Here is a 72,089-nt window from a genome sequence, read left to right as displayed (position 1 = left end):
GAGAGACTTTATGCGATGTTCTCAAAATGAGAGTTTTGGATTAGGAAAGTGGACTTCCTAGGTCACGTGGTTAGTGAAGAACGAATCCACGTGGACCCATCTAAAATCAAGGCTATCGAACGTTGGTCTGCACCGACTACACCAATGGAGATTCGCCAATTTCTAGGCCTTGCTGGTTATTATCGAAGGTTCATTCAGAACTTCTCCAACATCGCAAAGCCTCTTACCTCCCTAACTCAGAAAGGTGTGCCCTACAACTGGGGAGAAAAGCAAGATGTTGCATTTCAAACTCTGAAACAGACCCTATGCAGTGCACCTATTCTTTCTCATCCAGAGGGGATCGAAGATTTTGTGGTGTATTGCTATGCTTCGAATCAAGGGTTGGGTTGTGTGCTAATGCAGCGAGGAAAGGTTATTGTGTATGCCTCACGACAACTGAAAACACATGAAGTCAACTACACCACTCATGACTTAGAACTTGGGGTTGTGGTCTTCGCTCTAAAAAGCTGGAGGCACTACCTATACGGTTCCAAGTGCACCATTTTCACAGACCACAAGAGCCTTCAACACATATTAGTTGAACATGAGACAACGACGTTGGGTCGAATTGCTCAACGACTATGAATGTGAGATTCGTTACCATCCGGGAAAGGCGAATGTAGTGGCTGATGCCCTTAGTCGTAAGGAGTACTCTGGTCGAAGAGTGAAGTCATTAACCATGTCGATCCATTCTCATCTGTCGACACAAATCAAGGAAGCTCAAATAGAAGCCTTGAAACCCGAAAATGCGACAGGTGAAACCCTTAGAGGGATGGACAAGAATCTAGAAATCAAGAGTGACGGAGTGCGCTACCTCATGAACTGAATCTGGACACCAAAGTTTAGTGGGTTCAGAGAGATAGTTATGAACGAACCACACAAGACTTCATACTCCATACACCCAGGTTCAGATAAGATGTATCTGGATATCAGACAACTCTACTGGTGGCCAAACATGAAAGCAGAAAATGCTATCTATGTGAGCAAGTGCTTGACTTGCGCCAAGATAAAGGTAGAACACCAGAAGCCCTCAGGTCTACTCCATCAACCCGAAATACCTAAGTGTAAATGGGAACATATTTCCATGGACTTCATAACAAAACTACCCAAGACTCAGGGTGGTCACGACACCATCTAGGTGATCGTCGACAGACTAAGCAAGTCTGCTCATTTCTTACCGATCAAGGAAACTGATAAGATGGAAAAGCTAACGAGAACCTACATCCAAGAGATCGTGCGACTTCATGGAGTGTCGATGTCTATCATCTCGGACAGAGACATTAGATTCACTTCCAGATTCTGGCAATCGTTGCAAAAATCCATGGGAACAAGGTTGGATATGAGTATAGCCTATCACCCACAAACTGACGGACAGAGTGAGAGAATGATCCAAACCCTAGAAGACATGTTGCGAGCATGTGTAATCGACTTTGGTAAAGCGTGGGGATGTTCACTTACCATTAGTCGAGTTCTCTTATAATAACACTTATCATACTAGTATCAAGACTGCTCCATTTGAAGCCCTTTACGGTCGTAAGTGCAAATCACCTCTGTGGTGGGAGGAAGTAGGCGACACGCAGTTGGCAAAAGGTCTAGTCCCTGATAGCACTCTCACTGGTCCAGAGATCATTAGAGAAACGATTGAAAAGATCGTCCAAATTTGAGAACGTCTGAAAGCCTCGAGGGATAGGTAAAAGAGCTATGCCGACAAAAGACGAAAACCCTTGGAATTTCAGGTTGGAGACCGCGTTCTACTGAAGGTCTCACCCTTGAAGGGCATGATACGCTTTGGGAAGCGTGGAAAACTAAATCCAAGGTACATTGGACCCTTCGAAATTACTTCAAGGATTGGTCTAGTGGCTTATAGACTTCAACTTCCGATTGAGCTTAACAAAGTACATCCAGTGTTTCACGTATCTAACCTAAAAAAGTGTTTGTCCGACGAAACTCTTGTGATTCCACTCGACGAAATCGAATTTAACGAAAATCTTAACTTTGTGGAAGAGCCCATCAAGGTCATAGATAGGGAAATCAAACGAACTAAACAGAGTCACATACCAATAGTGAAGGTCCGCTGGAATGCTAATCGGGGACCTGAATTCACATGGGAGCAAGAAGATCAGATGCAACAGAAGTATCCGCGTCTCCTCCCTAGTCCCTAAACTTTTATTTTGTAATTAATTTCGGGACGAAATTCCCTCTAACGGGGGATGATGTAACAACCCGTTATTTTAGGTCATTGTAATGACTAAAAGTCGAGTCTAGGAACCTCTTTGTAAAGTAATAAGAATATCATCGAAAATGAAATGTTCAAAAAGTTCTGTTTGGGTACACTATGTGGTAGATATCGTGATAAGGTTTCCAAAAAGATAAAATACACTAAAATCCGAGTTATAACGAAGGAGTTATGATCAATCAATGATTCGTAACACTACTGGTAAAGCGTTGTTAAGCATAAAACGAGAAATTTCAATAAGATACTTTTCAACCTTAGGTGTCTAAATGAAAGTCATAGATATCCCAAAACCGTGAACATACATTAAAAGAACGCCCCAAATCTGACTTCATTTGAGGAAGTTATGATTTTTCGAAGTTTCTGACCTAGCAGTAGACAACTAAAAACTCGAAATAGAGATCGAGCGGTCTTTAGCCAACACAACCTAAACGAAAGTTGAAGACCCCGACAATAGGAGTACAACAGTAAAAAGTCTGATGAAAATGGACATCAGATGAAGGAGTTATGGAATTTAAACGGACTTTTTTAGGCCCGGCCTGTTAAAAATAATATAATAAAAATAAAATCAAAATTAGCCGACGGACCTACGCGTGCATATAAAGAACATCGAAATCGGAGCTCGTACGCGAAGGTTACGGATTTTACAAGTTCGGGACACAAAACCCGAGGCTGACTCAGCCTCACAACGTGAGGGGACCATGCTCACGACGTGAGCTCGTGACTGATGGGTTCCAAGTGTCATCCATGTCAAATCGTCGAAGAGGATCATGATGACTAAGCCTCACGACGAGAGACATCCAAAACTTACGACGTGAGACCCCAAATCAGCCCCTATAAATAGAAGCTTAAGGGTGTCGGGTTTGGTGCTCATCTCTTTCCATCTAAGTGTCTGTTAGGGTGCAAAGTCACTCTTGGATGTAGTGTTTTAGGCTCAATCTCTTGTATGTGTAAATGGGTTGAGTCTTTCCTATAAATAGGAAGTGAGTGACTCCTATTATGTAAGTGAATCCATTTGGAGTGTTAGACTAGAGAGAGAAATTGTATACAAACCCATTTGTATATTCTTTCTAAATCTAATAAGAGCTTACAAAGATTTATTTACTCCTTGTGTTCTTGATTTTACATGATGATTCACAGGATCTTTCTAATTCCGCACATGCCATCATAATCAACACCACAACAATTGGTATCAGAGCAAGTGTTCTTGATTTGGTCAAGAATTGATCCTTGATGGCTATTTTGATTTGGTGATTATTCATGTTCTTATTGATCTTTGTGTTTTGAGAGTATTTTGTGTTATAGAAATCGAATTTTTCTTTGATTTTATCCATAATTCGACTTTCTCTCTCTAGAATACTTGTTTGTATCACTTTCTCTTTCTAGAAAACCCATTCAAAATCACTTTCTCTCTCTAGAATTCTTCAAGTTTTGTGATCATGGTGAATTTTCCTTACAATTCTTGGATTGTGATCGTTGAAGGTATCAAATACAAAGTCAATAAAGATCAATATTATGGATTGGTGTTAAACAAGAAGATGTATTGGGGAACTATGGTTTCTTATGGAGGATTAAAGGATGATCATGGAAGCTTGATATTTCAACCACTTTGTGAGATCAAATGGTTGGCTGATATTACATGTTCCATAATATCACGTAGTAGTGATAAGATTGGAGAAGAAAAATAGTTGTTCGATAAGAAATATGTTTCTCTTGTTGAAAACCCAAATGATCTTCGTGCTCTTAAGGTAGTTGAAGTTCTTGACAATGGAGTTCAATGTGATGTTCTTGATGTTCAAGAAAAAGGAGTTCAAGTTGATTTTCAAGATGAAAAAGTTTCCTGCTCGATTGCAGTTCAAACTAATGATATTTTGTGTTCTTGTGATTCGTTTGAAGGAATGATTCCTTATTGGAAGCCGGTGATCCAAGAAAATCACAAGTATCAAACTCCAAAAGATTTGATTAAAACTCAAAATGTTCATGTTGTTGAAAGTGGGTTTGTTCATGAGATCAAGTCTTCAAGATGCAAAAAGATGAAAAAGAAAAGGAAGAAGAAGATGAATCGGAAGAACAAGTGGGTTTACTCACAAAAATCGTCATATGTTGTGAAGCCAAAATCCGTGAAGCAAATTTGGGTTCCAAAGCAACAATCTCAAAAGGTTGCATTGAATTTGAAGTCAAAACCCAAAAGTGTTGGTGGTTCTTTTGAAGATGTTCTTGGATCGTTGAGGAACACGAAGAACACGAAGAACGAGTTGTACATCTCGCATGTTAGGTGGTACAATGTTCGATTTGGAGATTTTCTCATTCCGAAAAAAGAACCAAGATCTTCCAAATTTGATTCGTTCGTTGAAAATGGATCTCGATTCGTGAAAAAGGTAACTCAAATTCTCAAATGGATTCCAAAACGTCCATGATTTTGATTCATACTTTCCGTTTTTTTCATTTTTGATCGATTTGCCTCATTGGATCAAATTTGTTTCAAACCCCATTGATTGATCCAATTATTTTTTTAGATCAAAATCCTAAAAATCAAAATCAAATTCCAAAATCTTTTTACTGTTCATTTGAAAAGTATAGTGTCCATATTAGCCCAATTATGTGACAAAACATGATCAGTTACTATTCATTTGATTTCTAAGCCCATATGTTTTCATTTGAATCCAATAACTTTGAGTCCACATATTTTTTTCGTAATCAGATTTCATTAAGAGTGGAGCCCAAAAGATTGATTAAATCAGTTTGTTATATTAATTGCGTCCGTTTTTCATCATACGCATCTTCAACTCATCTGTTGTGTGACTGTTCTTGAATCCTCAATCTTGTTATCTCATTTTTTTTCTTGTTAATCGGTTGAATGAGATTTGTATGTTGATCAAAATTGTTTTGGAGGTTTTGTTTGATTTTGAATACGAATCATATTTGGATTGGAGAAGTATTAGAGCACATTTGGTTTAAATTGACTTTATAAAGTCAAAATCGATGTTCTTGAGAAATCAGAACCGAAATCGATTGAAAATATGGAATCGAAATCGAGTTAGATGGTCATAAACATTGCAATCGATTTTGATTTGTACTTGCAATGAGTCGATTGCAAATCGAATGTTGATTCAACTAATGTGTAAATTGATGACTAATGCTGATTACGGGAATAGTTTCGAAGGGAAGGGAAGGTGTATGACGTTTTCTGTATTGTCGATTTGTGTTTTAGGTCGATGGTCATAAGAAAGATTCTAAAGGATTGAGAACAAAGATCGATTTCGATTGTTGATTTTGGAATCGACATACAATTGGTGTTACAATCGCAAGTAGATGCGAAGCCCTTGGATTTCGATTTTGAATGTCGATGGCTTGATTTGTGCTAATATCGATGGTTTGAAATTGAATTATAGAATCGATTATATGTTAATTGATTTTGAGTCAAAAGATATGATGCATTTGAAGTCAACTATGGTGGTTATGAAGAAGATTGATAACAAACAGATGGCTTAAATTTGTCGATGGTGGTTGTATGCTACATTGCTACTTGATAGTTCGATAGTTTTTGTATGCGAAGATAGTTTGGATTCAATGGTTGATGACTTGGATTTTGTTAATAGAATTGATTTTGGTATCGGTGGTATGGATTTCGCAAATAAGAAGTCGATGTCGACTGGGATTGTTTGGAGTCAATTTCATCTGTAAACAGTGGTTGATGGTCAAACTGGATTCGCATAATCAGGATGTGATTTGGATAGTTCGCATCTATTGAGTTCGCATATAAGGTTGTGATATGGTTCGCATATATGGAAGTCGTTCATTCGCATTTGGTTAATTTGGTTAATTGGATGAGAAATGTGCGAAGAAGTTGATGTGCGAAAGATTATTCGCATTTGTTGAAGAACTGTATAAAAGTTGACATACGAACACTTTGACTGGAACATGCGAAGTATTTCACTGTTAGTGAATTGGGGAAGAAGAAAGTAAATAGTTTCGAATTTGGCCCCTTATATTTTCACGAAATGGCAAAATTAGCCCAATTTTGCATGTTTGAAGAAAATGCAGAAATTTTCGAAAAGAGTCCCTGCAGTTTCGTAATATTGGCAGTTTATACCCAACTTCGCAAATGGGAAATAAAAGCTGAGAAATTGCAGAATTTTCAGTTCTGGTCCCTTCAGTTTGTCCGAATTTACGCTTTATGCCCGGTTTCGCAAATGGGCTAGAGTTTCGCATATTTGACTATTTTTGGCGCAACGGGTCCCTGCAAGTTTCAGAAAGTGACAATTTCTACCCGGTTTTTTGAAAAATCTTGCAACTTTCACCGAAAAAGTCAAAAATTTTCATTAATTGGAAATTTTTTTATGGCTTTTTCGTGATTGTTTTTCCGTGCAAGATTTTTGGTGATTCATTTTTGGTACACATCAAGGGGGAGTACCGTGAAGACTATTCCTCGGCGCTTCTCACCCTTAGTGGGTTTTATAATCATTTTTTTGATTATAAAAAGGGGGAGAATGATGGGTATTCGAAGTTTCTTAGGTTTGTCGAATATTCATTTGCGGATTTGAAGATTGGTGTTACTTTGAGGGGGAGTTTGGTCTTGATCGCGCTAGCTCGTTGGAGATTGAAGCCGGACATCCAATCCTAACTTTGAGGAGGAGAATGTTAGGGTGCAAAGTCACTCTTGGATGTAGTGTTTTAGGCTTACTCTCTTGTATGTGTAAATGGGTTGAGTCTTTCCTATAAATAGGAAGTGAGTGACTCCCATTATGTAAGTGAATCCATTTGGAGTGTTAGACTAGAGAGAGAAATTGTATACAAACCCATTTGTATATTCTTTCTAGATCTAATAAGAGCTTATAAAGATTTATTTACTCCTTGTGTTCTTGATTTTACATGATGATTCACTAGATCTTTTGTAATTCCACACATGATTATTCACTAGATCTTTCATACTCGAGTCCCGAAGGAAGTTCTACACTCCTGAGATCCCCGAGAATCCCAAGATTTCAACTCTCTCTAGTCGAAGTTCTGCTCGATTCTTCTCTCGACTACTTCAAAACAACCATTACAATCAAGTGAGTTCATAACCCCTTTTATACACCTTCAAATACTTTATAATGTACTTTTAATACATTTCGGGGGAGAATACAAGTAAACACAGGGTTGATCCCGAGTGAGAACTTGTTATACTTTGCATGCATTAGACTAATACAAAATGCATAGTATCCAGGGTAGCCATCCTTGTTAAAGCATTTTATGCATTCAAAGAACTTATGAATTATGCTTTGTCAAACATTGTGAAAGAGGATAAACATTGCATACAAAACTATTATTTTAATACAGACTTAGTTGAGAATCCGTGAGACGATTACATCTTCAAATGCTACCTTTTTGTTAAAAAGGTACTACCTAAAATCCTGTCTAGTATAACCAGAGTCTCCTGTTTGGAGAGCGTGTCAAATGTCTATAGATCTATATGGGAAGTCACGATCCCACGCCCTTTGGGTGACAGTTTGTCATAAACGTTTCGACGCCTAAAGACCGTCGCCACAGGCGTATTATGTTTAGTATGGTTATAAAACTCACCGGATAGACGATTATTATGGTATTTTGCTTTTATGAATGGGTAGCTATTAAAAATATTCTTCATCTAAACGAGTGTGTGACAACCCTGTATTTTTCCCGAAGCAATGTAACACTCAAAATTCAAATACAACGAAACTATTTGTAATCAACGAAATTAGCCTAAAAAATAAAGTGTTCAAAACTCTAAATTGGGATGCATCAAATGTTAGATATTGTGCCAAGGTTTTCAAAAACATAAAGAACATTCAAAACCGAATTATAATGAAGAAATTATGACTACTCAAATATTCACGACACACTCGGTAAAACATTATTTAAACGTAAAAAGCGAAATTCCAATAAAATGCATTTTAACCTTAAGTATCTAAACACAGTCATAGAGTTCGTTCAACTGTAAACGTACATAAAAAGATCGCACAAATTGGACCTCGTATGAAGAAGTTACGGATTTTCTAAGTTTCGTAACAGTAGTAGAGAGCTAAAAACTCAAATTAAAGATCGAACGATATTTAGCTAAGGCAGCCTAAACGAGAGTTGAAGGTCTCCACAACAGGAGTAAGATGATAAAAAGACAAACGAAAACAGATGTCGAATAAAGAAGTTATGAATTTTTAATGGACTTTAGCAGTCCCGGCCTACTAAAAACATAGTATTAAAAATAAAATCAAAACTAGCCGACCGAGTCTAAACGAAAGTTGTAGAGCATAGTCTCACCTACGTGTGGATATAAAGAACGCGAAAAACGGAGCCCATACACGAAAGTTACGGAATTTAGAAGATTGAAGTCGGAATTACGCCCAGCATAATTCAAGAGTACGCCCAGCGTACTCAGGTGCAGGGTCGAGTCCCGTCGGCTGCAAGTTCTACGCCTAGCTAGACCCGAGTCGTAAGCCATGATGCAAAGTTACGCCCAGCGTAACCGAAGTACGCCCGGCGTAACGTGTACGCCCAGCATACTCCGGTGGTACGCCCAGCATACTCACGCCTTCAACCCTATAAATAGAGGGCATGAACTCCGGATTTTGGCACACTTTTATCAAACCCTCACTCACTTTCACACACTTGTAAGCACCAGAGGCCATCCCGACACCCTCGGTTCCACACCCGAGCCCCCGACGAAGGTTCTATGCTACCGAGATCCCCGAGAAGCTCGAGGACGCAGCTTTCCGCAGTTGAAGTTCTGCTCGACTCTAGTCTCACTCTCTTCAAACTGAACAAGTGAGTTCATACCCCTACTTTCTAAGTCTTTTCATGTTTTAGGGGTGGGGGGGGGGGATACAAGTACAATACAAGAAAACATATCATTTTATATAAATACAACATCTATCTTATTATTATTCGATACCAACATCTTACTTTACGTATAAGGTTTAGTATTTCACCAAGTTATTTTCACCAAATGGAACATACTTTTAGAAAAACTATAATGGGTATAGTTTGTGAGTTATTCATACATTCTTACGTATACATCTTCAAAAACGAATTACTTTCACCTAAAGTGAAATAAAGACTTTCTTATCGTAAATCTACTTATACTAAGTGATGTGAGATATTCAACATCAACGTACTCTTAAGTATGCATTTCAAGTCTTGTATTATAAGCCATAATCTCTTGGAAGGAGAACGTGATACTTGTGTATAGATCTATACGGGATTGACAACCCCGCACCTAAACTGTTATCTACAGCTAGACCGGCAGGTCTGGGGTGACAAATGTCATAACACTACAACACCTGAAGAATGTTGTTACAGGCAGTCTGTGTCAATAGTATGGTTATAAGACTCACACGAAAGTATAAAAAGAACATTGATTTACGAGACTCATATATGCATTCAGTATTTACATTATTTTGAGTACAAAATTCATCTTTATCATTTAAGTATGAAAGATACTAACGCCCTCCAACCTTGGGAACTTTTCAAACTATATGTGGAAAATATTGGATTTCTGGAAACTACGTTCATCTATTTTCTTCCAAACAGACATACTTTTTCAGTAGAAAAACACTTATGAACTCACCAACTTTATTGTTGACACTTTTTCGAAACCACTTGTATTTCTCAGGGAATCAGTAATACAGGTAGCTACCTGCTTTTGAAGAAGGAACGTTAAGGCGTTTATTATCAAACATTTTAAATCATCATATTGTAATATTCTTTTGGGAAACATGTATAACAAAACAATGTACGTTTTTATTATATATATGATGGTTGTGTTACTTTCTTTATGATATTCAATTGTTATGATACTACGTGAAGTCATCCATCCCCGAATGTTTCCGCCATTCTGGTTTGGGGGTGTGACAGATTAGTATCAGAGCCAGGTTTATAGTGAACTACGTATATCGAACCACATAAGATATACAAACTATAAATGCAAAGGGGACCAAAAACCCTCTGACAAAACGTTTTTATAAACAATATATTTTCTTTTAAAATATACATTATTACACGCATGCATCGGTCTCGTATCATAACAAAGTTTTCTAAAAAGTATTAAGGCAAGTTGCAACACTACGATTGGGCCTCGAGGTATGTAATCAACTCGAGAATAAATATAGCCTGATCAACTATATTTATCCTAGATTTGACCAACGTACGTCGAGGAATGGTCGTAGTGGACAACAAGTCAAAAACTTACCAAATAAAATTTCTAGACTTGCAAATTCGAAATACTATAGGAGTATTGTTATAAAATATAAGGACAGTGAAAAACCTGCACACCACAAGATATAGTTAAACTTAGGATGCCATTAAATAGAAATTTATTTTCATATAAAATTCTTATACCTCTATCCTAGTACAGACAAAATGGCCGGATTCCATATACCGGGAGATCCCTACTACCCAAACCAAGGTAATGGTGGATGGATAGAACAAAATCCGGAAGAAGACCCAGAGGAAATCGAAGAGGAAGTCGGAGAGGAATTCGAAGTCGACAAGGAAGTCGAAGAAGAAGAAGAGCCTATAGAGGAGGAAGAGGAAGTTGCGGATGGAACAGACTTCGAGTCGGAAGTAATCAACCCTCCCGCTCCTCGTCCTCCCGAAGTCAGAATGTGTTACCAAGGTCCCATTCCCATTTGGGGAAGTCATCTCTACCATTGGATCCGTCAACTAGGTGTACGCCCTCCCTTTGGCATGTGTCGGGAGTTTCACAATGTCAGTGGGGGAGGCTCAGCCGATCGAGCGCTTCCCGTTCTTGTGTGCACAATAGCCACCCAGAACTACCATTCGGACATGCAAGCGGCCAGATTCGTGAGATCAATGCTGCTACACAGGGTAACGCCGCAGACATCCATCGTATGGAAGGACTACACGAAGATACCCAACTCCACACAGGGACACTTCAAAGCCAAATGGAGGCAGCACTTGCAGAAATAAGAGAGATGAAGGAACAACAAGTGGTTCTTGAGAGGCGTTTAATGGGAGTCAAGAAATCGGATGCCGAGTCTAGCTCCAAACGCACAACACGCCGCAAGTAGGACTTGCCCAACACCAACAATTTTGATATAGAATAGGACCTCGGATAAAGTTTTTCTTACTTTCTTTGAACTTGTAATCGGAGAGCTCTAGATAGGTCGAATTTTCCTAAACACGAAGCATAATGTAACGCACCGTATGTGTGACATATATATATATATATATATATATATATATATATATATATATATATATATATATATATATATATATATATATATATATATGAAGTACTTCTTTACATACCTCTCGAAACTTATAGGATTATCTAAGTTGCTATATCTACTTCGAAACCATTAACTAAAGTCAAAACAAATTACAAGATATAACTAACCCTCTAGTGCACGATTTTCAAATCATTAGAAACTTATAGTCTTCATTATTATTTCTCTACCAGAACATGCCTCCTCGTAGATCATCACGTAGAAACTCAGCTCCAACACCACCTCCACCACCCCCTCCAACTATGGATGCAGCTATGTTCCAAACTGCTGTAACAGCCGCTGTAACCGCAACGATGGCACAAATGAGTAACAATGGGTCAGGAGGATGAATAAACAGCTTTACAAATGGCCAAAACCAACGTTGTTCCGGGGAATGTACTTACAAAGATTTCACCAACTGCAAACCTATTCCCTTTTATGGGACTGGGGGAATGATGGCTCTATCCCAATGGATAGAGAAAACGGAAGTTGTGTTCAAAATTTGCGCGTGCCCCAAAGAAAGCAAAGTGAAATTCGCCGCCTATACTTTCTCCGAACGAGCCCTGAAGTGGTGGAACGGCCACGTCAAGACACTAACCCTTGTAGTGGCGAACTCCATGGGTTGGGAAAACCTGAAACGAATGCTCCTACGAGAGTACTGCCCAAGAGGCGAGATTCAGAAGCTCGAACAGGAACTGTGGGGCCTTACGATGGTAGGCTCGGACATTGCAGGCTATACCAACCGATTCAGCGACTTGATAATACTTTGCTCAGGAATGATGATCGTGGAAAGCCAAAAGGTGGAAAGGTATATCTGGGGATTATCACCCAACTTCGAGGGAGTGTGTTAGCCTCCAAACCCACGACGTTCAACAGTACCAAGGAACTGGCGCAATCTCTCGTTGATCATGGTGTCTGTCAAAGTGTCACGACCGTCGTCGCTGAACCAACCAAAGGAAGCAACAACAACGACAACAATGCCAACAACAACAGTAGCAAGAAGAAGTTCCGGAACAAGAGAAAGGGGCAAACTTCGCAAGAACCTTCAAAGAAACAAATAGTGGCGGTCCATGCCGCTACTACCCCCACTACAACTCTTACTACCCCTGCGCCAACGAAACAATATGTTGTGAACCTACCAAAGTGCAAAAAATGCAATTACCATCACCAAGGTAATTGTCGCGAGATGCACTATAAAAACTGCGACAGGAAAGGGCACATTGCCCGTTTTTGTGAGGCATCGGCGCGACCAATCACTCAAGTTCCTGGTACTGGAATAAGCCAGGCATGTTATGGGCGTGGAGAAACTGGGCACTTCAAGAGGGATTGCCCCAAGGAAAAGAATGCTGGTGGTGTTGGAAGAGTGCTGGCGATAGGACAAAATGAACCAATAGCTGACCCCACGGTGGTTATGGGTACGTTTCTCCTCGACAACATTTATGCATGCATACTCTTTGACTGCGATGCGGAGAGAAGTTTTGTGAGTCATATATTCAAATACCTACTTAATCAAAAACCCCAACCACTCGATAAAATATTCACCGTAGAAATGGCAAACGGTAAAACGGAAAGCGAAAGCGATATGTACGTTGGGTGCACATTAAATTTAAACGAGCACTTATTTCAAATCGATCTCATGCCCATTTCAATAAGAAGCTTTGATGTCATCATCGGTATGGACTGGTTAAGCCTTCACCATGCCGATATACTTTGTCACGAAAGGGCCGTTCGCCTCAATCTGCCAAACGACAAAACTCTTGTCATTTATGGTGACAAACCTAGTACGAATTTACAAATCATCTCCTGTGTTAAAGCACAAAAATATCTTCGCAAGGAATATCATGCCTTTCTAGCCCACGTAGTAGACAAGAAACAAGAATCGAAGAACATTAAAGACATTCCGGAAGTCTGCAACTTCCTAGACATCTTTCCAGAAGATCTTCTAGGGATCCCACCAGAATGCCAAGTCGAGTTCAGAATCGACTTAATTCCCGGAGCTACTCCAGTAGCAAAATCGCCTTACCGTCTAGCCCCACCCGAGATGCAGGAACTATCCAGTCAATTGAACGAGCTGCTGAGCAAAGGCTTCATCAGACCGAGCTTCTCACCATGGGGAGCACCGGTCCTATTTGTGAAGAAGAAGGACGGATCTTTTTGCATGTGCATCGATTACCGGGAGCTGAACAAACTCACAATCAAGAACCGATATCCCCTACCGCGCATAGATAATTTGTTCGACCAACTACAGGGAGCAAGCTACTTCTCAAAAATCAATCTAAGATCTGGTTATCACCAACTGCGAGTGCTGGAAGGAGACATCCCCAAAACGGCATTCCGAACATGCTATGGTCACTACGAGTTTGTAGTGATGCCCTTTGGATTGACAAATGCACCAGCGGTGTAGTGATGCCCTTTGGATTGACAAATGCACCAGCGGTGTTCATGGACTTGATGAACCGAGTATGTCGTCCCTTCCTGGATAAATTCGTGATCATGTTCATAGATGATATACTCATATATTCAAGAAGCAAGGAAGAACACAGCCAACACCTCCGCTAAGTCTTGGAAACATTGAGGGCAGAAAAGCTATACGCAAAATTTTCCAAGTGCGAGTTTTGGATTCGGGAAGTAGATTTCCTAGGTCACATAGTAAGCAAAGAGGGGATACACGTGGACCCTTCCAAGATCAAAGCAATAGAGAATTGGACGACTCCAAGAACCCCAACAGAAATCCGGCAATTTTTGGGACTCGCCGGGTATTACCGAAGGTTCATACAAAACTTTTCGACGATTGCTAAGCCACTTACCACCCTAACTCAGAAGAGTGTGACCTTCGACTGGGGAGAAAAACAAGACATCGCGTTTCAAACACTAAAGCGAGCCTTATGTAGTGCGCCCATCCTAACCTTACCAGAAGGAACGGAGGACTTTGTGTTCTATTATGATGCGTCAAACCAAGGACTTGGGTGTGTTTTGATGCAACGAGTGAAGGTCATGGCCTACGCCTCAAGACAAACTAAAGACACATGAAGTAAACTACACGACGCACGATCTTGAGCTAGGAGCAGTCATTTTCGCTCTAAAGATATGGAGACACTATCTCTACGACACGAAATGTACAATCTTCACCGATCATAAAAGCCTCAAGCATATCCTCAACCAGAAAGAACTTAACATGTGACAAAGACGGTGGGTAGAACTACTAAATGATTAAGAATGCGAAATTCGATATCATCCCGGAAAGCCTAACGTAGTGGCTGATGCACTCAGCCGAAAGGAATACTCGGGCCGCCAAGTGAAGTCTCTAACTATGACAATCCATTCACACATGTCTGCGCAAATCAAGGAAGCCCAAATTAAAGCCTTGAAATCCGAAAGTGTGACAGGGGAAGCCTTAAGGCGAATGGATAAGAATCTTGAAGTCAAGAATGATGGAGTTCGTTACTTCATGGATCGGATCTGGACACCGAAGTTGGGCGGATTCATGGAAGTCGACATGAACGAAGCCCATAAGACACGATACTCCATACATCCCGGCTCCGATAAGATGTATTTGGACCTCAAGAAGCTGTACTGGTGGTCGAACATTAAAGCCGAAATTGCTACCTACGTGAGCAAATGTCTGACGTGCGCCAAAGTCAAGGTGGAATACCAAAAGCCCTCGGGATTGTTACAACAACCAGAAATAACCAAATGGAAGTGGGAGTGGATAACCATGGATTTCATAACCAAATTACCAAAGACGGCAAGCGGACTCGACACCATCTGGGTGATCGTCGACAGGTTAACTAAATCCGCGCACTTCCTACCAATCAAAGAAACAGATAAATTGGTGAAACTAACTAGAACATACCTCAGGGAGATTGTACGGCTGCATGGTGTGCCAATATCCATTATCTCGGACCGACATAGTAGATTCACCTCAAGGTTCTGGCAGTCACTGCAAAGATCTCTAGGAACGAAACTAGACATGAGTACTGCTTATCACCCACAAATTGACGGCCAGAGTGAGAGAACCATACAAACCCTATAAGATATGTTGAGAGCTTGTGTAATCGATTTTAGCAAGGCATGAGACACCCATTTACCATTGGTCGAGTTTTCGTACAACAATAGCAACTACACTAGCATCAAGGCTGCCCCATTCGAAGCCCTCTACGGCCGTAAGTGCAGATCACCTCTGTGCTGGGCTAAAGTGGGTGACACACAGCTAGCAAGAGGATAAGCAACAGACAACACTCTCACTGGGCCAGAAATCATAAGGGGAACTACAAAGAACATTGTTCAGATCCGGGAACGACTGAAGGCATCAAGGGACAGACAAAAGAGTTATGCAGATAAAAGACGGATACCCTTGGAATTCCAGGTTGGAGACCGTGTCCTACTAAAGGTCTCGCCCTGGAAAGGATTAATACATTTTGGAAAGTGTGGAAAACTGAACCCAAGGTACATTGGACCATTCGAGATCCTTGCCAGGATCGGTCCGGTGGCTTACAAACTTCGATTACCTCAGGAACTCCATAACATACACCCTACCTTTCACGTATCAAACCTGAAGAAGTGCTTGTCTGATGAGACCCTTGTCGTCCCTCTGGACGAAATTGCAATAAATGAGAATCTCCAATTCGTATAAGAACCAGTAGAGGTCATGGATCGAGAAATTAAAAGAAATAAACAAAGCCGCATACCTATTGTAAAGGTCCGCTGGAACGCCAAGCGAGGACCTGAATACACCTGGGAACACGAGGATCAAATGAAACAAAAGTACCCGTATATCTTTCCTAACCTGTAAACTCTGTCTTAGATTAAAGTTCGGGACGAAATTCCTCTAACGGGGGGATGATGTGACAACCCTGTAATTTTCCCGAAGCAATGTAACACTAAAAAGTCAAATACAACAAAACTATTTGGAATCAACGAAATTAGCCTCAAAAATATTGGGATGCATCAAATGTTAGATATCGTGCCAAGGATTCCAAAAACATAAAGAACATTCGAAACCGGGTTATAATGAAGAAATTATGACCACTCAAATATTCACGACACACCCGGTAAAACATTATTTAAACGTAAAAAGCAAAATTCCAATAAAATGCATTTTAACCATAAGTATCTAAACAAACATCAAATATAGGAGTAAGATGATAAAAAGACAAACGAAAACAGACATCAAATAAAGAAGTTATGAATTTTTAACGGACTTTAGCAGTCCCGGCCTTTTAAAAACATAGTATTAAAAATAAAATCAACACTAGCCGACCGAGTCTAAATGAAAGTTGTAGAGCATAGTCTCACCTACGCGTGGATATAAAGAACGCGAAAAACGGAGCCCGTTCGCGAAAGTTACAAAATTTAGAAGATTGAAGCCGAAATTACGCCCAGCGTACTCAGGTGTAGGGTCGAGTCCCATCGGCTGCAAGCTCTACGCCTAGCTAGACCCGAGTCGTAAGCCATGACGCAAAGTTACGCCCAGCGTAACCGAAGTACGCCCGGCATAACGCGTACGCACAACGTACTCCGGTGGTACGCCCAGCATACTCACGCCTTCAACCCTATAAATAGAGGGCATGAACTCCAGATTTTGGCACACTTTTCTCAAACCCTCACTCACTTTCACACACTTGTAAGCACCAGAGGCCATCCCGACACCCTCGGTTCCACACCCAAGCCCCCGACCAAGGTTCTACGCTACCAAGATCCCCGAGAAGCTCGAGGACGCAGCTTTCTGCAGTTGAAGTTCTGCTCGACTCTAGTCTCACTCTCTTCAAACCGAACAAGTGAGTTCATACCCCTACTTTCCAAGTCTTTTCATGTTTTAGGGGGGGGGGAATACAAGTACAATACAAGAAAACGTATCATTTTATATAAATACAACATCTATCTTATTATTATTCGATACCAACATCTTACTTTACGTATAAGGTTTAGTATTTATTTCACCAAATGGAATATACTTTTAGAAAAACTATAATGGGTATACTTTGTGAGTTATTCATACATTCTTACGTATACATCTTCAAAAACGAATTACTTTCACCTAAAGTGAAATAAAGACTTTCTTATCGTAAATCTACTTATACTAAGTGATGTGAGATATTCAACTTCAACATACTCTTAAGTATTCATTTCAAGTCTTGTATTATAAGCCATAATCTCTTGGAAGGAGAACGTGATACTTGTGTATAGATCTATATGGGATTGACAACCCCACACCTAAACTGTTATCTACAGCTAGACCGGCAGGTCTGGGGTGACAAATGTCATAACACTACAACACCTGAAGAATGTTGTTACAGGCAGTCTGTGTCAATAGTATGGTTATAAGACTCACACGAAAGTATAAAAAGAAGCTTGATTTACGAGACTCATATATGCATTCAGTATTTATATTATTTTGAGTACAAAATTCATCTTTATCATTTAAGTACGAAAGATACTAACGCCCTCCAACCTTGGGAACTTTTCAAACTATATGTGGAAAATATTGGATTTCTGGAAACTACGTTCATCTATTTTCTTCCAAACAGACATACTTTTTCAGTAGAAAAACACTTATGAACTCACCAACTTTATTGTTGACACTTTTTCGAAACCACTTGTATTTCTCAGGGAATCAGTAATACAGGTAGCTACCTGCTTTTGAAGAAGGAACGTTAAGGTGTTTATTATCAAACATTTTAAATCATCATATTGTAATATTCTTTTGGGAAACTTGTATAACAAAACAATGTACGTTTTTATTATATATATGATGGTTGTGTTACTTTCTTTACGATATTCAATTGTTATGATAATACGTGAAGTCATCCACCCTCGAATGTTTCCGTCATTCTGGTTTGGGGGTGTGACAGAGTATGATCTTCTTATAGCTTTATTATATAAAACTATGCCTCAACCTTTTAAGCATGTCAGTTGCTTGCGATTTTCGGTCTTGGACATTAGAGATTGTCTGTTACTTTAGGAAAATAAGGGATTTTCCTGGTACAACTATTTACAATTCACAACGCGAACATTCATATGCATTTCATACTTTTATAAGAAAATAAGGGATTTTCTTGGAAAACGCACGAACTTTGGAATGGCAATCATTTTCTCAAAAACCACTTATGAACTAACCAACTAAATTGTTGACACTTTTTCTTTGAAATAACTTGTATTCTCAGGGAACCGCTAAGCAGGTTTGGAAATCAACTTTGGGGATTAACGCTCTGACGTTAATTACTTCTTTTGAAAGATGTTTATGTATTTATCTTTTGAACATGTAACAAATACAATTTTGAAAATGTTTTGAAACCTTTATATATATATATATATATATATATATATATATATATATATATCATGGTATGTACTTTCCTTACTATGAACTGTTATGATACTGAATATGACGTCCTCCGCCCCCGAATGTTACCGCCGTTCTGGTTTGGGGGTGTGACATCTTCAATTTCACTAATATTGTCTGAATCATCTTCAATATCAGCATAATTATTTTGAAGATCAATTTTCGAATTCTCAATTCTTTTCAAAAATCTTAATTTGTTCGTCCTTGGTCAAAGTATCATTTACAAAATCAACTAATTCGTTAACATTTAAACATTCACCAATTTTACTATTCCATATGAATATCTATTTTCTGAAACTTTATCAAAATCAGCAATTGTTTGTTCATAATCATACGAAATATAATCAATTGTGTCCCTTTCGAAAGCTAAAAAGGGTAAAAATTTCCTATGTTGTTCTTTGCTAATGTCCGAAGAATGTTGCAAAGCTGTTAATTTTCCATACAAACTTTTGGCAGAGTTACAATAGATGTTTTGTTGTTTTAACAAAAGTTTAACATCCGCATTAAAACTATCCCTATCACACATCAAATTTGTTATTTGCATATCTAAGTATTCGATTTTTATTTTCTTTGAGTCTAACTCCTTCTGGATTTCTAAGAGTTGAGTGTTTGACTTCTTAGCCTCATTACTAGCAAAAATAATTAAATCATTAACGTAAGTAACGGCTGCATCAAACTTAGATAAAATCGAATCATATGCATTTGAAGGAATATTAAAAGATTGTAAAAGAGAACGTACCTGAGAAGTCATTAGAGATTTATGCGAAGATGTTGTCATAAAGCATTTCCTGGTTATATTTTCTTCCTCTCCTTCCTCATGCACAGCAAACATCGCCCCGTGTGTAGGGTTTCATATCTCTTCATCGCCCGAACCCGAAAACCAAATTTGGTATGTGCCATCATCTTCATCTGCTCCCTTGGCCACCAAAGACAAACCCTTAGCTTTTGCACGAACTTCTTCTAGCTTTTCCACGTAATAAGCTTCATTTTTCACTTTGTTCTTCTTCTCATCACACTTACGAAGCATGCAATCAGATGCCATATGATTCATCCCATTGGAATAATGGAAATCGAATCCAGTATCGCCTTTAAGCTTTTTCTCTTTCTTTTCCTCTTTATCACGAACTTCCTTCTTTTCTTCCTTCTTCTCATCACCTTCTGTTTTCCCAACATCACTTTCTTTCATTTCACTATTTTTCGACCTTGCATTGAATGGCATCTTAAAAAAAATTACTCGGTTGTTAGAGTGAAATGCAACAGCTTCATCATCGGAATTTACAATCAACCCCTAATCATCTGAACCTTCTTTCTCAGTAGCTTCTCTCTGTACTTCCCTTCCAATTGCTTTCGAAGCTAAAGCTAGTGGACCTCCCAGACTAATCTTTGCTTCTTCAGCAATTTCATTAACTTCAGATTCATGAGTTTTCAACAGATTGTACAAATCATTCAACGAAAAGTTATCAAAACTTTGTTGAGTCTTCACCATTAAACTCACGTTTCACTATTCCTTGTGAAGTCCCATAACAAATGTCAAATTAAACTCCATTGTTGACCTGGTGATTCCATATCGACTGCACTTGTAAATTAGCTCATTCAGATGATCATAGTACAAGTCGATAGTTTCACCATCTTTTTGTTTGAATTCTCTTAATTCAACCAGGCAATTTTTCAATGAATTGATTTTTGTCTTTTCATTCCCTTGAAACTTCTCCTTCAAAGTGTTCCAAATGTCTTTAGCAGTTTTACAACTATGAATGTAATTGTACACAATAGGAGGTAGAGCACCTTTGAGTTCTCTCATACATTTCTTCTCATTCTTTGCCAATCTTCCAGCAATCTCTTGAACATTTTGATTATTGGAAGAAGTTCCAATATTCTAAACAGCAGGAGGTGGATGAACATCACCGGTAATACACTTCCATAACTCTTCATCGATTCCATTCAAGTAATCCTCCATCCGATCAGCCCACTGATCATAATACTCGGGAATCAGCATCGGAATTTTAGTCGATGAACCAAGGAGATGAGAATAAGCCGTAATCATCTTCATTTTGAAGTTCTCCATTAACGTACAGACAAAATTTGAGAAAACTTTGAATTTGAACAAAATGAAATAGATAAAACTTTTGATAATCACCAATCGAACACTCGAATTAGCAACTAGACTGCAGAATCGACTCAAAACAGTAGATCTAGGACGAGTTTCTGATGTAAAAGACCGGAAAATTGAAATCTAGAACGAGACTCAAAACTTTTGCGAAAATTCAGAAAAACAGATCAATTTTGTATGAATCCTGCTCTGATACCAAATGTAGTTGCAAAGAAATCGAGATTGAATAACAAGATCAGAATAAAGTATGATTGATGAACATAAGATGTAAATATAATCAGTTTGGCTCAAATTAGCTTTCAATCAGTATAGAAAGTTTAGACTAGGTTACACGAAATAGCAAAAGCGAAGTTCTTATCTACTCTAGTACACTTCCCTATTTATAGAAAAGATGAAAGCGAACAAAAAATACAAGAGACTAAAAACATTAGACTTCGTACATAAAGATGCCCTTGCAATAAGTTTACAATCTAATGAAACAATCAATAAAATTCGACACCTCACAACAAAACTCGACCTCTACACCCTATATTAACTAGTTTACGTGTAGTGTAGTAGTGTTCTCTTGTACTTAAAATTGTATGTATTACCTTGTAGTAAGGTATTTTGTAATGTAAATAATTATACTTAAATAATTATTTAGTAATGTATCCTTGAATTATGGGGTGTTTAGATATGGAAAAAAGTGGATGCTTATTGCTTATTCTCACCACAATAAGCTGAGTTGAAGTGTTTGGATAGGAAGCTTAAAAAATCAGCTTATTGTGGTAGGAATAAGCTATATAAGCTGATTTTAATAAGCAAGGGGGGAATGCTTAGTGCTTATTGCTTAAATTTAATGATTTTGGAAATTACCTAATTACCCTTCAAAACAACGATACATAAACCCATAACCCTTTTGGTCAATCAATTATTGTCGTTCACAATTCCCTCTTCCTGCTGTCATCGACGATCTTCAAGCTGTCAGCCATCGATCAACGATCAGGTAATGCAATTTCTGCTTCTTTTTTTCTCATCTGGTACGCAATTTGTTTGCGTCTCTTCTTTTTTTGTTCGATCATGCACAACAAACTATGACTTCCCCTGTCATTCTTGATTCTTGATTGTTCTTTTCTTCTTCATTCTTGATTGTTCTTGTTATTAGCTGCTATTGATGCTTCTAGGTATGATGTTGTTACTTTTTTTTTTGCTCCTACCTGCACTGTGATGGTAAACTGACCCTATGATGTTTGATCATAAACTTCCCTTGTCATGCTTCTATTTTTTCTTCATTATTCTTGTGGTTATTTGTTCCTATTGATGGTATTGATTCTTGTTTGTATTTATAAATTCCTCTGCTGTCTTGATTCAACATTAGGTTGAAATATAAGAATTTTCTTCATTCCTTATGATGATGTAATATAGGTAATGGACACTATCAATGTTCATGATGTGAATATTGATACACCCAAAGTGAAAGTTACAAATAGGCTTCATTGGGATCCTCATACATTCAAGATATTTACTGAGGAATGTATGACCGAATTAAAAAGTGGGAATAGACCGGGTACTTATTTCTAACATGCCCCATGCCAAAATATATGTAAGAGGCTTTTGGAACGAATGGGTAATGAACTGGACAGAAATCAAATGAAAAACAAATGGGACAATATGCAGTAAGAATTCAAATATTATGACCGTGTAACAAGACTAGAAACGGGAATTTCAACTGATCCCATGAGAAATTTAATCTTAGCATCAAAGGAATGGTGGGATGAAAAAATAAAGGTAATAATTAAAACTTTTATCTAACAATATATTATTTGTATTGTGTTTTTTGTGACATTCTCATTTTGTACATATAGGAAGATAAAGAGTATGCTAAGTTTAAGGATAAGAATCTGGATGTATATCAGACATATTATGAGGCTTTATTTCGGGATACCGTAGCTGTTGGAGACAAGGCTAAGGTACCTTGCGAATTTGGCAATGGTAGCACTCCGGATGATGTACAGTTTGTGGATATTATGGATGGAAAAGTGGATACTGACGAAGTCCGCTTATTTGAAGATGTTGAGCCTTTTCTCACATATGATAGTTCTAGTATGAAAAGGAGGGGAAAGAAGTTAACTCCCAGGAGTGACAACAAAAGAAAACTTATAGGGAAAAATGAAGGAAAAAATGAAGGAAAAAGTATGGCAAACTCGTCATATGAAGAGAAACTAGACACTGTTTTTGATGTTTTGTTAACAAGGAGCACTCAACCCTCTAAACAAACCACACAATCAACCACAATAGAAGACTGCATGGCAATTGTCTCTACTTTCCCGGGTTTTGAAGAAGGCTCAAAATGATATTTAGAAGCGTTAGAGGTCTTTTCAAAGAAGCCAACTCGTCAGAATTTTATGGTTCCGAAGACTAATGAAACAAAGATGGAGTTTCTCAAGAGGCTTATAGAGAAAGAGAAGTAGTTGAAGACATACTCTACTTTTATGTCATGTGTTAGCCCTTTCCTTTTATGTCATGTGTTAGACATACTCTACTTTTGTGGACAATTTTTCCCTTGTCCCATGATTTTGTTTTTGTTTCCTTTTCAATGATTTTATGTATTAGGAAGATTTTAAACGGTTGTTATGTGTTAGACCTATCCTTTCATCTATTATGTTACATTTAAACAATTGTTTTTTGTTTGTTTTATGCAATGTCGTTTCATATTTGTTTTGTGGTCAATTTTGCCCCTGACCTATGATTTTGCTCCTATTTTCTTTTCCATAATGTTGCCATGATTTTATCTAGTATGTGGTAAATTTCAATCTTACCCTAGTTTCCTTTTCTTTTAGTAACAGGTTATATTCATGGCCAGTGACTGTGAAAGTGACAACTCGTATGACAGTGATGACTTATGTGATGAAGTTGAAGAAAATGAAGACATTCAAACACTTCTTTTATGTGGGCTTGCTGTCAAAGGGTTACTATTGACTCATAAATCGAAATATGTATGTAGACATCACCGTTCATCTTCACGCACAGGAAGCATGCTTATAAATGAAATACTTAACGATCATGAGAGCCGATGTTATGAACTTTTCAAATTACAAGTCCCGGTTTTCAACATGTTATGGGATATTGTAGCACATTATGGGTTAAAAAAATCACGCTGTGTATCTATTGAAGAGTCCCTTCGTATTTTCTTGTTGTATTTAGTGCATGCATGTGGAAATCGGTTAGTTCAAGAGTTCTTTAATCATTTTGGGGAAAGAATCCATAAACATTTTCATAAAGTCTTGGATGTTGTAGTTATCCTAAGTAAGGACATCATTAAACCAAATGCTAACTACAACGAAACTATACCAGAACATATTTTAAATAAGCCTTGGTATTATCCATACTTCAAGGTGCTTATTTGTTGCAAAGTTATATTATTTGGTGAATTTGTGTAATTGTAAAAATAATTGGTAACTTATTATATTTTTTGAATTTGTAAGATTGTATTGGTGCCATCAATTGAACACACGTGAAGGCCTCTGTTCCGCAATGTGACCAAATCAAATACATTTGACGAAAGAATTGTGTTACTCAAAATATTATGGCAGCATGTGATGTCAACATGTGCTTTGCCTTTGTGTGGGCTAAATGGAAAGGGACTGCACATGACACGAGAATTTTCAATGAAGCGTGAAGGAGACGTGAAGTTAAGTTTCCACTTCCAACCGATGGTTAGTATCACTACTTATTAATAGAAGTTTTATATTTTCAAACCACATACATGAATAACAATCATTTTTTTACCTCTATAAGTAAGTTTTACCTTGTAGACGCCGAATATCCTAACACAAAAGGTTATCTTGCTCCCTACAAAGGTTCAAACATCCATTATCATATTCCTGATTTTGGACGTGGACAGACTCGTGCCTCCCGGGAACCAAAAGGCTTCAAAGAAAAATTTAACTATTATCATTCGTCACTTTGCAATTTAATTGAACGAACTTTTGGAGTCTGGGAGGCTCGATGGGTGTTACTGAGAGACATGCATGTAAATTTAAACTTTAAGACCCAAGTTAAAATTGTGTTAGCTTCAATGGCAATTCACAATTACGTTAGAATGAGCGATAGTGGTGATGCAACATTTCAAATAGCGCAAGAACAATCTTATATTCTACGCAATGATGAAGGACCCAATGATGGTATTGAGCCACATGACGAAGTATCAAGTACACAACGTAGAAGTGACGATATGTATATGAGTGCAGTACGCGATATGATTGCGGGACAGATATTCTCAAGGTCAAACACTCGTGCACGTAACGGCGTATGATTTGTTTTGAAACGATTTTGTATTTTCCTTTTATGGTTTAATATAGTAGCATGAAAATATTTTGGATAATATTTTGGATATTTTTGATAATATGTTGGATAACATGGATTTGGAATGAAATTTGTGGTCTCAGATGGTTCTGGAATGAAATTTCGATAGGTGTATCCGTTCAATTTAAAAATATGTGTAAAACTAATGTGGTAAATTTTTTTTAGTTATTATGAATAAGAAAATTATTATTATTATTTAAAAAACAAAAATGTTTTGTTTGAATAGGAAAAATATGTTAACATATAAGAGGAAGCCCTTTTTGGTCATTTTACTCATATAACCTAATTTGTTTGCCAAACACTTAAAAATGCTTATTGCTTATTGCTTATTCCCACCGCAATAAGGTAATCCAAACATTTTTTTAAAAAACTTCTTTTTCCCACCACAATAAGCAAATAAGCAATAAGCTAATAAACTAAAAACTTATTTATCCAAACACCCCCTTAGTGTAATAGAATAGTGTTCCATAAAGTATACATAATATAGTTTATATATTTGTTTAAGTACGGTGTTCTTTGAGCATGTAAAATAGTGCAGTGTCCCCCAAACTATACCTATTAAAGTTTGAACGTATGTTCTTGTAATATTATTGAACTTAGAAAAATAGTGTAGTGCTTCATAAACTGTATCAACTATAGTTTTAAATGTATACCTTGTAATGAACTGAGGCATTTGCAATATATAGTGTGTATAAGGCAGTAGTAAGAGATTTATAAAAGATTACCTTTTTGCTCGACATGCTACAAAAGGGTTAAAAATATAAAAATATATTTTGGCAAATGTAGTGATGAATCATGTTGGAACAATTGCAAATATTTTTAAATGCTTTGAAATCGTTTGAATGTTAACACAAGAGTCCTTGTATTAAACTTGTATCCTCCTCCCCCCCCCCCCCCCTAAAACATTAAAAATAGTGAAAACGTAGGGTATGAATTCACTTCTAGTGCATGTTAGAATCTGGATACTGGAATTGTAGAGATGATCCTCAGGCTAATGTACGTGGGAATAAAAATATCATTTATATAAAAATATCATTTATATAATTTAAATCATCCTCTAACCCTCACAAATTTAATGAAACAAATAAAACTCGAAATTTTATGTGACAACCCGATATTTCGAGTCAATGTAATGTAAAACCAATCAAATTTAGGTCAAAATGTAACCTTCCAAAAATCTTATTCGGATTAAATAAAGTAGTAGGAATCATATCAAGGTTTGCGTACATAAAAAGAACGTCCAAATCTGACTTCGGATGACGAAGTTATGAATTTTTGAAGTTTATTTATAATAAATATAAATTTAATTATAAATTCCCGGTAATATCCGAAGGGGAGTCATCGGATTGGACCGAAGTACGCCCTGCGTACATTCGTACGCCCCGCGTACTGAGATCGAGGGTCTCGGATCGTCCACGTCGCACTATCCGAAGAAATCTAACCCGTCCGACCCGTCCGAAGCTCCGACCCGTCCGACCCGCTGTCCCGTCCGACCCGCCGTCCCATCCGACCCGCGTACCCAGCAACCCGTCCCATCCGAACCGAGGCAGTCGAGGCTTCGGTCATGCATGACGTACGCGTACGCGCTGCGTACGAGCGTACGCCCCGCGTACGGAGGCGGTTCAGCCTTCCTATAAATAGGATGCGAGGGTTTCCGAAAATGTTGCTCATTTCTCTCCTCTCTCTCACAACCTTGCCTCGTTTTCCGTGCCCGTTATAACCCGAAGCTCTGGTCTTTTTGCTCAAGTCCCGAGGGTCGATTTTACTCCCGAGATTCCCGAGAATCCCGAGGAAAATCCGTTTTCCGAGACGAAACTCTGCCCGGTTTTCCATCTCGCTTTCTTCAATCAATCAAGTGAGTTTCATACCCCTTAATCAACCTGTTAAATATTCTAAATGCTTTTATATGCTTTCAAAGGGGGGGATACAAGTTAAATACTTATAGTTATTGTTTCAATCACATGTGATTGCACTAATCACATGTGATTAATAACTAGGGAAATCAGTGATTTTATCACTATTCAAACTATCTATCAAACTGTTTTACTTCTAAATGTTTTCCAAACCCATTTACTTTTCGAATTTACACTGCAACTGTGATTTAAACAAATGTTCCTTATACTTAATCTGTTTTAGTCAAATCTACGCCTTCATATTGTTTTATAGATTGACATCAAGTCAATCTTTCTTTAAAAATAATACTTATGTTTCAAATGTCTTATAAATACTTATTTATGTTTTTATATTATAAATTGCATGCCCATACATGTATAGACGTATAAATAATGTTTAAAGGGTTTAGGAAGGCCATCCACCCTATTTCCTTTTCCTCGATTTGGATGTGGTCTGGTGGGATTTTGGGTGACCATCCGAAGGTCGTTTCCATATTAATTATATATCAAATATACATATATAGACATAAAAGTACTTCCATAATCATACGTACTAGACGCACTGTTAACAAGTTACCATCGGGGTAACACAGAATCATACTATTACAACTGCTAGATCAATGAGTCAGTTCATTCATGAGTCTATACTAGGAAGAGAATATATACAACTATACTATGAGAACATATACAACTATACTAGAACAAGAAACATTTCATCATCATATGCAAGAATACGATAACAAATGTGATCCACTGTATCGGAGCATGCCTTAAATGTCATGGCCCGAGTTGTAGCCAGAATTCTCTTGGAGGGAGAGCGTTGAGTTTGCGTATAGATCTATACTGGATTGACTATCCTACACCTTGCTGCTAGCTACAGCCGGACCTGCAGGTCTGCGGGTGCCAAACGTCATTCCGTTATTACGACCGTTCTTTATGTCGTTGTTATCAGTCGATAGTATGGTGCAATTATCACATTATACCTTAATATAAATCCGGTTTAAGGTAGTAGTAATTAGTACAACAGTAGTTCTTATTATACAAAACTACAGTACTACAATGATTTACCCATTACATATTTTGGTGATAATCTCACTTAAGCATTAATGTACAAACTATATTTTATCAAATGATAGTTATACTTGGGTAATTACACACTTTTACAACAGACGAGTTTACAAAACAGTTAAGCCTTGGTAGAAGGTTACTTTTTCAGAAAATATAGGATTTTCTGAGAGATTCAAACTTTTGCAAACACTTTTAAACATTTACTTACATTTTTACAAACTTATACATTGAGATAGGTTCAAACGTTTTTGACAACGAACATTGACACTAAAATACTTATGAACTCACCAGCTTAATGCTGATAAACTCTTTCAAAATAACTTGTATTCTCAGGTCATCAGTAGACAGGTACCGATGCCAGCTTTTGAGATGATGGAGCGTACTCAAGACTCATCATTTTATTATGTTGATTTACGTTATATTTTTGGTGTCTAAAACTGTACAGAACACGCATGTATTAAATTTATATATTTAATGCAATGGGTGATGTTGTTTGCCTATTTACATTTACTGTGTTGTGATTACCTTACATGACGTCCTCCGCCCCAGAACGTTTCCGCCGTTCTTGGTTTTGGGGTGTGACAGATTGGTATCAGAGCATTGTTTATAGTGAATTGAGTATATCAACCCATAAAAGATATACTAAACTATAAACCCATTAGGGATTAAACTCTGACCAAGAGTCTATACTTTAAATAATAAAATATTTAACTAAGTATACTAGTCTGCATTCATACTAAAATAAGTGTCACAATGACAAGAACAAAAGTATTACGATTGTTAAATATCACAAGTGAGCTCGGGGATGTATGGTCAGTCCTGGAAATGGCATAGCCTGATCAACTATGCTGATCCTAGGAGTGATTAGCACATGCCTTAGAATGGTTGTGATAGGTTAACAAGTCTAAAAACTTACCAACAATACCACAAGAAGATCAATAGAACTTAAACTTAAAATACTATAGGAGTATTTTGCACTACTAGTTACACGTATACTATATACCTCTATTCTCGCGTAGATCTTGATGGCTAGATATCCATCATGGCGACCCGTACTTTCCTAATGAAGGCAATGCCGGGTGGATCGATGAGGAGCTCGAAGTTGATCATCCAATCCCTTTGGATGATCACCTCGTAGAAGGCTTTTCGGATGGATCCGACTCCGAGCCTGAAGTCAACAACCTACCAATTGTAGGTCAAGCCCCGAACAACAACCCTCGACCAGCATTTCCAGGTCCTACACCCATGTGGGCAAACAACCTGAACCGCTGGAGTGATAATCAGGGTCAACCCTTACCATACATTGGGGACCGAACCTTTTACAACGTCAGCGATGGTGGCTCTACTGACCGGGCTCTGCCTGTCATTATCCGCAGAATAGCTCGTATTGTCGAGCAAGGTGGAGCAGCCGTCGACCGGGTCATAGAGATTGATGCCGACTCAGGTTTCAACACAGTCAGCATCCGCCGTCTTGAAGAAGACATGGAACGGACCCGGAGGACCAATAAAACCCTGCAGTAGCAGTTGGCTGCCTCACGAGCTGAAATCTTAGAGCTTCGAGCTCGTCAGAGGACTCAGGATCGACACCTTCAAGAGGTGTTTCGTCAAGTATCCGACCGCAGTACTCGCCCGGGACTTTCCCATCGCCGTTGGTTGATGTCTAGTACATCTCCGTCTTTTAATTAAAGGATAGCCTTTAACATCTGTGCTCCAAGTAGCACTTGTGTGTAAAATGTTTCTAACTTTCCTTACTCAAATTTGAAATCTAAGAACTGTCAAACTTTTCTATATGGTATGATGTATGACCTACTGTTAGGTCGATTTTCCCTGAACTTATTACATCAGTAATACCAGTATTTTTGAGATCTATCTATCTGGGAAAAATCTATACACTTGTGCTTTCCTACTAATATTTCTTATTATGGTTTCAAACACTATTTCAACTGTTGGACTATGGTTAGTTAGTCCATGTGTCACTCCCACGTTGCTTACAAATTGATTCTTACCATCTTTCTTATCTTTATAAACTTTTAGCTGAAGGATGCCTCCTCGCAAGTCTCCCAGGAATAGGAATAATCCTGCACCTCCACCACCTCCTCCGCCTCCGGTCATCGATACTATAGCCCTGAATGCTGCCGTAGCTGCAGCAGTGGCAACTGCCATGGCTCGGTATCACTCTTCTGATGCCAGCAGAGGTGGAACCCCTGTGGAATCTATTCCGATCGAAATCCCTGTGCGCTCAAGGGAGTGCTCATACAAGGATTTTACAAACTGCAAGCCGAAGCCTTTCTATGGCACCGACGGAGTCATTGCTCTCTCGCAATGGTTCGAGAAGATTGACTCAGTCTTCGAAATCTGTTCATGCCCTGCTGCGTGCAAAGTGAAATATGCCGCATGCACCTTTGAGGGTAAAGCCCTAACGTGGTGGAACGGCCACGTCAAAGCCCTAACTCTCGTCGTAGCTAACGACATGGGCTGGGAAACAATGAAAGACCTCATGACTGAGGAATACTGCCCGAGGGGCGAGATCCAGAAACTGGAGCAGGAACTCTGGAACCTGTCAATGAAGGGCACCAATGTGGTCGCTTATACTGCCCGCTTCAGCGAGCTGGTGGCCCTCTGCCCCAATATGGTTCCCACCGAGGGGAAGAAGATCGAGAGGTACATTTGGGGACTAGTGCCTCCGTATCAGGGGAATGTGCTAGCGTCAAATCCCGCTACCTTCGACAGTGCCAAACGATTGGCACAACGACTCATTGACCATGGAGTCAAAACCCCTGCAACCACAACCACCCTAGCCATCCCGGAACCCTCCAAACCCGCCGATACTAAGCGGAAATTCTGGGATGAAAGGAAGAAACAGCAGGCTGCCAAAAAGCAGCAATTGGTGGCAATTCATGCCGCAGTAACCCCTACTGCTACTACTACTGCTCCGGTGAGTCGGTATGCTGGAAGTTCGCCCAAGTGCAACAAATGCAGCTACCACCACAACGGCCCCTGCCGTGAATTGCAGTGCTCTAACTGCAACAGGAAAGGACACACCGTCCGATTCTGTAAGTTCTCGGCACAACCTATCAACCAAGTCCCTGGCTCTGGCGCGAGCCCAACCTGCTATGGATGTGGTGAAGCAGGCCACTTTAAGAGGGACTGCCCCAAAGCGAGGAATGCGGGAGGAGCAGGGAGGGTACTAGCTATTGGCCACGGGGAAGCAGTTGCTGACCCGACAGTGGTGACCAGTATGTTCCTCCTCGATAACTCCTATGCATGCATTCTGTTCGATAGTGGAGCGGAGCGAAGCTTCGTAAACCATATATTTGCTCGCATGTTTAATCAACCACCGCACGCACTCAAAGAACTATTCACAGTAGAAATGGCTAATGGAAAAACTGAAAATACGAGTAGCATATACTTAGGTTGTACCCTAACTCTAGATAACCATTCATTTCCAATCGACCTCATGCCAGTCTCAATAAAAAGTTTCGACGTCATCATTGGCATGGACTGGTTAAGCCTTCATCGTGCCGACATCATGTGCTTCGAGAAAGCAGTCCGTCTAAACCTTCCGTCTAACGAAACTCTTATAGTCTATGGCGACAAACCCGGTGCAAGTCTTCACATCATATCAAGTATTCAAGCACATAAATACCTGCGTAAGGAATACCACGCATTCCTTGCTCACGTCGTCGACACGAACCTAGAAACGAAAGAACTAAAGAACCTCCCAGTAGTGAGCGACTTCCCCGACATTTTCCCAGAAGAACTACCCGGGTTACCTCCGCAACGACAAGTCGAGTTCAGAATCGACTTAGTCCCAGGAGCTACCCCAGTAGCCAAGTCGCCCTACCGCTTAGCACCAGCTGAGATGCAGGAACTCTCTGGTCAACTTAACGAACTGCTCAACAAGGGCTTTATAAGACCGAGTTTCTCACCTTGGGGAGCACCGGTCTTGTTCGTTAAGAAGAAGGACGGATCCTTCCGTATGTGTATTGACTACAGAGAACTCAACAAACTGACGGTCAAAAATCGTTATCCTCTACCACGCATAGATGATCTATTCGACCAACTGCAAGGGGCGAACTATTTTTCTAAGATTGATCTGAGATCCGGATATCACCAGTTACGAGTGCTAGAGGAGGATGTGCCGAAGACCGCCTTCCGAACTCGTTACGGACATTACGAGTTCGTGGTGATGCCATTCGGATTGACCAATGCGCCCGCAGTCTTCATGGATCTGATGAATAGAGTATGCCGACCCTACTTGGATCAGTTCGTCATCGTTTTCATTGACGACATCCTAATCTACTCCCGAAGTAAGAAAGAACATGGCGATCACCTACGACAAGTTCTAGGGACATTACGAAAGGAGAAACTTTATGCGAAGTTCTCGAAATGTGAATTTTGGATCCGAAGAGTCGAATTCTTAGGACACGTGGTAAGCGAAGAGGGAATCCACGTGGACCCATCCAAAATTAAGGCCATTGAGAACTGGTCAGCACCGAAGACGCCTACAGCAATTCGTCAATTTCTAGGTCTCGCTGGCTACTACCGCAGGTTCATTCAGAACTTCTCACGAATAGCGAAGCCTCTTACAACCCTAACCCAGAAAGGCGTGGCCTTTGACTGGGAAGAGAAACAAGAAAGAGCGTTCCAAACGCTCAAACGAGCCTTGTGCACCGCACCAATACTATCCCTTCCAGAAGGAATAGAAGACTTCGTAGTTTATTGCGATGCATCGAATCAAGGGCTCGGATGTGTTCTGATGCAGCGAGGTAAGGTCATCGCCTACGCCTCGAGACAATTGAAGACACACGAGGTTAACTACACGACCCACGATCTTGAACTAGGAGCAGTAGTGTTTGCTCTGAAGATCTGGAGACATTACTTGTATGGAACGAAGAGCACTATCTTTACCGACCACAAGAGTTTACAACACATTTTCGATCAGAAGGAGCTCAACATGAGACAACGACGGTGGGTCGAGCTACTCAGTGATTACGAATGCGATATTCGTTATCATCCGGGTAAAGCCAACGTAGTAGCAGACGCCCTAAGTCGGAAGGAATATTCTGGTCGCAAAGTCAAGTCATTATCGATAACCATCCATTCACACCTGACTAAGCAAATTCAGGCGGCTCAACTTGAGGCCATGAAACCTGAAAATGTGTCAAGTGAATCCCTTAGAGGAATGGACAAGAATTTAGAGGCCAAGGGTGACGGAGCTTTATATGTCATGAACCGGATCTGGACACCGAAACATGGTGGTTTCCGAGACTTGGTCATGACCGAGGCGCAAAACACTCGGTATTCCGTCCACCCAGGTTCAGATAAGATGTATCTGGATCTTAAGAAGCTATACTGGTGGCCTAATATGAAAGCAGAAATTGCTACCTTCGTAAGTAAATGCCTTACTTGCGCAAAGGTTAAGGTCAAGTACCAGAAGCCCTCTGGTTTATTGCAACAACCAGAGATCCCGGAATGGAAGTGGGAGCGGATCACTATGGATTTCATAACCAAGTTGCCCAAGACAACGGGTGGACTTGACACCATATGGGTCATCGTTGATAGATTGACCAAATCTGCACACTTCCTGCCTATCAAAGAAACCGACAAGATGGAGAAACTTACGAGAACATACATTAGGGAAATCGTACGGCTACGTGGTGTACCTATGTCCATTATCTCCGATAGAGATAGTAGGTTCACCTCAAGATTTTGGCAATCACTACAACATTCCCTAGGAACGAGGCTGGACATGAGCACAGCCTACCATCCTCAGACCGACGGACAGAGTGAGAGGACCATCCAAACTCTGGAAGATATGTTGCGAGCCTACGTGATTGACTTTGGGAAGGCATGGGATACTCATTTACCCCTTGTCGAGTTTTCCTATAATAACAGTTATCACACGAGCATCAAGGCTGCTCCATTTGAAGCTCTCTACGGCCGTAAGTGCAGATCCCCTCTGTGCTGGGCTGAGGTGGGTGATACCCAATTAGCCAGGGGGCAAACTTCCGACAGTACTCTCACCGGTCCGGAGATCATTCAGGAAACAACAGAGAAAATCGTTCAGATCCGTGAACGATTGAAAGCCTCTAGAGACCGACAGAAGAGCTACGCTGATAAGCGAAGGAAACCTTTGGAATTTCAGGTGGGAGACCGAGTCCTCCTCAAAGTCTCACCCTGGAAGGGCTTGATACGCTTCGGCAAGCGTGGAAAGCTTAATCCGAGGTACATAGGGCCTTTCGAGATTCTTGCAAGAGTCGGCCCCGTAGCTTACAAACTTGAACTACCAGACGCACTTCGTAACGTACATTCTACATTCCACGTATCTAACTTGAAAAAGTGTCTATCCGACGAGACTCTTGTAATCCCACTCGACAAGATCGAAATCAACGAGAGCCTCAACTTCGTGGAAGAACCTGTAGAGATCATGGACCGTGAGGTCAAGCAGACAAAGCAAAGTCGTATCCCTATCGTGAAGGTTCGCTGGAATGCCAAGCGAGGACCGGAATTCACTTGGGAACGTGAGGATCAGATGAAACTGAAATACCCTCACCTTTTTGCTTAGTTATTTGTAATTTCTAACTTGCTTAAAAATTCTAATTTCGGGACGAAATTCCTTCTAACGGGGGGATGATGTGACAACCCGATATTTCGAGTCAATGTAATGTAAAACCGATCAAATTTAGGTCACAATGTAACCTTCCAAAAATCTTATTCGGATTAAATAAAGTAGTAGGAATCATATCAAGGTTTGCGTACAAAAAAAGAACGTCCAAATCTGACTTCGGATGAGGAAGTTATGAATTTTTGAAGTTTAGTTATAATAAATATAAATTTAATTATAAATTCCCGGTAATATCCGAAGGGGAGTCATCGGATTGGACCGAAGTACGCCCCGCGTACTGAGATCGAGGGTCTCGGATCGTCCACGTCGCACTATCCGAAGAAATCTAACCCGTCCGAAGCTCCGACCCGTCCGACCCGCTGTCCCGTCCGACCCGCCGTCCCATCCGACCCGCGTACCCAGCAACCCGTCCCATCCGAACCGAGGCAGTCGAGGCTTCGGTCATGCATGACGTACGCGTATGCGCTGCGTACGAGCGTACGCCCCGCGTATGGAGGCGGTTCAGCCTTCCTATAAATAGGATGCGAGGCTTTCCGAAAATGTTGCTCATTTCTCTCCTCTCTCTCACAACCTTGCCTCGTTTTCCGTGCCCGTTATAACCCGAAGCTCTGGTCTTTTTGCTCAAGTCCCGAGGGTCGATTTTACTCCCGAGATTCCCAAGAATCCCGAGGAAAATCCGTCTTCCGAGACGAAACTCTGCCCGGTTTTCCATCTCGCTTTCTTCAATCAATCAAGTGAGTTTCATACCCCTTAATCAACCTGTTAAATATTCTAAATGCTTTTATATGCTTTCAAAGGAGGGGATACAAGTTAAATACTTATAGTTATTGTTTCAATCACATGTGATTGCACTAATCACATGTGATTAATAACTAGGGAAATCAGTGATTTTATCACTATTCAAACTATCTATCAAACTGTTTTACTTCTAAATGTTTTCCAAACCCATTTACTTTTCGAATTTACACTGCAACTGTGATTTAAACAAATGTTCCTTATACTTAATCTGTTTTAGTCAAATCTACGCCTTCATATTGTTTTATAGATTGACATCAAGTCAATCTTTCTTTAAAAATAATACTTATGTTTCAAATGTCTTATAAATACTTATTTATGTTTTTATATTATAAATTGCATGCCCATACATGTATAGACGTATAAATAATGTTTAAAGGGCTTAGGAAGGCCATCCACCCTATTTCCTTTTCCTCGATTTGGATGTGGTCTGGTGGGATTTTGGGTGACCATCCGAAGGTCGTTTCCATATTAATTATATATCAAATATACATATATAGACATAAAAGTACTTCCATAATCATACGTACTAGACGCACTGTTAACAAGTTACCATCGGGGTAACACAGAATCATACTATTACAACTGCTAGATCAATGAGTCAGTTCATTCATGAGTCTATACTAGGAAGAGAATATATACAACTATACTATGAGAACATATACAATTATACTAGAACAAGAAACATTTCATCATCATATGCAAGAATACGATAATAAATGTGATCCACTGTATCGGAGCATGCCTTAAATGTCATGGCCCGAGTTGTAGCCAGAATTCTCTTGGCGGGAGAGCGTTGAGTTTGCGTATAGATCTATACTGGATTGACTATCCTACACCTTGCTGCTAGCTACAGCCGGACCTGCAGGTCTGCGGGTGCCAAACGTCATTCCGTTATTACGACCGTTCTTTATGTCGTTGTTATCAGTCGATAGTATGGTGCAATTATCACATTATACCTTAATATAAATCCGGTTTAAGGTAGTAGTAATTAGTACAACAGTAGTTCTTATTATACAAAACTACAGTACTACAATGATTTACCCATTACATATTTTGGTGATAATCTCACTTAAGCATTAATGTACAAACTATATTTTATCAAATGATAGTTATACTTGGGTAATTACACACTTTTACAACAGACGAGTTTACAAAACAGTTAAGCCTTGGTAGAAGGTTACTTTTTCAGAAAATATAGGATTTTCTGAGAGATTCAAACTTTTGCAAACACTTTTAAACATTTACTTACATTTTTACAAACTTATACATTGAGACAGGTTCAAACGTTTTTGACAACGAACATTGACACTAAAATACTTATGAACTCACCAGCTTAATGCTGATAAACTCTTTCAAAATAACTTGTATTCTCAGGTCATCAGTAGACAGGTACCGATGCCAGCTTTTGAGATGATGGAGCGTACTCAAGACTCATCATTTTATTATGTTGATTTACGTTATATTTTTGGTGTCTAAAACTGTACAGAACACGCATGTATTAAATTTATATATTTAATGCAATGGATGATGTTGTTTGCCTATTTACATTTACTGTGTTGTGATTACCTTACATGACGTCCTCCGCCCCAGAACGTTTCCGTCGTTCTTGGTTTTGGGGTGTGACATTTTATTTAAAAGGTTTGACTTTTCTTTACTTGAAAGTAACGGGTTGTTACATTATCCCCCCGTTAGAGGGAATTTCGTCCCGAAATTCTTTCTATAGTGAGTACATTATGAATAGGGAAAAGATGTGGGTACTTTTGTTTCATTTGATCCTCTCTCGCCCAAGTGAATTTAGGTCCCCGCTTGGCATTCCAACGAACCTTTACTATTGGTATACGACTTTGTTTTGTTCGTTTGACTTCCCTATCCATAATGTCTATTGGTTCTTCTACAAAGTTAAGAATCTCGTTTACCTCGTTCTCATCGAGTGAAGTCACAAGAGTTTCGTTGGATAGACACTTCTTTAAGTTTGACACGTGGAAGACAAGGTGTACGTTGTTAAGTTCTTGTGGTAGACAGAGTTTGTAAGCTACTGGACCGATTCTAGCGAGAATCTAGAACAATGCTATATACATTGGATTTAGTTTTCCACACTTTCTGAAGCATATAATGCCCTTCCAAGGTGAGACCTTTAACATAACACGGTCACCCACCTAGAATTCTAAGGGTTTTCGTCTCTTGTATGCGTAACTCTTTTGTCTGTCTCTAGCGGCTTTCAGTCGTTCTCAGATTTGTCCTATCTTTTTTGTGGTTAGGAACTTGGCCTCTAGCTACTTGCGTGTCTCCTACTTCAGCCCAGCACAGAGGGGATCTGCACTTGCGGCCATATAGGGCTTCGAACGGGGAAATCTTGATGCTAGAGTGGTAGCTATTGTTATATGAAAACTCGACTAATGGTAAATGGGTATCCCATGCTTTACCAAAATCAATCACACAAGCTCTTAGAATGTCTTCTAGGGTTTGTATGGTTCTCTCACTCTGCCCGTCAGTTTGTGGATGATAAATTGAACTCATGTCCAGCCTAGTTCCCAGAGATTTCTATAGCGACTGCCAAAATCTTGAGATGAATCTACTGTCTCTATTAGAGATAACAGAGAATTGCACACCGTGCAGTCGTACAATCTCTTTGATGTAAGTTATGGTTAGTTTCTTCATCTTGTCTATTTCTTTAATTGGTAGGAAGTGGGCGAACTTAGTTAATCTATCAACGATTACCCAAATGGTGTCATGACCACCCGGGGTCTTGGGCAACTTGGTTATGAAATCCATTGTAATCCACTCCCACTTCCACTCAGGTATCTCTGGTTGTTACAATAAACCTAAGGGCTTTTGATATTCTACCTTGACTTTGGCGCAAGTTAGTGTGACAACCCGGAATTTTCATTCGTACAAAATCTAAAGTCAAGAACTTCAATTAAAAGTTAAATACTTTTCTGCTAAATTTTAGTTGGTTTAAAAGTCCGTTTGAGTATTTTTATTAATTATTCATGAATCGAACGGATAAAAGGAAGTGATTTCTAGAATATCGGGATAACAATGGAACAACCAACACCTTAGTTAGGTTTTCATGGCCAAACAAAGGGGTTGGGCCGTGAGCTCATGCCTTAGGCATTAGTTTACTCCCCAATTCCTTCATTTCTCACTTGCACCCTCAAGAACACTCCCCATTCTCTCTCAAGTAGCATCCCGTTCTTCACCCGATCTTCCAAAAGCTTAAGTTTTTCTTGACTTGATTTGTTGTTATAACCTATCACCTAGTGTTTATACATCATTTCATCAATTCATTATTGATTTGCGCTTAGATGTTCAAGTGTTCTTCAAAACACCAAGAATACCAAGAACACACACTAGTGTTCTTGGACCTTAAACACCCAATCAAGCTCCTATCTGGTAAGTACACTTGCCCTAGCTTCTTGTGTACCTAATATGAACTTGTTTACACTTAAAAAACACCAAGAAACATAGGATCAAAGGAGTTTACGGCCAAGGAATGTTCTTGGGCTGTAAACCCTTCTAAATGGGGTTAAATGAACCCTAGTCCCTTCCTAAGCCTTAAATGCTAGTCTTGATCCTTCCTTGAAGTGTTTAGGACCTTAAACATCAAAGAAAACATGTCCCCATAAGAGTTTATGGCCGTAATCACCTAAGGAAATGGTCCTTAGGCCGTAAACTCTATAAGGTGGTGATATTGTGCCCTAATGCTTCCCAAGGCTTGGACTTGATCATAGAATGCTTACCCTTGACACATAATGTAACACCGAAATTTTCAAAACAATTTTTCATTTAAAAATAATCGTTTAATTCTTAAAAACATTTCGCTTAAAATCGCATTCATAATCGAATTACAAAACATAACTCCATTTTCACTTGCATAATAAACCAGGATCCTCAAAACATGACTCTTTCTCTGGTGTGTACAATCGAGCCGGTGCCGTCCCGTGATCCTGAGAGAAACCTGAAACACATAACACAAAACACTGTAAGCACGAAGCTTAGTGAGTTCCCCAAAATACCACACATAACACATATTAGCCACTCGAGGCTATAACTCTGTGGGTCCGTGGACCCTACTCTGTGAACCTTCCGGTTCTAACTCTGTGAACCTTCCGGTTCTAACTTTGGGAACATTCCGGTTCTAACTCTGTAAACATGCACAACATAAATCACAAAGAAACAATGCAGTACAACACGTAACATACACAACATACAAATACTCTGTCACATAACTCTAGTTAACTACTCAAGGTAAAGTATAGTGAGAAGACTCACCTGGAAATCAGAAAGCAATTATCTACACATGCGAACCTCGGACTTGCCACCGCCTAACACATAAGGCAAATATCTCTAATTAGTACTCGAAGTCCCAACTCTAATTAACCAGCGATTACTCTTTCCCTCTCTAGTCAGGTAATGGGTAAAAGACCATTTTACCCCTCCCTGACCTCTATTACCTCTGTTGACCAAAACTCCCAAAGTCAACATAAGACAACTCAAGTCAACGGTCAACACTGACCAGACTTGGCGAGTACACAAGAGTGACTCGGCGAGTCCATGCGGGTTCTCTAAATCCTTTTTAAACCTCTTAGACATGACGAGTTCCCTCTCCACTCGTCGAGTTACTCGGCATCGAAACGCGGGGCAACCCCGACTTGACTCGTCGAGTTTGCCTATGGACTCGGCGAGTTGCTCCCATGAAAACCCTCATCTGACCTTCTGAGGTCAGATCTGCTTCACCAAACCATAGATCTAACTCCCTCAAAGCCAATAACCACTAAAAGGTCGAACCTTGGGCACTCATGCAAGGTTCTACAAGCTCATTTGGGTGAAACCCTCCATTACATAACAACCCTAGCTCAAAACTCCAAATAGAATGCATAAAGCAGGATGGAAGGGACTCTCTGGACCTCTTTGGGTCCAGATCTATGGCTTCACACTCAATGGGACACTATACTCCACAAATCAAGCCATAAAAGAAGCTAGAAAACCCTAAAATCACCAATCTTACCCAAAACAGAAAAGGGAGAACGATTTGATACCTCAATGGTGAAGATGCAAGCTCGGAAGATCTGAACCGACACCCCCTTGACCTCCCTTTGCTGGAAATGACTACTCCATTGCACAACCACCTCAAGAATGCTCCAAAATGGCTCTTCTTCACTCTCTCAGCTCTCTGGTTCGATAGGAGTCTCTCAAAGGTGTAGGTGGCCGCCACTGAAGGCCATAGGGGCCTTTAAATAGGTCCCAAACCCGGTCAATTAGGGTTTTCCTTGACAGCACCGACTCGGCGAGTCCAAATACCCGACTCGTCGAGTCCCTTCATTAAACTGGTCCCCAAAATGCGATCCTACTCGACGAGTTGAGGCGTCAACTCGCCGAGTCTCCTCATTCCCCAATATAAAATACTCAAATTCCCATACCTGGATATCCGGATGTTACACATAAGACCTTAAATCACTCAATGGCACTTAGTACCAGGATTTTACAGCCGTAAACTCATGCGGGAAGTGACCTTAGGCCGTAAACTCCATAAGGAGTGGTCCTTGGACCATAAACTCCAATGTCATGCCATAAAACCCTTAGATGCACCCTTTGGTACCTCTAACACTTGAATCAAAGTGTTTTCATGTCCTAGGTTGTTTTAACTTGGTTAATTAGTTGTTAAATGACTAATTAGATACATATATGTTTATTATATGTTAACTAGGATCATTGTGTGTGTTCAAGTCCTCACTTGACACTTATCATCCGTTACCGATCAATCACATGTGATTTATAACTGTGTTTCAAACAAGGATTTCATATACTTCAAACTGTGTTTCAAAACAATCTACTTTTAAATCGTTTCATAAACTGACATTAAGTCATTATTTATTTATTGTTCAAAACTCTTTAAATGTATTACAAAACCTCTTTTCAACTTATATATACTGTCAAAAGCATGTATGTATATGTATAGTTGTATACATAATGTTTAAAGGACTTAGGACTGCTAGCTCGCTTTATTTCATTTTCCTTGTTTGGATGTGGACTTAGGGTATCGCTCAGTTGTCCGAAGGTCGTCTAAATATTAGATATATATTATGTAGACATAAAAGTTCTATTCAATCAGTACAAGTACCTTTGGGTAGCAAGGGTATACATTCATTTATTCATATACATAACTTACTAGTAAACTATAATAGGTATAGTTTAGGAGAATACTATCATATACAAATACTATAAAGGAGAATACTATAACAGAGAATACTATAATAGAGAATACTATAACAGAGAATACTAGACAGAGCATACTATAACAGAGAATACTAGACAGAGAATGTCACACCCCGAAAACCGAAGGCGGAAACATTTCCGGGGTTGACTCCACGTTGAGTATCAAATCCAATGTACATAGTAAGTAAAGTAGAACAACCATTACATTACATATAAAAGTTTTACAATTGTTTTCAAAAGTAAAGTTGTACAGTTGTGATACATAGTATATATATATGAACAAAATGAAACGGGTCTTCTGAGCACTCCAACTTCGAGCAAAAAGGATCTTTCAGTACCTATTCTAACGTTGACCTGAGAACACAAGCGGTTTTGAAAATCAGCATAACGCTGGTGAGTTCATAAGTAGTTTTGTTTTGTGAAAATGTTCATGCTTCCTTTCTGTTTCTGAAAAATGTAACACACGCCAAGAAAATCCCACATTTTCTAAAAAGTTGATTGTTGTTTCACAATTACAAAGTATAGTAGGTTTGTACACTGAAAACATGTTACTCATGTGAAAAATGTATAGTTTGATTATTCGGTTTGTTAAACTGTTCTGCTTGAGTTCCAATGTATCCCCAGGAAAATCCCATACTTTCCTGATTGTGAGTTATCATTTGTAAAAGATGTAATGTTATCTGTTTTGTTACTCTTTACTAGTTAAGTATATGATCCCCAGGAAGGCCCCATGCTTTCCTGAATGTTGATTTTCATTGTAAAGATGTATTCTTTAGACCTGGTTATGTACAAGGTTTCCCAGGAAAGTCCCATACTTTCCTGAATGTTGGTTATCAATGTAAAAGATGTATAAGTTATTCATTATTACTATAAGTAAATCTCTGTTATCCTAATTGCGAGTTCCATAACCGTACCTAAGACTAAACATGTGGCAATAAGTAGTCCACAACCTTATGACTTTCGTCACCCTTGAACCATTTCGGTTCGGCTGTAGCTAGCAGCCAGGTGTGGGGTAGCCAGCCCCGTATAGATCTATACACTCAAGTCACGCTCTCTAAATCCCAAAGATTTTGGTTACGGGTGTAGTCCTCCACTCGCGTATCTCTGTGGAGTGTTCACCGAGGACGTGTCTCCAATCATACAGGAATAACAAATTTACTAGTAATAATATGATAATCCTCCATTCGCGTATCTCTGTGGAATGTTACCGAGGACAAGACAGTGTACGAATTATATTGTTCATGTGTTCTAATGTCATGCTTTTAACTGATAAAATGTGGAAAACCATTTGTGAAATATATAAAACATAACAGTTTATAAAACCCATTTCACAAATAAATGTTTACGTGATCTGCATGTTCTACTGGTTATCAGTTGTGTATATCAGTATTAAAAGCATATGAAATGTGAAACACACACACACGAAAATAAGTTTTGAGTACAAGAAAACCCTTGTACTTTGCTTGTGCTCCCCCCCTGAAAACAGTGAAAAGCAGTGAAAAAGGGTAGGGGTATGAACTCACCGGACTCGGAAATGCGATGGTTTTGGATACTAGACGTTGGTTCGGGGCTTGTTTACTCGCGATGTCCCTATGTAAAATGTAATAATGTCCATATTTAACTAATTAAATTCACAATCACTAACCATATGGAACATTACACTCCAACGAGGTTAAACACCTCAAAACGAGCGTTAGGAGTGACCCGGGTGACATCTACGGACGTATATTGACACTAGGGACTTAGGACTTGAGTTTACTCCCCAAGAGTAAACATATTAGGGAGTTTACGGCCAAATAACACCCACATACATGAGTTCACGGCCGTGAACTCATGTGGGTATGATTTTGAGGGTTTATTGACTTGTTTGGACTTGGGGATTGTTGGAATGACTTACTAAAATGCCTTGGATTAATTTTTTTGGATTTATACCATTTAAAAGGGAGTTTACGGCCTTAAACTTGGAGTTTACGGCCGTAAACTCTACTATGGTCAAGAATAATTCATTTGAGGTACAAAGAACAATCACATGAGGTTCTAGTTAATTTTCCAAGCCTTGTTATGAATTTAGGGCACCATTTAACATATTTTTAGGAGTTTACGGCCTAGAAGCATGTTCTATGGCCGTAAACTCTCCTATGCTCATGAAAAATTAGTTTTTGACACTTAAAACAATCACATGTGATTCTAGAAATTTATGCAAGCCTTTGGAGTGAATTAGATGCATCTTTTGACATAGTTTCATGAGTTTACGGCCAAAGGGTATGTTCCTAGGCCGTAAACTCCTATATTTGGTATTTTTGATGTGTTCAAGGTCTCTAAACTATTTTTAGATGGTTCTAGGATTTACCACAAGGCTATTGGTTAAGTTTCAAGGCATTCGAACATGTAAAAATGAGTTTATCCCCCATGTTTGAGGAGTTTACGGCCCAAGCACATGTCTTGGCCGTAAACTCTTGTTTGTCCCTCAGAATTTATGTTTTAAATGTTTTAAGTCCCAATTTGCAAGCCTTAAGGTCGTATCTAAGTCCCAACAATGATTTAGAAGGGTTAATTGGCTTAAAAACCCCATTTTTGGGTGTTTACGGCCCAAGCTTGATCCTTGGCCGTAAACACATGTTATAGGTCCTAAAACTCAATTTAAACATCAAATTGAAGGCTAAAGAGGTTAGATAACAAGTTAGGGATGTTACCTCTTTGATTTGGAGCCTTAATTCTTTGTTTTTGGACCTTTGATTTTGGATGAGGAGAGAGGTTGGAAGTGTTTATGGAAGAAATGGCCAAAAGCTTCAAATGAAAGCTTTGAATCATTTATATAGTGCTCGGGAATTGGACACGACGGAATTCTACTCGATACCGACGTTAGGCGGGGCTTTTGGTCGCACCCGACCAAGTTGCCGTAACCCGATATGGTCGATTCTAGAATTATTCCGATAACTATAATGGGGTGTAAGAATGATTCCTAATGGCATTAAGACACCCATTAAGTCATTTTAGATCGATATAAGTTAATGACTTAATTAAATGGCGAAATCGGAAATGAATTTGGAAACGACGTTTGGTTGATCAAATTGGATTACAATTTGAGTTACAAGAAGTGATATGAAATTTCGGGTTGTTACATTATCCCCCCGTTAGAGGGAATTACGTCCCGAAATTCAAGACAAGATACAAGACAAATTACAAATCATGGATCTAGAAAGAGTTGAGGATACTTCTGTTTCATTGAGTCTTCCCGCTCCCAAGTGAACTCCGGTCCCCGCTTGGCATTCCAGCGAACCTTCACTAACGGGATGCGACTTTGTTTCGTACGTTTGACTTCTCGATCCATGATTTCGATCGGTTCCTCAACGAAGTTGAGGTTTTCATCGATCTCGATCTCGTCTAAAGGAATCACTAGGGTTTCATCGGATAAGCACTTCTTGAGATTTGAAACATGGAAGACGGGGTGAATGTTACTAAGCTCATGAGGTAAACTAAGTTTATAGGCTACCGGACCGATCCTGGCGAGGAACTCGAAAGGTCCAATGTACCTCGGATTAAGTTTCCCATGCTTACCAAAGCGTACAGTGCCTTTCCAGGGCGAGACCTTCAATAGGAGACGATCTCCAACCTGGAATTCTAGTGGTTTCCGACGGTTATCAGTGTAACTCTTCTGGCAATCACGTGAAGCTTTCAGTCGTTCTTGTATTTGGATGATCTTCTCAGTGGTTTCACGGATGATCTCAGGACCAGTGAGAGCACTGTCGGGGACTCGACTCTTGGCTAGCTGTGTATCCCCCACCTCGGCCCAACACAGAGGGGATCTGCACTTGCGACCGTATAGGGCTTCAAACGGGGCAGCCCTAATGCTGGTGTGATAACTGTTGTTGTACGAGAATTCGATCAAAGGTAGATGTGCGTCCCACGACTTTCCAAAGTCAATGACACATGTCCTAAGCATGTCTTCCAGAGTTTGGATTGTTCTCTCACTCTGTCCATCGGTTTGAGGATGATACGTCGTGCTCATATCTAGTTTGCTTCCAAGAGCTTTTTGAAGAGACTACCAAAATCGGGAGGTAAACCTACTATCTCGATCAGAGATAATGGACGCAGGTACACCGTGCAGTCGGACTACCTCTTGGATATAAATCCGCGTGAGTCTTTCCATCTTGTATGATTCTTTGATTGGAACGAAGTGAGCTGACTTGGTTAAACGGTCAACAATTACCCATATGGTATCATATCCACTCGGACACCTGGGTAGTTTAGTGATGAAATCCATGGTGATCATCTCCCATTTCCATTCGGGTATTGCAGGTTGCTGGAGCAGGCCCGAGGGTTTCTGGTGCTCAACTTTTACCTTGGCGCAAGTCAGACACTTGCCCACAAACGTAGCTATCTCAACCTTCATGTTTGGCCACCAATATTGTTTCTTGAGATCTAAGTACATCTTGTCAGAGCCCGGGTGAACAGAGTATCTAGTTCTGTGCGCTTCCTCCATAACTATCTCTCTGAATCCTCCAAACTTGGGAATCCAGATCCGATCCATGAAACAATGGACTCCGTCACCTCTGATCTCAAGTTTCTTTTCCATTCCTCTCAAAGCTTCATTCGACACATTCTCAGGTTTGAGGGCTTCTAATTGGGCTTCTCGGATTTGTATGGGTAGGTTGGAATGGATGGTCATCGTCTGGTTCTTCACTTTACGGCCTGCACTCTCCTTTCGGCTAAGGGCATCTGCTACCACATTGGCCTTGCCAGGATGGTAACGGATTTCACACTCATAATCACTGAGTAGTTCTACCCATCGTCTTTGCCTCATGCTCAAGTCTTTCTGATCAAAGACGTGTTGCAGGCTCTTGTGATCGGTGAAGATCATGCACTTGGTTCCGTAGAGATAATGTCTCCAAATCTTCAACGCAAAGACTATGGCTCCTAGTTCCAAGTCGTGCGTGGTATAATTGACCTCATGTGCTTTCAACTGTCTAGAAGCATAGGCAATTACTTTTCCCCTTTGCATAAGCACACAGCCTAAGCCTTGATTAGACGCATCGCAGTAGACAACGAAGTCCTCTGTCCCTTCGGGTAGGGACAGAATGGGCGCGCTGCACAAAGCTTTCTTCAGCGTTTGGAATGCGGTCTCTTGCTTATCACTCCAACAAAAGGGTACACCTTTCTGTGTTAGAGTGGTTAGAGGTTTGGCGATTCTGGAAAAGTTTTGAATGAATCTCCGATAGTAGCCAGCTAGACCCAAGAATTGCCGGATTTCTGTGGGTGTCTTTGGTGCTGACCAATTCACTATCGCCTTTATCTTGGAAGGATCTACATGAATACCCTCCTCGCTTACCACATGACCGAGGAAAGTTACCTTCCGAATCCAGAACTCGCATTTGGAAAATTTCGCGTACAACTTCTCGGATCGCAGGGTCTCCAACACTAGCCTCAAGTGTTGTTTGTGGTCTTCTTCGCTTCGGGAATAGACGAGTATGTCATCAATGAACACAATGACAAACATGTCCAGATAAGGACGACACACCCGGTTCATCAGGTCCATGAACACCGCCGGTGCGTTGGTTAGACCAAATGGCATCACTACGAACTCGTAGTGTCCATATCGAGTCCTGAAAGCTATTTTGGACACATCACTTTCATGAACTCGTAGCTGATGGTACCCTAATCGAAGGTCTATCTTGGAGAAGTAACTGGCTCCCTGGAGTTGATCGAAGAGGTCATCTATTCGCGGAAGAGGATATCGGTTTTTAACAGTCAACTTGTTCAGTTCGCGATAATCGATACACATACGAAAGGATCCATCTTTCTTCTTGACAAACAAAACCGGAGCTCCCCAGGGTGAGGAACTCGGTCTAATGAATCCTTTACTAAGTAACTCATTGAGTTGACTAGATAACTCCTGCATTTCTGTTGGAGCTAAGCGATACAGAGACTTCACTACGGGAGTAGCTCCAGGAATTAGGTCAATACGGAACTCGACCTGACACTCGGGAGGGATTCCTGGAAGCTCTTCGGGAAACACATCTGTCACACCCCAAAACCACGAACGGCAGAAACGTTCAGGGGTGGAGGACGTCATGTACAGTATCACAACAGTGTAATATAATAAACAAGCAAGAACATCATCCATTTCATTATAAGTAAACTTTTAATACATGCGTGTTCTTTCATTGTAATAAGACACCAAAATATACAATCAAAATAAAAGACGAGACTTGTCTGCTCCGTCTTCTCAAAACCTGGCCTCCGTACCTGTCTACTGATGACCTGAGAATACAAGTTATTTTGAAAGCGAGTATCACCTTTAAAGCTGGTGAATTCATAAGTATTTAAGTGTCATTGTCATGTTTATGAAACTCTATCCTGAAGGCCATGTAAACCTTTAAGTGAAGATGTTGATGTAAGTATGAAAAACCCTAGAAAAACCCTTATTTTCTATAATTATGAGGTGTAGTCTTCTACCAAGACCCGAATGTTCTATCAGTATGAAATGTAGTCATCTACCAAGACCCGAATGTTTTGTAAGTAATATGATAGATTTTCCTTTCTATGGACTAGTACTTGAGTACTTAGTCTAACTCCTCGTTTATGTGAAGGTATCACAAAATAAAGTAAACAGGAAAATATAATCATGTAAGTGTTATTGTCTTGGGTTACCAGGACAAACACGACATCACTGAAGCGAAAGATAAACCCTATGGAACATTCGAAGAGTGTCCCCTCATCCTCTGTAGCGGCAGCAGGGTGGAGGGAGGGTTAGTCCCCGTATCGATCTCTTAATACAGATCGTCAACCTAATGATCCTCCGAAGATTCACATCTCATCCACTGTTGCAACAGTGGACAGAGGGATGGTTAGTCCCGTCACTGACTACTAAGTAAGTAACAACCTTAAATATCCGTAGATATTCATCGACCACTGGTGCTAATTAGTGGGATTCAGAATGGTAAATCCCGCCGAATCATCCCATTGAACTGGGACAGGAAAGATAATTTACACAGTAAATACTAATAAATCATCCTCGTAATTCTAAGTACAAGTATCCAGGTAAGTAAATACAGGATAATGCACCTAAGTAACAGTGTTCCTGTATGGTATTCATGTAATGTGTTCATGTAAGCGTAATCATGTATCAAGTAATTATATGTAAACGTCCTCAGGTATCATGTAATCAACCGTTATTGTACTCATGTATCAGGTAATGTACCGGCATGGACTCATGAATGAACTGACTCTTGTGTGATTCCTTGTAAGTGGAATAATGTTTCGTTTCTTCTAACTATCCCTATGATAATTAACTAGAAAGTATGTGGTTGCTCAAGTAGATTTATGCACCCTCGATACACCAGGGTGCGGGAAACTGAACGAAGGATGAAAACTATAATCTCTAACATATAAATGAACATATGCGCATAAGTATAGTTTGATTCAAGAAGGTAAAATAATGGTTTTACAAGATATCTAGGAGTTTTGAACAATAATTAAGAATGACTTGATGTCATTTTAATCAACATTTCAAAACTAATACTTTTGTTATCAAGGTATTTTAAGATAGAAAACCATTTCATGTAACACCTTTTGAAATATGTGAAATCTACTGAGTGAAAACACAGTTATAAAATACATGAGATTGATTTAATAACATATTGTTTTCTACTTGTATCCCCCCCCCCCCCATTAAAGCATTTAAAATCATTTAAAACATTTATTTAGGGGTATGAACTCACCTGTAGTTGGTGATTGGAATGAACTGAACGGTATGGGATGGCCAGGTGTCAAGCGAGGACTTGTGCACACACTACGATCCTAATGAACATATAATCACACATATATGCACTCAATTAGACTCACATGACTAATTGATAATGTTAAGACATCCTAGACATAATAAACACTTTATATAAGTGTTTTAAGCCTTAAGGATTGCATCTAAGCTATTGTGGGACAAGGTATTTGTGTTTAGGGTTCCAAAGGACCCTACATGTGAGTTTACTCCCCATAAACCATCACACATGGAGTTTACGGTTGTAAACTCTTGAGTTTACGGCCGTAAACTCCCAAACATGTGTGTTTGGTGTGTTTTGAAGTCCCAAATGCTTTCTAGAATTATTCTAACTTGGTGGTTCCATTCTTGAAGGGGTTTAAGGTCTAGAAATACTCCAAATAGGAGTTTACGGCCTCAAGGCCATTCCCCTTAGAGTTTACGGCCGTAAACTGTAAGTATGGGGGTGTTTTTGTTGTTTTCAAGTCTCTTGCTTTTGAAGGACATGTTCTAGACAATTGTTTAAGGCAAATGAGGACCCTAGGCACACTTTGGTGCCATTCTTTCATGTTTACGGCCCAAGAGCATTCTCTTGGCCGTAAACTCACTTTGCTAAGTGATTTGGATGAGTTTTGGTCCTTCAATTAAGTCGAAACAATTCCTTGTAAAGGTCTAGGGCTTTAGGTGTCATGAAAACACCCCTTTTGTCCATTTCAATGGAGTTTACGGCCTAAGATACACTTGGGCCGTAAACTCTACTTTGTTTGTGTTCTTGGATGTGTTTTATGCCTTACACACAATGGGATCTAGTCTAGATAAAAGCCTTAAAGTGTTAGAGTCCTTAAAACACCATTTCGAGGTTTGAAAATGGAGTTTACGGCCTATGATAATCTTGGTCCGTAAACTCCCAAACTTGGGTGGATTTTGGTTGTTTTCTTGTCCCTAACATGCATACATAATAGTCTAAAGCTTTAGCATAACACAAGGGTCGGTTTTGGCTTCGTTTCGGGAGTTTACCGCCCAAGAACACCTTGGGGAGTAAACTCCTAGATCTAATGATTTAGCCATCTAGATCATGTTATAAGCATCTAATAAGCATTCTAATCACTACTAGAAAGAGTTACTCATGTTTTGGTATAAAAACCCGAAGATCCGACAGAGAGAAAATGGCTTTTCTCTAGTTGGAAATGTGAATAATGAATGAAATTGGTTCAGAAATCTATTTATAGTCCTGAGATATTTTGGCAGAAAATATTTTTATTCCTGAAATGATCTCTAATATAATAGAGTGTTGGAATAACAGTGTTGCACAAAACCCTAGTGCACCCGCTCTCCTGATATTTCCTGAAGTGTAAACCCTGAATTACTCAAACTTGTGTGAAAAAGTATGAAAATCAACAGTGACCACTATAACTTCTATTGAAGTGATATAGATTGTACAGAATGGAAATTTCGGGTTGTCACATCATCCCCCCATTAGAAGGAATTTCGTCCCGAAATTAGAATTTAAGCAAGTAAGAAGTTACAAATAACTAAGCGAAAAGGTGAGGATATTTCAGTTTCATATGATCCTCTCGTTCCCAAGTGAATTCCGGTCCACGCTTTGCGTGCCAGCACACCTTCACTATCGGGATACGGCTCTGTTTTGTTTGCTTGACCTCTCGGTCCATGATCTCTACCGGTTCCTCCACGAAGTTGAGGCTCTTGTTGATCTCGATCTCGTCGAGTGGAATAACAAGAGTCTCGTCGGATAGACACTTTTTCAAGTTTGACACGTGGAAGGTAGGATGTACGTTACTGAGTTCTTTCGGTAGATTGAGCTTGTAAGCCACGAGGCCGATTCTTGCGAGACTCTAGAAAGGCCCTATGTATCTTGGATTGAGCTTCCCACGCTTTCCAAAGCGTATCAAGCCCTTCCAGGGTGAGACCTTCAGTAGGACTCGGTCGCCCACTTGGAACTCCAATGGTTTCCTACGCTTGTCAGCGTAGCTTTTCTGTCGGTCTCTAGAGGCTTTTAATCGTTCACGAATTTGAACGATCTTCTCTGTCGTTTACCGAATGATCTCCGGACCCGTGAGAGTGCTTTCGGGAACTCGTCCCTTAGCTAACTGGGTATCACCCACTTCAGCCCAAGACAGAGGGGATCTGCACTTTTGGCCATAGAGGGCCTCGAATGGAGCTGCCTTTATGCTCGTATGATAACTGTTGTTGTAGGAAAATTCCACAAGGGGTAAATGGATATCCCAAGCTTTTCTAAAGTCAATCACACAGGCACGCAACATATCTTCTAAGGTTTGGATAGTTCTCTCACTTTGCCCGTCGGTCTGTGGATGGTAGGCTGTACTCATGTCTAGCCTAGTTCCTAGGGAACTTTGTAATGACTGCCAGAACCTCGAAGTGAATCTACTATCTCGGTCTGAGATGATAGATAAAGGAACACCGTGCAGCCTTACAATCTCCCTAATGTAAGTTCTGGTAAGTTTCTCCATCTTGTCTGTTTCTTTGATCGGTAGGAAGTGTGCAGACTTGGTCAGTCTATCGACGATGACCCATATGGAATCAAGTCCACCCGTCGTCTTGGGCAACTTGGTTATGAAGTCCATAGTGATCCGCTACCACTTCCATTCTGGTATCTCCGGTTGTTGTAGAAGACCGGAGGGTTTCTGGTATTCGACCATGACCTTTGCGCAAGTAAGGCATTTACTCACGAAGGTAGCAATATCTGCTTTCATGTTAGACCACCAGTATAAGTTTTTAAGATCCAGATACATCTTATCTGAACCCGGGTGGACGGAATAACGAGTGTTGTGAGCTTTGGTCATGACCAAGTCTCTGAGGCCACCGTGTTTCGGTGTCCATATCCGATCCATGAGGTATAAGGCTCCGCCACCCTTGACTTCCAAGTTCTTATCCATCCCTCTAAGGGATTCACCCGCCACGTTTTCAGGTTTCAAAGCGTCGAGCTAAGCCTCCTTTATTTGCGTGGACAAGTGTGAATGGATAGTTAGAGTCAAAGATTTGACTCTATGACCAGTATATTCTTTCCGACTTAGGGCGTCGGCTACTACATTGGCTTTACCCGGATGATAACGAATTTCGCATTCGTAATCACTAAGTAGCTCGACCCACCGTCGTTGTCTCATGTTGAGCTCTTTCTGGTCAAAAATGTGTTGTAGACTCTTATGGTCTGTAAAGATCGTGCTTTTTGTACCGTATAGGTAATGTCGCCAGATCGTCAGAGCAAACACAACTGCTCCTAGTTCAAGATCGTGGGTTGTGTAGTTAACCTCATGTGTCTTCAACTGTCTCGAGGCATAGGCGATGACTTTACCTCGCTGCATCAGAACACATCCAAGTCCTTGATTGGATGCATCGCAATAGACAATGAAGTCTTTTATCCCTTCGGGAAGGGATAGTATCGGGGCGGCGCACAAGGCTCGTTTGAGCGTTTGGAACGCTCTTTCCTGTTTCTCTTCCCAGTCAAAGGCCACGCCTTTCTGGGTCAGGGTTGTAAGAGGTTTCGCTATGCGGGAGAAGTTCTGGATGAACCTGCGATAGTAGCCAGCTAGACCTAGAAATTGACGAATTCCAGTAGGTGTCTTTGGTGCTGACCAGTTCTCGATGGCCTTAATTTTGGAAGGGTCCACGTGTATACCTTCTTCGCTAACCACATGGCCCAAAATTCGACTCGCCGAATCCAAAATTCGCACTTGGAGAACTTCGCGTAGAGCTTCTCCGATCGCAATGTTTCTAAGATTTTACGGAGATGTTGACTATGTTCCTTCTTACTTCGAGAGTAGATGAGTATGTCATCAATGAAGACGATGACGAACTGATCCAAGTAAGGACGACACACCCTATTCATCAGATCCATGAATACTGCGGGCGCGTTAGTTAATCCGAATGGCATCACTACAAACTCATAGTGCCCATAACGAGTTCGGAAGGCTGTCTTGGGAACATCCTCCTCTAACACTCGTAACTGGTGGTATCCGGATCGCAGATCTATCTTCGAGAAGTAGTTGGCTCCTTGAAGTTGATCAAACAAATCGTCAATGCGGGGAAAGGGATAACGATTTTTAGTGGTGAGTTTGTTAAGTTCTCTATAGTCGATGCATATGCGAAATGATCCATCCTTCTTCCTGACGAACAAGACCGGTGCTCCCCATGGTAAGAAGCTTGGTCGAATAAATCCCTTCTTGAGATGTTCGTTAAGTTGACTGGAAAGTTCCTGCATTTCAGCCGGTGCCAGACGATAAGGAGATTTGGCTACGGGGGTAGCCCCTGGCACTAAGTCGATTCTGAACTCGACTTGGCGTTGTGGTGGTAAACCGGGAAGTTTTTTTGGGAATATGTCGGGAAAGTCGCGTACTTCTGGGATTTTCTGGATGTCTTTCAGTTCTTGACTAGTATCGACGACGTGTGCGAGAAATGCATGGTACTCCTTCCGTAAGCACTTCTAGGCTTGAATGCACGAAATGATGCGAAGACTCGTACTAGGTTTGTCGCCGTAGATAACTAAGGTTTCGTTGTTAGGAAGGTTAAGACAAACTGCTTTTTCGAAGCACAAAATGTCGGCACGAAGAAGACTCAACTAATCCATACCGATGATAACGTTGAAACATTTAATTGGGACTGGCATGAGATCTATCTTGAAAGTATGGCCATATAAAGTTAAGGTACAACCTACGTATATGCAGTTTGTACTCTCTGTTTTCCCGTTAGCCATTTCTACCGTGAATGAACTATCTAATGCATGTGGTTTTTGTTTAAGCAGGTGTGCAAATTTGTGACTTACACAACTTTTCTTGGCTCCACTATCGAAAAGTATGCAAGCATATGAGTTATCGAGGAGGAACGTACCAGTAACTATCGTAGGATCAGCTACTGCTTCCTCGTGGCCTAGAGCCATACCTCTTCCCACTCCTCCAGCCATCCCTGCTTTAGGGCAGTTCCTCTTGTGGTCGCCCACTTCACCACAACCATAGCAAGCTTGGCCCATACCGGCGTTAGGAACCTGGGCAGCTTGAGTTGTTGGAGTCTTGCAGAAACGGACTGTGTGTCCCTTCCTGTTGCAGTTAGAGCACTGCATCTCTTTGCAAGGTCCGTGGTGGTGGAAGTTGCACTTGGTGCACTTCGGGAGAGTTCCAGCATATGTTCTTGCTGGTAAAAGGTTCGCAGGGACAATAGGAGTAACTGTGGCAGCATTGATCGCCACAAGTTGTTGTTTCTTGGAGGACCCTTGCGAAGCCCCTCTTTTCCTCTTATTCCACCCCTTCCTGTTCTGGTCGGGGTTGGACTTTTGTGGTACAGGTGTAGGGATTGTTGGGTTCTGAGGTTTCCGGTGATCGATGAGGGATTGTGCTAGTTCCTTGGCGCTATCAAAGGTAATAGGCCTGGAAGCGATCACACTTGACTGGATCTGGGGCGACAGTCCCCAGATATATCTCTCGATCTTTTTGCTCTGGAGAGAAACCATGTCGGGGCATATGTTTGCCAGATCACAGAACCTATTTGTGTAGGTAGTGATGTCAGATCCAACCATTTGTAGACCCCAGAATTCCTGCTCGAGTTTTTGTACTTCGCCTCGAGGACAGTATTCTTTCATCAGCATGTCTTTCAATTTTTCCCAGCTGATGGAATACGCCACCACCAAAGTCAGATAGTTAACATGGCTGTTCCACCACGTTAGTGCTCTGTCAGAGAAGGTACAAGCTGCGAACTTGACCTTGTTGCCTTCTTGGCATCCGCAGATCTCGAAGACAGATTCAATCTTCTCAATCCATTGTCTCAACACCATAACACCCCCAGTTCCATTGAAGCTGCGAGGTTTGGCGTTAGTGAAGTCCTTGTAAGTGCATTCCCGAGGGTGTCCATGGCTTTCGCCGTGGTTCGAGGGTGGTGCACCTGTTCCTGATCCACTAGGGGCAGGAGCGTTGATTGCTGACACAGCAGCTGCAACTGCTGCTGTGAAAGCTGCCTGGAACATATTGGCATCGAAAGGAATTGGTGGTTGAAGAGGTACAGGTGGTGGTGGAGGTGGTGGTATTAGTGCTTCGTTGTTTGGGTTACGTCTTGTACTTCTGCGTGGCGGCATCTTTTACTATACGTTTAAAAGATGACGAAATGGATAAGAATAAATGATTAATGAATGTGTCTCATGGACTAAATCCCCATAGCCCAACAATAGAAAGAATAGTATCACTAAATGAAGAAGATAGCATTTGGATAATAATTTCCATTAGATTAGATATCCGTCAATAATACTGGAATTACAGATGTAACAAGTTCGGGAAAAATGGCCTAGAAGTAGGCCATACATCGACCAAGATGGAAAATTTTGACAGAATTAAGACTAGATCAAGACCTAACAGGTCTAAGATTTATACAGATAGGAAATTAGACCAAAGTTTTACATAAACTAGGTTATATCCAAAAGATGAGTCGACGAGATTCTATTGGCGATGAGAACTGCTAGCATGAGTCCTCGATCCCGACAGTAGGCGTTCAATGTCCCTTATACGCCTTTCCGACCTTGCTTGCAGAGCTCGAAGTTCCCTAACTTCCGCTTGGGTTTCAGCAAGTTCTCTCTGCAGATTTGCATTGCGGACCAGAGTCCTTTCATGAGCAGACTCTAGTTGGCGAATGTGGATAGTGTTAACACCAGAGTTGGCGTCAACTTCCAAGACTTTATTGATAGTCGCCTGAGCTATTATGGAGTTCCGAGAAATCCTACGCACCATAATTGGTAGGACTCTATCAGCAGAACCTCCTTCAGTGAGGTTGTAGAAACTTCGGTCTCCATTGTAGGGAATGGGCTGACCCTGTTCATGACTCCATGTTATCAAGTTAGTGGCCCACAGAGGTGTGGGTCCTTGAAACATAGGGCGAGGGTCTAGGTCTGGGTTTTAAGCATTTGGGGGTAGGTTGTCTACTTCTGGCTCCGAGTCAGAACTATCAGAAAAACCTTCAGCATGGTGATCATCCAAAGGAATTGGGTGATCATCTTCTGGTTCAGCCTCTAGCCAACCAGCATTGCCTTGGTTTGGGAAGTACGGATCGCCATGGTGAAATCCAGCCATTTTAATCTACGCGAGAAAAGGGATATAAGAAATAGCTACATAGACGAACTAACTAAGATAATTACTGTAAGACCAAATACCCCTATGGTATTTCTTTATGGTTGTGTTGGTAAGTTTTTAGACTTGTTGCCATATCACAACCATTCTTGGGCATATTCTAATCACTCCTCGGACCAGCATAGTTGATCAGGCTATGCCATTCCCAAGACTGACCATATATCCCCAGGCTTACTTGTGATATTCAACAATCGTAATACTTTTGTTCTTGTCGTTGTGACACTGATTTTAGTATGAATGCTGGCACGTATACTTACTTAAATATTTTATTATTTAAAAGTATAACTCTGAGACAGAGTGTTTTAATCCCATGTATTTATAGTTAGTATATCTTTTATGGGTTGATATACTTAATTCACTATAAACAATGCTCTGATACCAATCTGCCACACCCCAAAACCACGAATGGCGGAAACGTTCAGGGGTGGAGGACGTCATGTACAGTATCACAACAGTGTAATATAATAACCAAGCAACAACATCATCCATTTCATTATAAGTAAAGTTTTAATACATGCGTGTTCTTTCATTGTAATAAGACACCAAAATATACAATCAAAATAAAAGACGAGACTTGTCTGCTCCGTCTTCTCAAAACCTGGCCTCCGTACCTGTCTACTGATGACCTGAGGATACAAGTTATTTTGAAAGCGAGTATCATCTTTAAAGCTGGTGAATTCATAAGTATTTAAGTGTCATTGTCATGTTTATGAAAATCTATCCTGAAGGCCATGTAAACCTTTAAGTGAAGATGTTGATGTAAGTATGAAAAAACCCTAGAAAAACCCTTATTTTCTATAATTATGAGGTGTAGTCTTCTACCAAGACCCGAATGTTCTATCAGTATGAAATGTAGTCTTCTACCAAGACCCGAATGTTTTGTAAGTAATATGATAGCTTTTCCTTTCTATGGACTAGTACTTGAGTACTTAGTCTAACTCCTCGTTTATGTGAAGATATCACAAAATAAAGTAAACAGGAAAATATAATCATGTAAGTGTTATTGTCTTGGGTTACCAGGACAAACACGACATCGCTGAAGCGAAAGATAGACCCTATGGAACATCCAAAGAGTGTCCCCTCATCCTCTGTAGCGGCAGCAGGGTGGAGGGAGGGTTAGTCCCCGTATCGATCTCTTAATACAGATCGTCAAACTAATGATCCTCCAAAGATTCACATCTCATCCACTGTTGCAACAGTGGACAGAGGGATGGTTAGTCCCGTCACTGACTACTAAGTAAGTAACAACCTTAAATATCTGTAGATATTCATCGACCACTGGTGCTAATTAGTGGGATTCGGAATGGTAAGTCCCGCCGAATCATCCCATTGAACTGGGACAGGAAAGATAATTTACACAGTAAATACTAATAAATCATCCTCGTAATTCTAAGTACAAGTATCCAGGTAAGTAAATACAGGATAATGCACCTAAGTAACAATGTTCCTGTATGGTATTCATGTAATGTGTTCATGTAAGCGTAATCATGTATCAAGTAATTATATGTAAACGTCCTCATGTATCATGTAATCAACTATTATTGTACTTGTACTCATGTATCAGGTAATGTACTGGCATGGACTCATGAATGAACTGACTCTTGTGTGATTCCTTGTAAGTGGAATAATGTTTCGTTTCTTCTAACTATCCCTATGATAATTAACTGGAAAGTATGTGGTTGTTCAAGTAGATTTATGCACCCTCGATACACCAGGGTGCGGGAAACTGAACGAAGGATGAAAACTATAATCTCTAACATATAAATGAACATATGCGCATAAGTATAGTTTGATTCAAGAAGGTAAAATAATGGTTTTACAAGATATCTAGGAGTTTTGAACAATAATTAAGAATGACTTGATGTCATTTTAATCAACATTTCAAAACTAATACTTTTGTTATCAAGGTATTTTAAGATAGAAAACCATTTCATGTAACACCTTTTGAAATATGTGAAATCTACTGAGTGAAAACACAGTTATAAAATACATGAGATTGATTTAATAACATATTGTTTTCTACTTGTATCCCCCCCCCCCCCATTAAAGCATTTAAAATCATTTAAAACATTTATTTAGGGGTATGAACTCACCTGTAGTTGGTGATTGGAATGAACTGAACGGTATGGGATGGCCAGGTGTCAAGCGAGGACTTGTGCACACACTACGATCCTAATGAACATATAATCACACATATATGCACTCAATTAGACTCACATGACTAATTGATAATGTTAAGACATCCTAGACATAATAAACACTTTATATAAGTGTTTTAAGCCTTAAGGATTGCATCTAAGCTATTGTGGGACAAGGTATTTGTGTTTAGGGTTCCAAAGGACCCTACATGTGAGTTTACTCCCCATAAACCATCACACATGGAGTTTACGGTTGTAAACTCTTGAGTTTACGGCCGTAAACTCCCAAACATGTGTGTTTGGTGTGTTTTGAAGTCCCAAATGCTTTCTAGAATTATTCTAACTTGGTGGTTCCATTCTTGAAGGGGTTTAAGGTCTAGAAATACTCCAAATAGGAGTTTACGGCCTCAAGGCCATTCCCCTTAGAGTTTACGGCCGTAAACTGTAAGTATGGGGGTGTTTTTGTTGTTTTCAAGTCTCTTGCTTTTGAAGGACATGTTCTAGACAATTGTTTAAGGCAAATGAGGACCCTAGGCACACTTTGGTGCCATTCTTTCATGTTTACGACCCAAGAGCATTCTCTTGGCCGTAAACTCACTTTGCTAAGTGATTTGGATGAGTTTTGGTCCTTCAATTAAGTCGAAACAATTCCTTGTAAAGGTCTAGGGCTTTAGGTGTCATGAAAACACCCCTTTTGTCCATTTCAATGGAGTTTACGGCCTAAGATACACTTGGGCCGTAAACTCTACTTTGTTTGTGTTCTTGGATGTGTTTTATGCCTTACACACAATGGGATCTAGTCTAGATAAAAGCCTTAAAGTGTTAGAGTCCTTAAAACACCATTTCGAGGTTTGAAAATGGAGTTTACGGCCTATGATAATCTTGGGCCGTAAACTCCCAAACTTGGGTGGATTTTGGTTGTTTTCTTGTCCCTAACATGCATACATAATAGTCTAAAGCTTTAGCATAACACAAGGGTCGGTTTTGGCTTCGTTTCGGGAGTTTACCGCCCAAGAACACCTTGGGGAGTAAACTCCTAGATCTAATGATTTAGCCATCTAGATCATGTTATAAGCATCTAATAAGCATTCTAATCACTACTAGAAAGAGTTACTCATGTTTTGGTATAAAAACCCGAAGATCCGACAGAGAGAAAATGGCTTTTCTCTAGTTGGAAATGTGAATAATGAATGAAATTGGTTCAGAAATCTATTTATAGTCCTGAGATATTTTGGCAAAAAATATTTTTATTCCTGAAATGATCTCTAATATAATAGAGTGTTGGAATAACAGTGTTGCACAAAACCCTAGTGCACCCGCTCTCCTGATATTTCCTGAAGTGTAAACCCTGAATTACTCAAACTTGTGTGAAAAAGTCTGAAAATCAACAGTGACCACTATAACTTCTATTGAAGTGATATAGATTGTACAGAATGGAAATTTCGGGTTGTCACAACATCAGGAAAGTTACAGACTTCGGGGATGCTCGCGAGGTCTTTAACTTCCTGTTTCTCGTTGATTACATGGGCCAAGAATGCAATACACTCCTTTCGCAGGAGTTTCTGAGCTTTGATGCAGGAAATGATACAAAGGTTGGAACCGAGTTTATCACCATACATTACTAGAGTTTAACCCGAAGGAAGGTTGAGACGGATGGCTTTTTCGAAACAAAGGATATCCGCATGATTGGGACTCAACCAATCCATGCCAATGATGACATCAAAGCTCTTTATGGATACCGGCATAAGATCGATAGGAAACGAATGGTCGTTTAGGGTAAGTGTACAACCTACGAACACCTTACTAGCACTTTCCTTCTCTCTGTTCGCCATCTCGACGGTAAATATTTCGGTTAAAGGTTGGGAATTATGTTTTAGGTTATGTTTGAATGCATGACTAATAAAGCTCCTCTCAGCACCCGAATCGAAAAGAATATTAGCATATGAGTTGTCGAGAAGGAACGTACCCGAGACAACAGTAGGATCAGCGACCGCTTCCTCCCGTCCCATGGCGAGGACCCTTTCGGTGTTATCAGTAGTAGACTTTTTGGGACAGTTTCTTTTAAAGTGTCCAATCTCACCACAGTTGTAGCAAGCTTGACCAATGCCTGCTCCCGAAGATTGATTGGCTGATTGGGCTGGAGCTTTACAGAATCAGACTGTGTGCCCCTTCTTACCACAATTGGTACAGGAAAGTTCTCGACAGGGGCCAGGATTATGGTGATACTTGCACTTTTCACAGAGAGGGAGATTACCAACATACCGGCTGGTAGGAGTTGGAGCTGTGGATCCCACAATAGAAGCAGCAGTAACGGGGGTAGTAGCAACATTGACTGCTACTGTTTGCTGTCTTTTGGAGGAGCCTTGGGAAGATTGACCCTTCTTCTTCTTTTAGAATTTTCTTTTCTCACCACTGCTTTTAGTCGACTCAGGGGCGGTGGTGGTTTCCTTGACATCATCATTATGGTCGATTATGGCTTGGGCTAAAGTCTTAGCACTATCATATGTATCCGGGCGAGCAGCTAAGACATGACCCTTTGTTGGATTGGTTAACCCCCAAATAAACCTCTCGATCTTTTTGCTTTCAGGAGTGACCAGACCAGGACAAAGAAGGGCAAGATCATCGAATCGGGAAGTGTATGCAACAATGTCGGAACCTTTCATCTTCAGGTTCCAGAGCTCGTGCTCTAGCTTCTGCATTTCACCACGGGGACAGTATTCGGCAAGGAGGAGTTCTTTCATGGCGTCCCAGCCCATGGCATTGGCTACGGGTAAGGTCAAGGATTTGACTCGGCCGTTCCACCAAGTCAAGGATTTATCGAGGAAGGTACAGGCTGCAAATTTAACCTTGTCGGACTCAGCACAGGCACAGATTTCGAAAATGGATTCGATTTTCTCGAACCATCGGGACAAGGAAATGACACCACCAGTGCCATCGAAGGATGAAGGCTTCGCATTCATGAAGTCCTTGTAGGAACCCTCCTTTCGGTGTTCCTGGTTACTTTCTTGATTCTGATTGCTACCTCCTGAACCACCGGAACCACCGGTGTTTAGTTGGGACATGGCAGCTGCCACCGCGGCGGTAACAACTGTCTGGAATAACGCGGGATCAATTTCAAGAGGAGGTAGTGGCGGAGGGTTGTTGGTCTTTGAGCTGGGTCTCTTTCTGGGAGGCATCTTGATCTAATAAGATCAAGAAAGAGAGGATGACAAGTCCTCTGAATTGAATCGAGAGATATGACAAATATTTATTCCAAATAAGCGATAAAGCAGGAAAGAGTTATCGAAGCAAGTAAACTATCGCTAATGGAATGATCGAGGATCTATACGTGTACGAGGATTTCTATAAAAGATTGATTCGAGAAATACTCCCATAGTATTTCATGATTCGTTATGACACTGGTGCGTTGGTTGTGGTATTAGGGTAAGTTTTTAGGCATGCCGTATACTACAGTCACTCCCAAGCACATGTTGGCCGTGTCTCGAATGAATATAGTTGGCCAGGCTATATTGATCCTAGACACGACTACATAACTGCTCAGGTTTAACCGCAGTACCCAACACCCATTTACTTATGTTTTGTTCTACTTATAGTTATGGATCTCGACGGCTCGGTATACTTATATACTTTTTGAAAATACTTATAGTTTGAAGATACTTTTACTTCAGAGCACTTAGGCCCTTTAATGTTTATAGTTTTATACCATGTAAGGTTTGGTATACTTTGTTCACTATAAACAAGGGCTCTGATACCAATCTGTCACACCCCGAAAACCGAAGGCGGAAACATTTCCGGGGTTGACTCCACGTTGAGTATCAAATCCAATGTACATAGTAAGTAAAGTAGAACTACCATTACATTACATATAAAAGTTTTACAATTGTTTTCAAAAGTAAAGTTGTACAGTTGTGATACATAGTATATATATATATATGACCAAAATGAAATGGGTCTTCTGAGCACTCCAACTTCGAGCAAAAAGGATCTTTCAGTACCTGTTCTAACGTTGACCTGAGAACACAAGCGGTTTTGAAAATCAGCATAACGCTGGTGAGTTCATAAGTAGTTTTGTTTTGTGAAAATGTTCATGCTTCCTTTCTGTTTCTGAAAAATGTAACACACGCCAAGAAAATCCCACATTTTCTAAAAAGTTGATTGTTGTTTCACAATTACAAAGTATAGTAGGTTTGTACACTGAAAACATGTTACTCATGTGAAAAATGTATAGTTTGATTATTCGGTTTGTTAAACTGTTCTGCTTGAGTTCCAATGTATCCCCAGGAAAATCCCATACTTTCCTGATTGTGAGTTATCATTTGTAAAAGATGTAATGTTATCTGTTTTGTTACTCTTTACTAGTTAAGTATATGATCCCCAGGAAGGCCCCATGCTTTCCTGAATGTTGATTTTCATTGTAAAGATGTATTCTTTAGACCTGGTTATGTACAAGGTTTCCCAGGAAAGTCCCATACTTTCCTGAATGTTGGTTATCAATGTAAAAGATGTATAAGTTATTCATTATTACTATAAGTAAATCTCTGTTATCCTAATTGCGAGTTCCATAACCGTACTAAAGACTAAACATGTGGCAATAAGTAGTCCACAACCTTATGACTTTCGTCACCCTTGAACCATTTCGGTTCGGCTGTAGCTAGCAGCCAGGTGTGGGGTAGTCATCCCCGTATAGATCTATACGCTCAAGTCACGCTCTCTAAATCCCAAAGATTCTGGTTACGGGTGTAGTCCTCCACTCGCGTATCTCTGTGGAGTGTTCGCCGAGGACGTGTCTCCAATCATACAGGAATAACAAATTTACTAGTAATAATATGATAATCCTCCATTCGCGTATCTCTGTGGAATGTTACCGAGGACAAGACAGTGTACGAATTATATTGTTCATGTGTTCTAATGTCATGCTTTTAACTGATAAAATGTGGAAAACCATTTGTGAAATATATAAAACATAACAGTTTATAAAACCCATTTCACAAATAAATGTTTACATGATCTGCATGTTCTACTGGTTATCAGTTGTGTATATCAGTATTAAAAGCATATGAAATGTGAAACACACACACACGAAAATAAGTTTTGAGTACAAGAAAACCCTTGTACTTTGCTTGTGCTCCCCCTGAAAATAGTGAAAAGCAGTGAAAAAGGGTAGGGGTATGAACTCACCGGACTCGGAAATGCGACGGTTTTGGATACTAGACGTTGGTTCAGTGATTAATACAAATAATACTGTAGTACACAGGTACATTTTCCCATTATATTCAAATTGTGATCTTCTCACATAAAGGGTAATATAAAACTATATTTTATTAATGATAGTCATACTTGGGAAAATCATTCACTTTACAAAGAGATAAACATACAAAATAGTCGAGTCTTGGTAGAAGACTACTTTTTATACTAGTAGAAAATATAGGATTTTCTAGGAGTTTTCAAACATATAAAAACCTTTACATTGTACAAATACAAACATTTTCATCAAACTTATACAATCATTGACACTAAATACTTATGAACTCACCAGCTTAAATGTTGATCTACGCTTTCAAAATAACTTGTATTCTCAGGTCACCAGTAGACAAGTACCGATGACCAGGTTTTGAGAAGACGGAGCATCTTCAAGACTCGTCTTTTATTTTGATTATTCTTTTTGGTGTCTTATTACTATTAAAGAACACACTTGTATGAAATTATACTATTAATGCAATGGATGATGTTGTTTTTTATTTACTACTTTGCATTGTTATGATGTTGTACATGTCATCCTCCGCCCCAGAACGTTTCCGTTGTTCTTGGTTTTGGGGTGTGACAGATTGGTATCAGAGCATTGTTTATAGTGAATCGAGTATATCAACCCATAAAAGGTATACTGACTATAAATACAATGGGATTAAAATACTCTGACCAAGAGTTTATACTTTTAAGTACTAAAATACTTAACCAGAAGTATACATAATTACATATCTACATACTTACTATAGATTAGTGTCATACTAGAACATAAAAAAAGTATTACGATTGTTGAACTTCACAAGTGAGCTCAGGGATATATGGTCAGTTCTGGGAAGGACATAGCCTGATCAACTATGTTGGTCCGAGAAGTGATTAGCATATGCCGAGAATGGTTGTGATGTATCAACAAGTCTAAGAACTTACCAGCACTACTACAATGAGAACATTAGAACATAACATAAACTTAAAATACCATAGGAGTAGTTTTTGTTACTATAATTACTTAATTGAGAACTAAACATGTCTTTATTAGTATGTCAATAGTTGCTGAGTGGATACACTACAGTTATATGTAACTATGGTGGCATAGATTGAGAATCTGTGATCTTTGCTTTACTTCTTGTTCCTTGTTTGGTTGTGGACTTAGGGTTAGGATCACTTATTCGAAGGTCTATCCTGTTTTGATTACATATGACTGGTATACACTACGCAAATGTTGGAGTAACTAATAAAGATCATCTTATAATTATTTTAGTTAGTACGTCTATTAATTATTTCTTATACCCCCTTTCTCGCATAGATATCATGGCTGGATTCCATATCCCCGGAGACCCGTACTTCCCAAATCAAGGCAATGCTTGATGGCTAGATGACGAGCTAGAAGATGACCATCCAAATCCCTTTGGATGATCACCTCGCATAAGGCTTTTCGGATGGTTCCGACTCCAAACCAGAAGTCAACAACCTACCTCAAGTAGTTCAGAACCCAAATCTCAACCCCCGACCTGCATTTCAAGGTCCCACGCCCTTGTGGGAAACAAACTCGAATCGCTGGAGTGATGAGCAGGGTCAACAATTACCTTTCAATGGAGACCGAAGCTTTTACAATCTCAGCAAAGGAGGCTCTGCTGACCGAGTCCTGCCCATTATGGTCTGCAGGATTGCTCGGACTATAGAGCAAGGTAGAGCAGCTATCGGCCAAATCGTGGAAATTGACGCTAACTCAGGCATTAACACGATCCGGATAGTCCATCTTGAAGAAGCTATGGTAAGGACCAGGAGAGTCAATGAGACTCTGCAGCAACAGCTAGCTGCATCCCGCGTTGAGGTGATAGAACTTTGAGTGCGTCAGAGAGCTCATGAGCGACATCTTCAGGACGTAGTACGTCAACTGGCAGATCTGAGGGTTCACCCGAGGAATTCCCGTCGCTGGTAAAAGATGTATGACTCATCTTTTCTTTTGGTTTAAGGAATAGCCTTTCGCATCAGTGCTCTATGTGGCACTTGTCTGTAAAATATTCCTGTCATTCAAGTACTTTAACTAGACTTCTAATTTGTCAAAGTTTTGCTACTTCAGATATGATGTATGACCTACTCATAGGTCAATTTTTCCCCAAACTCATTACATCCTTAATATCAATGATATTGGCATTTAGCTAATCTTTCGTAGAAATTTTCGTTCAAATACATTCATTCATGTGATTCTAGGACTCTATGGAACTCATACTCATATCTAGTTGTTGAGTTATGGCGATTTAGTTCATGGGACTCATTCATTGACTTCACTATTTAATTCTTATCATTATACTCATCTTTTAAACTTATAGTTGAAAGATGCCTCCCCGAAGGTCAACAATGCGTAATACTCCGATTGCTCCAACAACAACACCACCTTCTTCACAATTTGATACGGCAGCTCTTAATGCTGCGGTAGTTACGGCTGTCACTACAACCATGGCATAATACCACAACAACCAGAGAACTAGTGGAGGTGGAACAGTTGTCCATTCCACGCAAGGTGATGTCGTCGTGCACTCGCGAGAGTGCACTTATAAAGACTTCACAAACTGTAAGTCTCGAACCTTCAATGGGATCGGTGGATTCATTGCGATGTCGCAATGGTTCGAAAAGATGGAATCAATCTTTGAGATATGTTCATGTATTGAAGGAAGCAAAGGAAAATTTGATGCCTGCACCTTCAGTGATAGAGCCCTGACATGGTGGAATAGCCATGTCAAGTCACTAACCTTAATAGTGGCAAATGCTATGGGCTGGGAAGCTCTTAAAGGGCAGATGGTTGAAGAATACTACCCGAGGGGCGAGGTTCAGAAGATGGAACAGGAACTATGGAGTATGACCATGAAAGGCTCAAACATAGTGGCTTAAACTGCCAGATTCAGCAATCTGGTGGCGTTATGTCCCAATATGGTTCCCATAGAGGGGAAGAAGGTCGAGAGGTACATTTGGTGGCTAGTGCCTCCTTTTCAGGGGAATGTCTTAGCTTCAAACCCCACTACTTTCGATAGTGCCAAGCGATTGGCATAGAGACTCATTGATCACGGAGTCTCTACCTCAACAACAACACCCCTGGCTACCCCAGAACCCTCCAAAGCCACTGACAACAAGCGGAAGTTCTGGGATAATAAGAAGGGCAAATCGGCGCAGAACTCTGCCAAGAAGCAGCAAGTGGTGGCTGTTAATGCTGCGATTGTACCTACTGCTACAGCGCCAAGGAAGCTATATACCTGCAATTTGCCCAAGTGCAACAAATGCACTTTTCATCACATTGGTGCCTACCGGGAAATGCAGTGCGCTAACTACAACAGAAACTGGCACACTGCCTGATTCTGCAAGGCTTCGGCGAAGCCAATTAACCAAGTCCCCGACATTGGTGCGGGCCAGGCTTGCTACGGTTGTGGCGAGGTTGTTCATTTCAAGAGAGACTGCATGAAGGCAGGAAATGTCGGCGGGGTGGGAAGGATTCTGGCAATAGGCCACGAGGAAGCCGTAGCTGATCCTACGATACTTACTGGTACGTTTCTCCTCGGTAATACATATGCTTGTATACCATTAGATAGCGGAGCAAAGAGAAGCTTCGTAAGCCAGAAATTTGTTCACTTACTTAAACAAAAACCGCGAGCACTAGAGGAATCTTTCATTGTAGAAATGGCAAACAGGAAAACAGAAAGTACTAACTGCATATACATAGGTTGTACACTAAATCTAGATGGTCATACTTTCCAAATAGACCTCATGCGAGACTCAATTAAAAGTTTCGACGTCATAATCGGCATGGATTGGTTAAGTCATCGTCGTGCCGACATCATGTGCTTTGAGAAAGCAGTTTGTCTTAACCTCCCTAACAATGAAACTCTAGTTATCTACGGCGAAAAATCTAGTACGAACCTTCGCATCATTTCGTATATCCAAGCTCAGAAGTGCTTGTGAAAGGAAAATCATGCATTCCTTGCACACATCGTCAATATGAGTCAAGAAGTGAAGGATATTCAGAATATTCCAGAAGTACGCGACTTTCCCGACATCTTTCTAGAAGAACTACCGGGATTACCACCGCAATGCCAAGTCGGGTTCAGAATCGGCTTAGTGCCAGGGGCTACTCCAGTAGCCAAATCTCCTTATCGTCTGGAACCGGCAGAGATGCAGGAACTTTCCATTCAGCTTAACGAACTTATTAAAAAGGGATTCATTAGGCCAAGCTTCTCACCATGGGGAGCACCGGTCTTGTTCGTCAAGAAGAAATACGGATCGTTTCGTATGTGCATCGACTACAAGGAAATCAACAAGCTTACCATTAAGAATCGTTACCCTCTACCCCACATTGACGATTTATTTGATCAAATTCAAGGAGCCAACTATTTCTCGAAGATAGATCTACGATCCGGGTATCACCAGTTACGAGTGTCAGAGGAGGATGTTCCCAAGACAGCCTTCCGAACTCGTTATGGACACTACGAGTTTGTAGTGATGTCGTTAGGATTAACCAACGCACTAGTTGTATTCATGGATTTAATGAATAGGGTGTGTCGTCCTTACTTGGATCAGTTCGTCATTGTCTTCATCAATGACATACTTATCTACTCTCAAAGTAAGGAAGAGCATAGTAAACACCTACGAAGAGTCTTAGAAACATTACGATCGGAGAAGCTCTATGCGAAGTTATCTAAGTGCGAGTTTTGGATTCGAAGAGTTGAATTCTTGGGCCACATTGTTACTGAAGAGGGAATTAACATGGACCCTTCCAAAATAAAGGCCATTGAGAACTGGACAGCACCGAAGACACCTACGAAAATTCGTCAATTTCTAGGTCTCGCTGGCTACTATCGCAGGTTCATACAGAACTTTTCTAGCATCGCTAAGCCGCTTACTACACTGACCCAGAAAGGCGTGTCCTTTGACTAGGAAGAGAAACAAGAGAAGGCGTTCCAAACGCTGAAGCGAGCCTTATGCACCGCACCAATACTATCCCTCCCAGAAGGAATAGAAGACTTCGTAGTCTATTGCGATGCATTCAACCAAGGGCTCGGATGTGTTCTGATGCAACGAGGTAAGGTCATCGCCTATGCCTCGAGACAGCTGAAGACACATGAGGTCAATTACACCACACATGATCTTGAGTTAGGAGCAGTTGTGTTTGCTCTAATGATATGGAGACACTATCTATACGGTACGAAAAGCACTATCTTTACAGACCACAAAAGTCTTCAACACATCTTTGATCAGAAGGAGCTCAACATGAGACAACGACGGTGGGTCGAGCTACTCAATGACTACGAATGCGAAATTCGTTATCATCCCGGCAAGGCCAACGTAGTAGCTGACGCCCTAAGTCGGAAAGAATACTCTGGTCGTAGAGTCAAATCATTGACTATGACTATCCATTCACACTTGTCCACAAAAATTAAGAAGGCTCAGCTTGACGCTTTGAAACCTGAAAATGTGGCGGGTGAATCCCTAAGAGGGATGGATAAGAACCTAGAAAGCAAGGGTGGTGGAGCGTTATATTTTACGGACCGAATCTGGACACCGAAACATGGTGGCTTCAGTGACGTGGTCATGACCGAGGCGCACAACACGCGATATTCCATTCACCCTGGTTCAGATATGATGTATCTGGATCTTAAAAAGTTATACTGGTGGCCTAACATGAAAGCAGAGATTGCTACCTTCATGAGTAAATGTCTTACTTGCGCCAAGGTTAAGGTCGAATACCAGAAACCATCAGGTCTACTTCAACAACCGGCGATACCAGAATGGAAATGGGAGCGGATTACTATGGACTTCATAACCAAGTTGCCCAACACAACGGTTGGACTTGATACCATTTGGGCCATCATAGACAGATTGACCAAATTTGCGTATTTCCTAACAAGAACATACATTAGGGAGATCGTACGACTGCATGGTGTTCCCATATCCATTATCTCCGATAGAGATAGTGTTGGGTTTTTGAGCAATCTAACACTTCCTAAGTGTGCATGCAACCCTAATAAACCTTGGATCTATGTTTGTCTAAATACATGCAAAATAATAATTTTCCAAGGTTCATAACCTATCTAACATGGCATGGGGTACTTTTAAACATAAAAGTATTAGATGAGATTGCATACCTTTTTGATGACTTTGATTCTTAAGGAGTTTGAGGGCCAAGCACCAATAGTGTGAATGCCTCAAATGGAATCACAAATCACCGCAAACTCATGGAAAACTTTGAGAGAGTGTATACACACTTATAAAGTCGGCCACACACTAACACACATACTCTAGTAACCCTAGTCACACTAGTCACTAGTGGCCATTTCATGCAACATAAGCATGCTTATATAGTGTACATGATTAGGGTGAAACCCTAATAACCCATGACCTTTCCTTTTCCAAGGATCCATGGGTTAAAAGCTCCATGGATCATCCATGGACTTCCATACAAGCCTAGCCCATTAACAAATGAGCGTTAGCCCACACTATATAAAACTAATAGCCCACAATCTAATTAGTCTTCCTTTTAATCTCTAAATTAATTCATAATTAATTTAAGACTAAGACTAATTAAATAACATGACTTCATATTAATATATTATAAGTTATAAAATATTAATAAACATATGTGTATAACTCTCATAAAATTATCCATAAACAGTTTGGGTGAAGTGCAACCCAAATGGACCATGCCGGGTCGGGTCAAGTATATACCAAATAAGTTATGGACTTAGACACCTTATCCAACAGACTCCCACTTGGATAAGTCTAATAACTATATTTGCGTATGTTACTTCAGGAACCAACCAGCAATCGTAGCTCTCGAAAACTCTGTTGAACTATGAAGCGCCATTTTAGATAAGTGATCACATAATCCTCTGTTCTCATGATATCAGCCGGACAAATACATGGAACAACGTCGTACTTATTGTCCAGCAGTTTGTTTCCCGATTTCCGATTTGTTTGACAAATAACTTAATCGAACACATCAATTTAGTTCTGACCGGCCGGTACATAGGTCACAACAAAATCATCGAGGGGCCCAGATATCGCTTCTATTTCTAGAAGGAACAGATAAACTTCGACTCATATGCTTATTCTACTACTTGTTGAATTGTACACAAAGGCACGTTTTATAACATCAAGTTACTGATGCGTTTACGTGCAATCAATGCACAACCAACTCATAGGTAACAACCCATATCTCTAGGTTTGAAGATTTAGATGATATTACCGTCTCACGATCACTCGAGATAAATTCCATGAAGATCTGATACAAGTGAGCGTGGGTTTATTCCAATACTTATAACTTATGAGCACTCATGAATGTTGTAGCAACCATTGCTATGACTAAACCCATTTAGCCATCTACAAACTCGATTCATGACAGTCTTGATTCATACCTACTTCCAACATATGAACGACTGTGGAGTGTTTAAATAACTTAGTAATTCGGAAAGAATAACCTAGCTATTTTGGAAGTCAAAACATGCAAAGTGAAACACAATAATAATCGAATCCAATATGGTCTCAGAACCCTTTTGAATATAAATAGAACCACCTTTTATTTATCACCATATTGATTACACATTATTCATACTCCAAGTATGCACACTTTGTTCACTTTGTTTTCTAAACAATAGTTATGCCATACTCCAAGTATGCACACTATGTTCGTCTATGATCCTTACATTGTGATGTAGATCAATTGAACATGATTCCATTGATACTCATTTCACAATCCCAAATCCTTATTGTAAATGTGAGAATCCTCGATTCCTATCATTTACCAAAAAGTCTGTTAGATTTTAAACTTTTATGCAATGTTCCTCTTGTAATGATTATGCACAAAGTCACCAAAACCTTGTCACTAGTCATTACAGAGTATTCCAAAGAAGGT

Source organism: Lactuca serriola, chromosome 6 (genome assembly GCF_051521515.1).
Source record: "Lactuca serriola cultivar US96UC23 chromosome 6, Lser_US96UC23_V15, whole genome shotgun sequence".
NCBI classification, from domain to species: Eukaryota; Viridiplantae; Streptophyta; class Magnoliopsida; order Asterales; family Asteraceae; genus Lactuca; species Lactuca serriola.
Note: the sequence above shows the minus strand (reverse complement) of the source record.